At 40.5% G+C, this 72,089-nt stretch overlaps 3 protein-coding genes across 3 annotated transcripts in view; 2 read left to right on the top strand and 1 right to left on the bottom strand.

The window, feature by feature from the left end:
• The window catches only part of LOC146977891 (glycogen synthase kinase-3 beta-like), a 36,434-nt gene extending 6,050 nt beyond the window's left edge, over window positions 1-30,384 (top strand). Inside the window, exons 2-11 of the mRNA XM_085790673.1 lie at window positions 9,568-9,653; window positions 11,362-11,463; window positions 12,366-12,449; window positions 13,879-13,989; window positions 15,220-15,350; window positions 17,281-17,485; window positions 18,870-18,965; window positions 24,587-24,773; window positions 27,525-27,602; window positions 29,687-30,384. Of these exons, the coding sequence (XP_085646799.1) occupies window positions 9,568-9,653; window positions 11,362-11,463; window positions 12,366-12,449; window positions 13,879-13,989; window positions 15,220-15,350; window positions 17,281-17,485; window positions 18,870-18,965; window positions 24,587-24,773; window positions 27,525-27,602; window positions 29,687-29,748 (1,142 nt within the window). The 3' untranslated portion in view covers window positions 29,749-30,384. The remainder of the gene's footprint in view (window positions 1-9,567; window positions 9,654-11,361; window positions 11,464-12,365; window positions 12,450-13,878; window positions 13,990-15,219; window positions 15,351-17,280; window positions 17,486-18,869; window positions 18,966-24,586; window positions 24,774-27,524; window positions 27,603-29,686) is intronic.
• Window positions 30,385-37,000: 6,616 nt separating this feature from the next.
• On the top strand, window positions 37,001-42,583 carry LOC146977890 (transcriptional regulator ZNF706). Its single transcript, XM_085790671.1, has 4 exons — window positions 37,001-37,046; window positions 39,092-39,242; window positions 40,769-40,904; window positions 41,460-42,583. The coding sequence occupies exons 2-3, from the start codon at window positions 39,108-39,110 to the stop codon at window positions 40,862-40,864; spliced, it is 231 nt and encodes a 76-aa protein (XP_085646797.1). The 5' UTR covers window positions 37,001-37,046; window positions 39,092-39,107; the 3' UTR covers window positions 40,865-40,904; window positions 41,460-42,583.
• A 1,339-nt stretch (window positions 42,584-43,922) lies between these two features.
• bmp8a (bone morphogenetic protein 8a) lies at window positions 43,923-70,601 on the bottom strand. The gene is made up of 7 exons (XM_085790670.1): window positions 70,037-70,601; window positions 52,803-52,995; window positions 50,528-50,676; window positions 49,606-49,785; window positions 48,399-48,478; window positions 46,582-46,692; window positions 43,923-44,072 (listed from the first exon to the last, which is right to left on the bottom strand). Exons 1-7 carry the CDS (start codon window positions 70,599-70,601, stop codon window positions 43,923-43,925), a joined length of 1,428 nt encoding a protein of 475 aa, XP_085646796.1.
• Between the last annotated feature and the right edge of the window lie 1,488 nt (window positions 70,602-72,089).

Raw genomic sequence — 72,089 nt, 5'->3', positions numbered from 1 at the left:
TGCTGAATTAGTTGGTAGCAGCGTGTACACATGGTCCCAGTTGTGTTGGCAGTTTACAGTAGATTTTGTTACGATTCCTTTTTATTATACCATATAAAATATTTTCCAGTGCTTTTTTTCACTCTTACTTTCACTCTTACCACGGACTGAATTGACGGCATCATGAGGTTGACACTGTTTTTCACGGCGAGTGCATTAGTGAGCTTTTGCATAATGTTAAAAATACAATAACCAGAGGGAAAGGCATCAGCAAATAAAGGTTACTGCACTAAATGTGCATCATTATGATTTTATAATCCAATCCACTTTTATTTATATAGCACATTTCCAAAACATAAAAGTTTACCAAAGTGCTGACATAGAGCACAAAATGGTTAAGAAAAACGTAATGAGAATTAAAAATAAAGAAAAAATAATAATTTAAAAGGAATAAATACATAAATAAAAAAAAGAAAGTGCCATTTAGAGCTGACAAATTAAAAATGCAGAGAGAACAGAGATCACACAACTCTCATGTCGAGTTAAAAGCCAAAGAATAAAAGTAAACACTGAAATTATTAATAAGCAGGTTTCAAAATGAGATTATAGTGAAGGTTTTTTTGAGAACAAGCCATTCTGATATATATATGATGGGTTTATCCAGAATTTAAACATTTTTTCTTGTAATATACAGTATAATGTAGGTTGACTGACTGTTGCTTCTCCGTTGGCCTACATCCACTGATAAGTCATTTCAAATGTGCGGTTTGTTTTGATTTATGAGATCCAGAGGAGTGAACCTGAACTGACACTTTTTGTGCATTAGAGAGCTTTTGCATAATGTTAAAAATACAATAACCAGAGGGAAAGACATCAGCAAATAAAGGTTACTGCACTAAATTTGCATCATTATGATTTTAATAATCCAATCCACTTTTATTTATGTAGCACATTTCCAAAACATAAAAGTTTACCAAAGTGCCGCACAGTGTTGGTTAAGAAAAAGGTAATGAGAATTAAAAATAAAGATAAAAAAAAATGATAATTTAAAAAGGAATAAATAAAAAAAAATTAGAAAGAGCCATTTAGAGCTGACAGATAAAAAATACAGAGAGAACAGAGATCACACAACTCTCATGTCGAGTTAAAAGCCAAAGAATAAAAGTAAACACTGAAATTATTAATAAGCAGGTTTCAAAATGAGATTATAGCAAAGGATTTTTTGAGAACAAGCCATTCTGATATATATATATGATGGGTTTATCCAGAATTTAAACATTTTTTCTTGTAATACACAGTATAATGTAGGTTGACTGACTGTTGCTTCTCCGTTGGCCTACATCCACTGATAAGTCATTTCAAATGTGTAGTTGTTTTGATTTATGAGATCCAGAGGAGTGAACCTGAACTGACACTTTTTGTGCATTAGTGAGCTTTTGCATCATGTTAAAAATACAATAACCAGAGGGAAAGACATCAGCAAATAACTAAACACTAAATTTGCATCATTATGATTTTAATAATCCAATCCACTTTTATTTATGTAGCACATTTCCAAAACATAAAAGTTTACGTGCTGACATAGAGCACAAAATGGTTAAGAAAAACATAATGAGAATTAAAAATAAAGAAAAAATAATAATTTAAAAGGAATAAATACATTAAAAACATTAAAAATGCAGAGAGAACAGAGATCACACAACTCTCAAAGCCAAAGAATAAAAGTAAACACTGAAATTATTAATAAGCAGGTTTCAAAATGAGATTATAGCAAAGGATTTTTTGAGAACAAGCCATTCTGATATATATATGATGGGTTTATCCAGAATTTAAACATTTTTTCTGTTGCTTCTCCGTTGGCCTACATCCACTGATAAGTCATTTCAAATGTGCAAGTTTGTTTTGATTTATGAGATCCAGAGGAGTGAACCTGAACTGACACTTTTTGTGCATTAGTGAGCTTTTGCATAATGTTAAAAAAAAAAAAAAAAATACAATATCCAAAGGGAAAGGCCCCAGCAGCCAGCCAGCCAGCAAATAGGGGGTTACTGTACTAAATCAGAAACGTCCCCCCCCCCACATCCCAGTCTAATTACCACGGCTGCTGCTGCTGTCACTGTGCTCAAGCAGTTGTTCCATTATTCACTGTCTGTGGAGCCGCTCCAGGATTTGTCACATCACCACCACCACCACCACAGTCTGTCTCTGTGCCATCCAGCTCCGGGAGGGATGTTCACTTCATATTCACCAATTAATTTGAACTACAGATATAGAAACGCTCTTTAATAATAATGCTGCTGGCTGGGTTTTATTTTAGTTTTTAGTTTTTCTCCCCTGTAATCAACAGTAACAGTGGGATTATTGTTTTTTTTTTGTGCAGGATTTTACAGAAAAAACATAAATCATATGATCAATGAAACCACAGCGGAGTCACAAGACGATTGCTCAATGTAAATTTCATGTAAACTCAACTAATTACTGACACTGTCTGTGACCACTGTGTCAGGGAAGTTTGTGTTTGTGTTTGTGTGTGTGGTTGTTGACCGTCACATGACAACACAAACTGTAAAACAATAAGAGGCTTGATGATTGAAAGCTCGCAGTCACACCAGAGGTTTTTCCCCACAGAGCAGATGGCCTGGTTAGACTCTTTTTTTTTATTTTTGGAGGATCTTCTTGCTGCATTAAACTGCATATTAATAAGATAAACTAAACTCTCTAGAAGCTACTTTGCTTTAAGACGCGCTGGAGTTCATTTAAGCACAGTGTGTGTGGAAGAATTAACATAAAAATCTGCTGCTTAGTCTGAATAATCAACCTTTTTTTTGTTCTCCTTATCTCAAAATATAGATATAGTAACTCCCTCGTGCTTGAGTTTAATGACACCAAATAAATAAATAGACATGGATGTGACAGAGGTTGAAGGATGTATTATTTCCTGCAGGAGATCATGTGAGTTTCCTCGGGTGAATGACAGGAAGCAGAGTTGAGACGCCGCAGCGCTGATAACGAAAACACACAAGAGTTCAGACACAATGAAGTGACGATAAATCAGAGAGCCGGAGCGAGGAGCGAGGCCTCGTCTTCGTCTCCACGGTGATGATGGATGAGCGAACGAGCGTCGACGTCCGGCAGCGTCTGGATGGAAGGAAGTTGTTTTTCATCCTGTAGAAAGTGAACGGCGGCAGGAAAAAGAGCGACGTCGACGAGCAACCGGTGGCATAAACACACTTTAACACTTTACACCAACTGCCATGTGGCTGTGTGTTAGTGTGTCAGGGTTCCCACGCGTCCTGGAAAACCATGGAAAACACATGGAAAATGAGAAGAAAAAAAGCCAAATGTCCTGGAAAAGCTTGAGTTGTCCTGGAAAATGATTTATCACAGCTACCAGAGCTCTATTTGACTTTTTCAGACCCTTCTAAGGGTTTTGTTTCCCCCAAAAAAAACATGTTTGTGCTGTTCTATGATAAATTTGTCATAATTTCTAAGCATTTAAGAGGTTATTTCATAAGTTAGAGCCATAGACTGCACATTTTTAAAGGGGCATTGTGTAACTTCTCCTGTTATCTATTCAGGAAAATCGATTATTTGGTTCTTCAGTCTGTTTTTCATTATTAACCAGTAATCCCCCCCCATCAACAAAGTGAAGTGTTCCTTTCAGCTCTGAATGAGCCGTTCATATCATTCATATCTACATGGAGCGGGTAAGCTCGGTGCTGGCTGCCATACATAGAGGCTTGTTTATGCCGTTACGTGCAGCGGCTGTCGTCCGTCTGCCGTCTGCCCAATTTCACGTGAATGCAGCATGAAAAATACCATTGAGTTGCTTGCGATCTACAACCGCACCGCTGGATGGGAGGAATTCCTACACAATGTAGCTTTAAGAGATTATTTCATAAGTTAGAGCCATAGACTGCACATTTTTAAATCAGATTTCTGGGAGAGAGAATGAGAGAGAGGGATAAGCATAGAAACAAACTGATTACATTTACAAAATATAAGGTACCATTGTCGAAAAGAACACTTCTCCAAAGCATGAATGGGACGGGGGATGAATCAGTGTATATTAGGGGTGGGTATTGCCAAGGACCTCACGATACGCATCACGATACTTGAGTCACGATACGATATTGCGATATTGCGATATTCTACATAGTTCACTGAAAAATGTAAAAGGCATTATGCATCTTAAAATCCGAGTTGTATGTACATCAGATCAGAGCGATAGATATAACAGAGTGGCGACAGCCTTTGATGTCGCCGCCAGCGCGGTCACGTGGTTCATGTAGCTCCCAATAGTTCCAAACGAGGCTGCCGCTGTCATGTTCTGCTATGGGACAGACAGCACTGAGCTTGCTTCTGGACGGTAAATATTAAAAAATAAACCGTACAAAGGTATATTTACAACTGTTACTGAATTACTGTATGTACATCAATGTCAGTTTTCAAACAAAAGGCAAAATCTTCTTGCTTCAAGGTTTTATTTGTCACTCTAAAGTGAAGATTAGCCTGCCCTACAGTAAAAATGGCATAAGAAGAGGAGTAAAGCAATATATTAAGCGGGAATATATATATTTAAGCATAAAAGATGTTCAATCAAACCCACATAGTTTGAAACAACGTTCAAAACACACACACAGCCAGTATCACCTAAATATAAAGCCAGCTAGCTTAATGCTAACGTATAATGCAAAACCTCATAGACGGGCTAACAGAAATTAGCATCGATATCGCCATTTTGCGGCAACCGAGCCACAGCAGTAAAGCTGCCAAAACCTGGCTTTAGCGCTGTCAACACGTCACAGTTTTAATATTTTGTTCATGCAAGAAAGTCACCGTTTAATCCGGAGTCTGTGGTCAGTTCATAACGTTTGTTAGGAACTTGCACCGATGTTTGTTCTGGGAGAAGTGCAGAGTCTGTGTGAGCCCAGACCGGGGACCAGGGGAGGCGGCTGTCACAGCAGCAGCAGCCGCTCTACTGAGCTGATCTGCCGGGGCCGACCGTCCTCCTCCCGTCGGAGAAAACGAGCCAAGTAACGTATCCGCATGCTTTTAGAGGTTTACCGCTGGCTTGTTAAATTATTTTGAAGAGATTAATGTTGGTCTCATTGATGAAATTTAACAACTGTGGCAGTGGCATTAGTTTGTTTGAATGAAAAGTGAGCAGGGCTGCTTCTGGGCTACGGACTGAAATCACCACAGTTACGTAAATAAATAAATGTTTTTCAATGAACCGATCAGTCTAATAATTTTTATTTTGTTAAGTCAACATGGTTACTGTACTTGGGAAAGATTATTACCACTTTATAACTTAAAATTGGTCGGTATTTCGTCAACGTAGCTCAGTAGTTTCTTGCTGTGCAGCCATAGAAACAGACGTGGTCCAGCGCCGCGGGAGGAATGTTTGGAACTATTGAGGGCTCCATGACCCGGAAGTCGGCCCGCCATTTTTTTACAACGGAGTCCTATGGGAGTGTCGCCACTCTGTTATATCTATCGCTCTGCATCAGATGATAGTGATAATTTATGGGACAAACTGAGTCAAAACAATGTAATTCAAATGATCCATGCCATTTTATACAAGTGCAAGTTACAACAACATATTTGCATGACAACACACTGTCCGAGGTAACAGCACAGTGACACCTCGCGGAGCAGAGGTGCGGAAGTCGTACTGGATTTACGTCTGAAACATGATTTATTATTTGAAAAAAAAAATTTTAATATTGAATATCGGTATCGTATCGCAATATATTGCCATATCAATGTTTTTGCCCACCCCTAGTGTATATGGCGTAAAAACTAATGTCCGTCAGACTGTAGCAGCTGAAAAAGTCCCGGAAAATGATTTTAACTCATTGAGTGCCAACCACGTAATTTCTCGTTTTTCGTTCCCATGCGTTGAGTGCCAAAAACGAAATTTTTCGTTTTTTGCTTTTTTTTTAAATTATGAAAATAGACACTTTAATACACATTATATGTAAATTTGGGGACTCTACGACGAGGAGAACTGAAATAGATGACGATCAAAGTCACATGACAGCTCATGATCTGGAAGTTTTTATCATAACTCAGCTTCTGCAAACGGAGTTCTGCATGCAGATGCAGCGCAGCTGCTCCGCTGCTGCTCCGCTCTCACCCGCGAGGCTGCAGCAGCTGGGAGCTGAACCAGGAAGCTCTCAGCCCACTGTCCCGCCCGGTCTTCATCTGGAGCAACACCGTGTCCTCCCCAAAGTCCTCCCGCGGTAAAATCTGATGGTCTCTGGACCAAAGCAGACCGGCACCACCGACCCGTACCACAGACGGACCGCGACCACCGGCGGGACCGGTGTTCGCGAGCCGCTGTGGCCGGCAGAGCCTCACGTTCCGCGGCGAGAGGCTGTGACACGGCACGGTGCGTCTGTGTTATTGCTGTTTAGTGGCGCCCCCCCCGCCCCCGATGGTGGTTTTGTGAATAGAACAACAATTGTTGTGTATATTTATCTTATACGAGCCCTTTGATCCAGAAATGCGAGTGTGAGAAGAGCGACAGGCACAAACAGCGCACCTTTCATAAAAGACGCTCTATCTCCTTTTCTAGAAAAAAAGGAGGGATTTTGGTGAAACCCAGCCATGTTTAGCTTGACTTTTCTCAGGAACGGAGGCACGTAGAAACAAACGGTTTGTGGCCATTTGAAGGATAAAGTTAAACCTTTCAAATGAGCTACAGTATGTGTTGGTGGCAATAATATAGAATACACTATGGCTCTAAAATAAAAAGTCAAATATGGTCTAATTTGCCGGTACACTTGAGTAAAACTTTGGAAAGGAGCGCGGCACTCAATGAGTTAAGAAAAGAGTGGGAACCCTGTGTGTGTGTGTGTGTGTGTTAAAGTGTGTGTGTTAGTGTGTTAAAGTGTGTGTGTCCCTGTTTAGAGGATGAACCCAGTCACTGAGTTGGGGAACTCAGTGACCCGGTCACTCTGCAGGGTTTACAGTCTCAGCTGTAACAGATATCGCCAGCGTGCCTATTGGATGACCAGCACACTTTAGTGGCTGAGGACAGTTTAGTATGTGTGTGACTGTGTGTGACTGTGTGTGTGTGTGTGTGTGTGTGCGTGTGTGTGACTGTGTGTGTGTATGTGTGACTGTGTGTGTGTGTGTGTGTGTGAGCTCCAAGCAGGACATGCAGTCCTGGCTGTAGGAGAGGGGGCACGTATCAATAAGTGCATTGTGTTGTTTGGTAAACAAAGAATTAAGTATGTGGACAAGGTCGAGCTGACAGTGATACAGCACGATGACAACTGGACTCAGAGCTGCTGCTGCTGCTGCTCCATTATTTAAAGGGATAGTTCAACATTTTGGCAAATTGGCCCATTGTCATAATCCCTATAGTCATAGCAGTAGGTTTGTTACCTTTAATTGTCGGTAGGATTTCTTGGTTTCCCTCATCAAACTCATCAAATACACAATCCAACAACTCCACAACGCTCTGGTGGACAAGTTGTGACCTGCACATTCACCACGCTATGAGATAATAACACAACGTTACCACACAGAGTTGTTTTAGAGGGAAATTCATGCAAAACCAGCTGATGCACGTTGCCTTCAGGGACAGTTTTTCATCAACAGTCTCTGCATTTCCCTCTAAAACAACTCTGTGTGGTAACGTTGTGTTATTATCTCATAGCGTGGTGAATGTGCAGCTCACAACTTGTCCACCAGAGCGTTGTGGAGTTGTTGGATTGTGTATTTGATGAGTTTGATGAGGTGAAACCAAGAAATCCCATAATGAGCCTCCGTAGTGTAGCTCTGAGCAGCTCACGGCTCTGCTCCGCCGTTCTAAAAACAGCTTGCACCGACAATTAAAGGTAACGAACCTACTGCTATGACTATAGGGATTATAATGGCAATGGGCCGATTTGCCAAAATGACATTTCCATCTGGTCCCAGATTCATCCAGAGCTTCACCACCTCTTCTCTGTTCCACCGATCGTGACGTTTGATTTATGAAGTGGCAGAAAAACTTCGAACTTCTTCCTCCTTATTCTTCCACTTTGACGGTTCGCATCCTGAGATGACTCAGGGTTTCATGTCTCTGAATAGCTGAACTCTGAATCTGGATTTTTTTTAAATATTCTGTAGTTCCTCTATTTAACCAACAGCAGAAATAATAGAAACAGAGGAGGAGGAGGAGGAGGAGGAAGAGGAGGAGGAGGCAGGTTAAATTTACTGTAACAACAGATAAAGTTTCCTATTTTTCATTGTGGTGTAAAGATGCTGAGTCAAGACGAGTGGAACAGTGAACATGAGCAATAGAGACTGTCTGAAACAACACAACACGAGACTGGAGCAGAAACCAACACTGGAACAAACAGACTGAGGCTGTTTCGTACTTTTATGGGATATTTAGTTGGTTCTTCTGTTCAGATTGAATCCTCTTGATCAGAACCGTTTCTGTGCAGGTGAACTCTAGACCGTCTGAGAGAGAAAAATAAATGTTAGTGTCGTGTTCGTTCAGTCAGTTTTTGCAGGTTTGATCTTATTTCTACAGGATTTTCACCTGTTGCTACTGATTTTTATTCATTTTGTCAACATTTTCCGAGAGTTTCCTGCAAGTTATTTATTATTAGTTAAATATAGGGATGCACGAAACAGTAACATTTTTAATAGTTAATTATATACACACCTGAGGTTAAGAAAGGTTCATTTGTAGTGAGTACAGATGAATGTAACATTATAGCACAGTATCAATCAAGGCAATGTTGGCTGATTATATAATTAGCTCCAGTAAACAGCAAAAAAATGTAATTATCTGACTTACAGGTGTATTTTGCCAATAATTATTGGCCGATAGTTATTGTGCTCAACACATATTTGCCACTATTATTATTATAATTCGGTATCAGAGGTTTTTACAGCCCCAAAAACCATCTATTGATCAGGCTCTGACTTATTTACAACCTAAACACGCATAAAAAATGTGTCTTTCACACTGGAAATGTAGATGTGGAGAGTCGGATTAGAGATTTTCTAAAAGCTTATGATAGTTGTTTTTTTTTATGCTGCACTGGTTTGTGAATTAAAACACATTAATAATCCTCACATTTTTTAGAGCCGTCGCCACTTAAAACAGTTTTCTCAGGACAAAGGAAGGCGGCTGGCCTATTTTTGGGTTCACTCCCGGTTTAATTAGGCTCAGAGTCTTGAATGTGAACTCTTCTCCTCCTCGGAGACTTCTGTGAAGAGTTGACATCCGCTGCTCAGTGCTCACACCCGACTGTCATTAACCTAAATATCCCAACGACCGGCGGAACCGGCGTCGGCCCAGATGTGGAGGCCGAGCGTCCGCGACTCCAGTGTCACGCCGGGGTTTTGTTTTTCAGCGAAGTTGTGAATCCGTTTCATATCTTGAGCTCGTGCAGGACAAATTTAATCCTCCTTATAATAACTTCTATAATAATAATAATAAAGCAGTGAACAGAAATACCTGTTAATAATGTTACACCCAAACAAAAGTGTTCCTGTTCAGAATAAAAAGGAAAGAATACAGTCTTTGATGCCTTCACCATTTTATTTTAACTTCTGTTCCTGCTCGTTTCCTAGGAGACAGCGGGAAGGTGACAACGGTGGTGGCCACGCCGGGTCAGGGGCCGGACCGCCCACAGGAAGTCTCCTACACTGACATCAAGGTGAGGCTGCAACCTTCATCATCATCATCATCATCATCATCATCATCACCTGACTCTGCATGGCCGCTGCTGATTGGCTGAGGTTTATAACCGTCATGGCCGCCCGTCTGTCTCGATTTTTATAAACATGATGTAACAGTGTCGGTTAAACGCTGTTGAAACTCCATAGGACGAGTGCAGGGTGTAATTATCCGACAGGTTTTCCTGGTTTCCTCTTCTCACATTATTTAACATTAACATTTACAACAAGATTCAAGATTCAAGACTACTTTATTCATCCCTTAAAGGGCAATTCCATTTGGTGGCTCGCACACCTCGCTCATAGCACAAACACAAACACATAACAGCATAACAGCACAAACACACACATAACATAACAGAGAAACCAGAAAAGAAAGAGAGTTGGCAGCTGTGTGCAAGTCTGCTAGTTGCATGTAAGAAAATGAATAAACACATCATTAAAAATGGGAATTCTAATAAATAACACTTAACATTATTATTATCACACTTTTCTAAGTCTTATTACAGCGTCTGATCAGAAACACGTTGCCTAACGTATATGAAGGTTATCAAGTAGTTCTATAAAAACTCTGCAGTGTCGTTGGTCTAATAATCATCCGTCATAAGAATATAATATAATTTCACAGCTCTATTACACTGAATCCAAACACATGCACTGATTTGTTTTAAATGACTCGCTCAGTAAATCAACACCAGAAATGTTAGTTATTTGTCTTTCATTAATTTTCTCCATAAAATGTCAGATTAAATAGTGTTAAATATAAACCACAGTTTCCCTGTGCTCGGTGTGGTGCGTTCAAATGACTGACTTTTAGTCCGAACACATAAAACCCACAGATATTTGATAAATTTTCTGAAACTTTGAAAAATGTCATTGAAATTAAAATTTAGAAAGCATTGATGGTTACTTTGATTTGTGCAAATTCATTCGTTCTGTATTTAAATTATTCTTTTATGTTTTTTTGTTTCTGTTAATTAAAAAAAAAATCTTATTTCTTATTCACAGCTGTAATATTTGTCTCTAAATTCAAATTAGAAAACAACTAGTATTCATCAAGTGGTCTAAATGTTGCTTGTGAACACAGCTTTTAACCAGTGTCACCATTTTTTTTGACTTACTTCAAACCAACAAGTTTAGAGTTTATTTATTTAGCACACAAATTTAAATGGTGCAAGGAGGGAACGAAGCCGGTTGGCTTGTACATAGGTTCCACCCCTATAACAAATTACAGCAAGACAAATTTCAATGGGTAACAAATAAACATAAAAAAAAAAAGAGATAAAGTGCATACATAATCAATGTTATATGAGCAAAAATGAACAGAAATGAGAAAAAAATAAAGAAATAAAGTGCAAAGTGATTCGGTAACAAATAAAGACAATAGAGATAATATACAAAAAATTAATTAATTAAACTCATAAAAAGACAAAGTAAGGATGTGGGATATGGAGAGAGCGAAAGAGAGAGAGGAAAGAGCGGGAAATTCAAGAGAAGTTGAGATGTATTTTTAACTGCTTTTTAAAAAGTGAATAAGAAGAAATGGATCTTAATGAAGGAGGTAGTCCATTCCAAAACATAGGACCTCTATAAGTCGTATTAAAGTTGTGAAACTAGTGAGCTGCTGGTCTGACTGTGACCTCGTGACCTCATGATGATGATGATGTAACCTGCTCTCCTTCCCTGCAGGTGATCGGTAACGGCTCGTTCGGCGTCGTCTACCAGGCCCGACTCATCGACAGCCAGGAGATGGTCGCCATCAAGAAGGTTCTGCAGGACAAGAGGTTCAAGGTACGTCACATCTCTCCTGGGAACCCTTAAAGGATAATTACCGTTTTTTTACAACCTGGACCTTATTTCTAGCATAAAATCCGATCATTTCCTCACCCAGATAACTTTGGTGTCATTACAAGTGGTTGTGATGAAATGAGCTCCAGCCGAGAGCCGCGTATATCCGTATAATGGAGTCTACAGGGCAGCAGAATGCAGCCTCTAAATAACACATTATCTGCAGAGAAACTCCTTCATTTCACCAAGATTTAGTTCTGATAGGCTAGTGCTATTCCCCTCTGAGTCCGGGGTTAGCTGTTATCAACATCCGGGGTCTGTAGGTTGACCTGCTGACCTCGAGCTAATGCTACGGTTCGTTTCTGCGTGTTTCCGACTTGTCAGAACAAAATGAGCAGCTGGATGAAGTTCAGCTTCCACAGGCTTCCTCTCCTCAACCTGGACTCACTAAAGCTCCGGCTAGTTGAGATAAAAATGGACCCGAATGCCGAAGTGGAATGATTATTGGTGAAATGAAGGAGTTTCTCTGCAGATAATGTGTTATTTAGAGGCTGCATTGCGCTGCCCCGTGTTCTTGCATTATATGGATATACGCGGCTCTCGGCTGGAGTTAATTTCGTCGGAACGACTTGTAATGACACCAAAGTTATCTGGGTGTGTAAATGATCATATTTTATGCTAGAAATAAGGTCCAGATTGTAAAAAACTGTAATTATCCTTTAAACGGTGTGTTTAAGGGTTGTCTGTTTTTTTCCAGACACCAGGATCCAGGAGCCAGATAATGTTTTAAACTGTAATTTTTCTGGATGTTTGGACTTCTTTATTCTGTGAGAATTGTTGAGTTTGTTCACTTTGTTCACCTGGTTTCCTGTTTTCCCGCCTCTTCCTCTCGTGTGTTTTGTCAGAATCGAGAACTACAGATCATGAGGAAGCTGGACCACTGCAACATCGTCAGACTACGCTACTTCTTCTACTCCAGCGGCGAGAAGGTGCTTCAGCTCGTTGTTTTTTTAATCATCATCAAAGAGAGATTTGAGTAAATTAAATTAGAAACACACAGTCGCAGAACAGAAGAGAAAATCAAACTGTTGATCTGATCAAACAAACTTCTGCTTAGTCACAGGCTGGTTTCAGGAGGAGACTGTACACACAGAGGAAATGCTGCGCTGCACATGAGGCACATTAAAGATCAGAGATTACTCAAATGCAACATGTGGAGAAATTCCCCCGAACCTAAAAAAAAAGGAAGCAGTTTCTGTTTCTTTCACTGACAAATACAGAAACAGTGACTTAGATGTAGCAGAAGTAAAATTACTGGAAACAATATCATTATATTATTAATATGTGTATTATTTGTTCCTGTTTTTATTTGAGCCGTCATAGCAGCCGGTTGTTCTGACTCATTAAAAAGTCACATTTACATATTAAAAGTTTCTCATATTATAGTACAAGGAAATGCATTTATCTTGTATATTGACATACAGTATGTACGGTATGTATTACAGGGATGCAAACAGCGCGCCGAAAAGCGAAACTCGCTTTTTTCATGACCAATTAGGTGACTTGTGTGAATCGTTCAGATCCGAAGAGTTTTTGTTTTTGAGGGAGGGGAGGGGGGGGTCTCAGCGTCTCAGCTGGGGTCAGTAAAATGTTTTTCTAACAGGCTGACAGTGACAATCACGTGAAACTGAGGCGAACTCATTCATGGTTGTCTCTGATTATACTGATAACAGCCGACCTCCATGTAGACGCGCGACATGCGCGCTCATTAAAGCGGCGCGTATCCGCGTGCAGTCGGTGCGACGGCGCCGCCGTTTTTCCCCCGTGCATGTCTGTGGAGCTGTGCACCGCGGACATGCACGGTTCCCTACGTTGCTGTGTCAGGCAGGTGTTTCCACGGAGCTCTGCCCCGTTTCAGAGGTGCAGGAAGCCCTAAGTGGAAAGACGTCGCCTCCGCGATGTAGAATGTGTTCAGTTAAAGTGAAACTAACACATTACTGTATATAGGCCTATATGTCCATTACACACTGAATGAAACAATTCAGTTTATTTTAATAGTAATAATTATGACTAACATTCAGTGAAGACCTAAAATTCAGTATCTCCAAAACTGAGATATTGCAAAGGATGTTTTTTTTTATTTTTTAAGCATTTTTAATATAGAAATGTTGGCCTTCTGAAAACTATGTCCATCTATATGCACTCAATACTTGGTTGGGGTTGAACTACTGGAAATTGACTTTTCCATGATATTGTAATGTACTAATTTGTTAATGGTGCGCCCCCCCCCCCCCCCCCCCCACGCCAGACAATTCCTCTCTTTTTTGGTCCTGACCCGTTTGCATCCCTGGTATTTATCTTTATCCTCTTCCTATCCTCCCTCCATCCCTTCATCTCTCTCTCTGTCTGTTTGTCCAGAAAGATGAAGTGTACCTCAACCTGGTGCTGGACTTTGTCCCTGAGACGGTCTACAGGGTTGCCAGGCATTTTAACAAGGCCAAGAGCATCATTCCCATAATATACGTCAAGGTGAGTCTCACCGGGTCGCTTTGCTTTTTTATACTGAATCATTTACACGTTGCAAGTTTAGTATCTAGTTTACTTTTCATAGAATAAATGATGAATATATATTACATATACTATGAATAAATAAGGTAAAGGTAAAATAGGTAAGATAAAATATTACAGCAGTCATTAAAACTCTTATTCTTTCTACACAAATTATGTTGAAATCTGTCTTGTGAATAATATGCAATCATATTTCATATCAAATTTCTAGCATATACTGTATTAGAACATATACATGAATATAGTCAAGTCATCTTTATTTCTATCAATCAATCAATCAGACTTTATTTATAGAGCACTTTTCATACAAATGAAATGTAGCAGAAAGTGCCTTACACCATAAAAGCAGACAAAACAAAGAAAAATTAAACCCAAAGTCATGCAACTACACACACACACTCATTTATAGAGCTTAAAAGAAGGCAACTAACACATTTAAAGACAGATGTTGACCAATGTGCTTTACATACAGTATGTGATTCAAATTCAAGACAGAGAGAGCGAGAAAAAACGTATCACCTGATGCAGTCACACATTTATCGATTGATTGATTGATATCTTTATTTCGATCATGTAAACGACAATGTAAAAAAAAAAGCTAAAATAATAATATAATAAGGAAATAAGTGAACAGCAAAAATGTATACACAAAAAAAGTAACATCTCATAAGCAATGCAGTTTACATGAGCGAAAAGGAATAGGAAGAAGTATAAACTTATCTAATCCTACCCCTATAATTTTAACTATATGTTCTAATTAAACATTTTACACATTACACATTTTAATCCAAATAGTAAGCAAGCAAACACCTTGTGTGAATTATTCAATGTATCTCTGGAGAATCATTTCTTTATGTCTCTTTTTAAACATAATAATTAATATAATTAATATAATTAAATGAAGAAAAAACAATAACAACAGTAATCATAATAGCAGATTATATATTTTTAAAAAAAAGGTTAAAAAAAATACGGTAAAAAAGAAAACAAATAGTAAATTAATATAACAAACATCAAAGTAATAAGATCAAGAAAATCAAGAGTACATCAAGAGAATAAAATAAAATGGAATAAAAGTTAGGATCAATACTTTAATGTAGTTGATGTTGATGTTTTGTGTCTTTTACTCTGTGCTGAGCTGATCCTGTGTTGTTGTGTTGTTGTGTTGTTGTGTTGTGGTGTTGTCCTCAGGTCTACATGTACCAGTTGTTTCGTAGTCTGGCCTACATCCATTCCCAGGGAGTTTGTCACCGAGACATCAAACCCCAGAACCTGCTGGTCGACCCAGAAACGGCCATCCTCAAACTCTGTGACTTCGGCAGGTCAGTTCCACTCGGACTTTCACTTTAATCCTCCTGTCGTCCTTCTGTTCCCTTCCTCCATCTTTCCTTCTTTCCTTCCTCTCTCCCTTACTTCTTTCCACTTCCTTCTTTCCACAATCCCTTTTCCCTTCCTTCTTTCCTCCCTTCTTTCCCTTCTTCCTTTCTTCCTTGAACGAATCTGTTCTCTCCCTCCATCTTTCTTTCCTTCCTTTTTCCTTTCCTTCTTTCCACAATCCTTTTCCCTCCCTCCCTTCCTTCCTTCCTTCCCTCTTCTTCCTTCCTTGAACGAATAGGTGCGTTCGAGATGAGCCAGGCGTGCGCAGAATCGATCGCCGGTGACCAGCGCACAATGCATGCCGGTTAGATTTGTGTCCGACTTGATCCCGACTTGCTCTGACGTCATGCACGCGCCTGCAACGAACCTCACGAGATCAAGGCGGCCGCAGTTTTTAGAGCCAGGCGCCGCAGTTGCTCTCCACCGACTGCAACCGCCTGCAAGCCTCAGGGCATGATGGGAAACGCACCGCATCATGAGCTGATTGGCTCTTAGTTAGGACTGCAAACACTACGTGTTGTTGTATAATGCTGGATTATATGAATCTCATGTTGTAGGCCTATACTGCTTAAAAAAATATTCACACTGAATCAAACTTATATCCTGAGAAATATATTGGTTATTTATTGGACAATTGCAGTACAGCATAAGAAATATATACTTTGGTGACTTCCTGTTTGTATTGACGGCGGCTGGAAACTGTCCGACTTGACTGCAGCTTTCTGTCACCGCCCCCTGCTGCTGCCGCCTGCTCTCGCCGACCGTCCAGGCGAGGCGCAGTTCATCTCGAACGAGCCTATTATGTTCCCTTCCTCCATCTTTCCTTCCTCTCTCCCTTGCTTCTTTCCACAATCCTTTTCCCTCCCTCCCTCCCTCCCTCCCTCCCTTCCTTCCTTCCTTCCTTCCTTCCCTCTTCTTCCTTCCTTGAAAAAATCTGTTCCCTCCCTCCATCTTTCTTTCCTTCCTTCTTTCCACAATCCTTCCTTCCTTCCTTCCTTCCTTCCTTCCTTCCTTCCTTCCTTCCTTCCTTCCTTCCTTCCTTCCTTCCTTCCTTCCTCCCTCCTTCCCTCCCTCCCTTCCTCTTCTTCCTTCCCTGAACGAATCTGTTCCTTCCTTCCCTCCCTCCATCCTTCTTTCCTTTCCTTCTTTCCACAATCCTTTTCCCTCCCTCCCTCCCTCCCTCCCTCCCTTCCTTCCTTCCTTCCTTCCTTCCCTTCTCTTCCTTCCTTGAACGAATCTGTTCCCTCCCTCCATCTTTCTTTCCTTCCTTTTTTTCCTTCCTTCCTTCCTTTTTGACCCAATTGACCCAATCTCTTCCCTCTCTCCATCTATCTTTCTTTCCTTTTTCCCTTCCTTCTTTCTTCCCATCTTTCCCTTCCTTCCTTCCTTCCTTCTTTCCCTTCGTCCTTCCTTCCTTCCTTTTTTCCTTGACCCAGGAGGACAACAGGAGTGGTAATCCACCCTTAAAAAGAATTAGACATGATGATATAATAATAATAATAATAATAATAATAATAATAATAATAATAATAATAATAATAGTAATAGTAATAATAATAGTAACGTGTGTAATAATGAATCCTGTCTCTGTGTGTGTGTGTGTGTGTGTGTGTGTGTGTGTGTGTGTGTGTGTGTGTGTGTGTGTGTGTGTGTGTGTGTGTGTGTGTGTGTGTGTGTGTGTGTGTGTGTGTGTGTGTGTGTGTGTGTGTGTGTGTGTGGGTGTGTGTGGGTGTGTGTGGGTGTGTGTGGGTGTGTGTGTGTGTGTGTGTCTGTGTCTGTGTCTGTGTCTGTGTCTGTGTCTGTGTCTGTGTCTGTGTCTGTGTCTGTGTCTGTGTGTCTGTGTGTCTGTGTGTCTGTGTGTCTGTGTCTCTCCAGCGCCAAGCAGCTGGTCCGCGGTGAGCCCAACGTGTCGTATATCTGCTCGCGGTACTATCGCGCCCCCGAGCTCATCTTCGGCGCCACCGACTACACGGCGAACATCGACATCTGGTCGGCGGGCTGCGTCCTGGCCGAGCTGCTGCTGGGCCAGCCCATATTCCCCGGAGACAGCGGAGTGGACCAGCTAGTGGAGATCATCAAGGTGAGTCTGTCACGGCTGATCGCACACATCTGGACACATCTGTTCCTGTTTTGTCACCGCGGTTACATCATCCAGGATTCCAGGGTATCCGCGGGGTCTTGAATAGTATTAAAAGGTGATAAATCCATTTTGGGAAAATTAAGACTCTTAAAAAGTATTAAAGGGATAGTAGCATTTTTTTAAAGTGGGGTTGTATGATCTACAAATAGCCCCTAAATACTTTAATTGCAGTAGAAGACTCTCTGCACTCCTCCCGTTAGCAACGCCAGCCCATAATAGCCCTGCCCAGAGATTTACAACATACAGTGTTGTGAACAGACCCAAAGAAACGGCCTATTTTCACGGCCTAAAAGAGGTTTTACCTGAAAAAAAATACACAGTTCCATTGTTCGCTATAATATAATTTTTTCCAGCCCCTCAAAGTGCAGGAAAAACACAGTTTTTATTTGGACCTAACCAACTCACGTATCCCTCCGCCCAGGGTTAGCGCCCGCCGATCAGCAGTTGGTTAGGTCCAAATAAAAACTGTGTTTTTCCTGCACTTGGAAAAAATTATATTATAGCAAATAATGGAACTGTGTATTTTTTTTCAGGTAAAACCTCTTTTAGGCCGTGAAAATAGGCCGTTTCTTTGGGTCTGTTCACAACAATGTATGTTGTAAATCTCTGGGCAGGGCTATTATGGGCTGGCGTTGCTAACGGGAGGAGTGCAGAGAGTCTTCGAATGCAATTAAAGTACTTAGGGGCTATTTGTAGATCATACAACCCCACTTTTAAAAAATGCTACTATCCCTTTAAGTCTTTTCTTGACTTTATAAAGTCTTACATTTTGAAGGTATTTTTTTCTGAATTAGCTGTCCAAGAGTTTGAGTCCTAAAAACATTGTAAAAGTGTGTGAATTTATTCATTTTATTAAAAAACAAAGATGAACCGGTACATAAAAAAGAAAAGAAGATTGTTGTTTTTGTTTTTTGAGAGTGGAGCAATGTTTGTTTTGTTTTTTCTTTTATAAACTTTGCCTTTGATTTATTATCCCAGCCTATTTTGAATTCTGTTATATCATAGTGGTCTACAGTCTTTATCACAAATTAAAACTGTTAAGTTAAAAGTGTCACTGATGTAAATGGTTACAGCTTGAAGCGGCGGTGAGGTATTGAAAAATATTGAAAAGGTCTTGAAAAAGTCTTAAAAGGGTTTTAAAATTAACTTCATTTATACAGTTTTTATTAGCTGGATAGTATCTGTTAACGTTGTTATTGTTGTGGTTTCTGCTGCTGCTGCTGCTACTGCCAGTGTTGGATTATTTAGATAAAAAATATGATTCATCAGATTTATCTTTTACATGTTTTTCCGTGACGATTTTCCGTGTTTTCTTTCTCTGCAGGTGCTGGGAACGCCGACACGGGAGCAAATCCGAGAGATGAACCCGAACTACACAGAGTTCAAGTTCCCTCAGATCAAAGCTCATCCATGGACCAAGGTAAATAAAATAAAACACACCTGGTGCCATATTTATCAAGCTTTCTAGAATTACATGAGTTGACTTTTGAATTTAAAAAAAATTCTTCACTGAAAACTGCACTAGTTATCAAGTGTAGGACTGAATCTGAAGTATCTCAGAGCTGAGTTTCCACAGTACTATGTGCTGGAAAATGGAAATTTAGATGACGTCACTTTCAAATTTATAGGAATGACCAATCACTGAATGGAATCCCTTATCTAAGGAAGGAGGAAGAATACTGAAATAAAATAATAATTATACATTTTATTCGTAAGCACTTTTACAAATGCTCAAAGACACTTTACACTTTAAAAATCATAAAATAGAGCAAAGTCAGAGTGAAATACAATTTAAAAACAGCAATAAAACAGTATAAAACACACAAAATGAATTGTATATTACAGTAAAACTAATTTAAAAAGGTGAGTTTTGAGCATGGTCTTGAATGTTGGGAGGTGTGTGCACATACGGATGGGTTTGGGAAGTGAGTTCCAGAGGGAGGGGGCAGCGATGGAAAAGAAATATCTTAGAAATATCTCAGTGAATAGTTAAATAAACTGTGTATATTCAATCGTATTTTGACAATAATCGACAAAATAATACAAAACATAAAGGCCTGCATTGGAAATTAATCAAAAATCAAGAATAAACGTTTCCTAATCTTTCCAGTTCATTAATTGATGATGGTTTCAAATCATCAGAGTTACATAGTTCGAAGCATTGTGATGTGACGACCTTTAATTCTTTCTGAAAGCTCTGCTGCTGCGTGAGGTGACTGGTGAGATGACGGCTCTTATTAAAATCCGTGACAAGGATGAAACCCGCTCTGTCTGAACGATATCATTTGATCTGAACTGCTCGTCATCAAACAAAAACCACAGCGTCCTCAGTGCCGTCTCCTACTGGCGACTCCTTAAAGGGATAGTAGCATTTTTTTTAAAGTGGGGTTGTATGATGTACAAATAGCCCCTAAGTACTTAAATTGCAGTAGAAGACTCTCTGCACTCCTCCCGTTAGCAACACCAGCCCATAATAGCCCTGCCCAGAGATTTACAACATACAGTGTTGTGAACAGACCCAAAGAAACGGCCTATTTTCACGGCCTAAAAGAGGTTTTACCTGAAAAATAATACACAGTTCCATTGTTCGCTATAATATAATTTTTTCCAGCCCTTCAAAGTGCAGGAAAAACACAGTTTTTATTTGGACCTAACCAACTGCTCATCGGCGGGCGCTAACCCTGGGCGGAGGGATACGTGAGTTGGTTAGGTCCAAATAAAAACTGTGTTTTTCCTGCACTTTGAGGGGCTGGAAAAAATTATATTATAGCGAACAATGGAACTGTGTATTTTTTTTCAGGTAAAACCTCTTTTAGGCTACAAAAATAGGCCGTTTCTTTGGGTCCATTCACAACACTGTATGCTGTAAATCTCTGGGCAGGGCTATTATGGGCTGGCGTTGCTAACGGGAGGAGTGCAGAGAGTCTGCTACTGCAATTAAAGTACTTAGGGGCTATTTGTACATCATACAACCCCACTTTAAAAAAAATGCTACTATCCCTTTAACCACTTAGGATGCATCACGAGGTCTTAAATATCTGAGGGAGTAGGAGTGATTCTTAGAGACTTGAGAGAGTTGCAGAGTAGGACTAAACTGAATTCCACAGATTGTTAGATGCCTGATAAACCCGGCGCCCTTTGTTCTCCTGCAGGTCTGTCCTTTTCTTAGTTTATCCAACAACTAATTATTTATTCTGCACAAACAAAAACACACCAGGCAGCAGCAGTCTCCGTGGCGACGTCTGCAGGAGTCTTGTTGTTTTGTTCAAACAGCTGTGAAACAACGACGCTGGTTTTTATTACGCTGGTTTTAAAATATTCAGAGTGAAGAGCTCCGACAGACGAGTGAAGATCAGAGAAGTTGGAGATTGTTTTGTGTTAATTCTGAATTTTGTGACGTTATTTTATATTCTGGGACCGGCTTTTATTTAATTCTGAACAAATCTTCTGCTCAGCAAAGATGGAAAATCCTCTCCAATGGTTCTGTTGTTACTGTTCAACCCTCCTGTTGTCCTCCTGGGTCAAGGAAGAAAGGAAGGAAGGAAGGACGAAGGGAAAGATGGGAGGAAAGAAGGAAGGGGAAAAGGAGGAAAAGAAAGATGGAGGGAGGGAACAGATTCGTTTAAGGAAGGAAGAAGGGAAAGAAGGAAAGGAAAAAGGAAGGAAAGAAAGATGGAGGGATAGGGAACAGATTCGTTTAAGGAAGGAAGAAGAAGTAAGGACGAAGGGAAAGAAGGAAAGGAAAATGGAAGGAAGGAAAGATGGAGGGATAGGAAACAGATTTGTTCAAGGAAGGAAGAAGAAGGGAAAGAAGTAAGGGAAAAGGGATGGAAAGGAAAGAAAGATGGAGGGATAGGGAACAGATTTGTTCAAGGAAGGAAGAAGAAGGAAGAAAGGAAAGAAGGACGAAGGGAAGGAAGGAAGGAAAGAAAGAAGGAAGGGAAAAAGGATTGTGGAAAGAAGGAAGGGAGAACGGAAGGGAAGAAGGAAAGATGGAGAAAGGGAACAGATTTGTTCAAGGAAGGAAGAAGAAGTAAGGACGAAGGGAAAGGAAAAAGGGAGGAAAGAAAGATGGAGGGATAGGGAACAGATTTGTTCAAGGAAGAAAGAAGGGAAAGAAGGAAGGGAAAAGGGAAGGAAAGGAAAGAAAGATGGAGGGATAGGGAACAGATTTGTTCAAGGAAGGAGGAAGAAGGAAGGAAGGGGAAAAGGAGGGAAAGAAAGATGGAGGGATAGGGAACAGATTCGTTTAAGGAAGGAAGAAGAATTAAGGACGAAGGGAAAGAAGGAAAGGAAGAAGGAAGGAAAGAAAGATGTAGGGATAGGGAACAGATTTGTTCAAGGAAGGAAGAAGGAGAAAGGAAGGAAAGGAAAGAAAGATGGAGGTATAGGGAACAGATTTGTTCAAGGAAGGAGGAAGAAGGAAGGACGAAGGGAAAGAAGGAACGGAAAAAGGAAGGAAGGAAAGATGGAGGGAGAGAACAGATTGGGTTAAGGAAGGAAGAAGGGAAAGAAGGGAAAAGGGAAGGAAAGGAAAGAAAGATGGAGGGAGAGGGAACAGATCAGGTCAATCGGATCAAAAGAGCAAGGAAGAAGAAGTAAGGACGAAGGGAAGGAAGGAAGGAAGGAAGGGGAAAAGGAGGGAAAGATGGAGGGAGGGAACAGATTTGTTTAAGGAAGGAAGAAGGGAAAGAAGGAAAAGAAAGAAAGATGGAGGGATAGGGAAGATTTGTTCAAGGAAGGAAGAAGAAAGGAAAAAGGAAGGAAAGGAAACAAGATGGAGGGATAGGGAACAGATCAGGTCAATCTGATCAAAAGAGCAAGGAGGAAGAAGTAAGGACGGAAGGGAAGGAAGGGAAAAAGGATTGTGGAAAGAAGGAAGGGAGAACGGAAGGGAAGAAGGAAGGATGGAGGAAGGGAACAGATTGGGTCAATTTGACCCAGAAGGAAACAGGAGAGTTAAAACAATAAGAATAGAAGGAAAGAGACGCAGAAGTTTAAATAGCAACTTTTTTTTTTGACGCGAATTTGAAGCAGGAACGAAGCAGCTTAGAAACGGCTCAATCAGACGCTCGTGGGCTTTGAGAGGTTTCCTACATTCACAGGAAGTTGCAGAAAATAGAAACAGACTCGGCTTCTGATTGAGAATTTACAGTATTTCATCTCGTTTCCAAAAAAGAGAACTGGTGTAAATGTGACCACACAGCGAGGCCGTAGACGTGTTGTTGTTGTTGTTGTTGCCTACACAGAATATTTAAATCTGCAGGTTGACGTCGATTAACCTCCAGAATAAAAACACTAGAGAGTGGATGATGGTTCTGTGCTGCAGGAGCTGCAGGAGGCGGCTGCTGTTTTTAGACTTCACCTCACACACTGACGGGGTTCCTTCAAAATGAAATACTTGTAAATGAACCTCAGGAAGTCGAGCTGATCCTCAAACAGATCCATCTCTGTTGAGTGAAGGAAACACATTTTATTTGTACAACACTCCTCACTGAGACGACTCACAAACGGAGGAACATACAGACAGGGTCGTTGCTAGGAATTCTGGGCCCCGTTAAAGAATACTAAAGTGGGCCCCTCCCCCTAACTTTTCCAGTTTTTTTTTTCTTAGACCACGTATGTATTATCATTTATTATTTAGCCTTCTTTGTTTTGATGCTAATGCAGCATTACACTGCAAAAACTCAAGTATCTTACCAAGAATATTTGTCTTATTTCTAGTCAAAATGTCATTTCTAGTCAAAACAAATCTCATTCTACTTAAAATAAGACTCATCATATTAAAAGTAGCTTGTTTTTAGACACTTTTTACTCCTTTCAAACATATTTTCACTTGTAATAAGTAGAAAAAATCTGATAATGGAACAAGTTTTTCTTCCTTATTCCAAGCACAAAAAACATGTTTTCACTGGCAGATTTTTCTACTTATTTCAAGTGAAAATTAGTTTGAAATAAGTGAAAATGATCTAAAAACAAGTTCATTTTTAGGTTATGAGTCTTATTTTAAGTGTAAAGAGATTAGTTTTGACTAGAAATTAGACATTTGGACAACAAATAAGACAAATATTCTTGGAAAGATGTTGAGTTTTTACAGTGTACTATGAGTATTAGTCAGGATCTTACGCAGAATAAATCAGTCATACAAAGATTAGACTACTGGGGTTTTTTATGGGCCCCACTGGGCGCTGGGCCCCTAGAGTTATCATCACCTTTCTCCCCTATACAACGGCCCTGGCTCCATCTAAATTCTTACTTGCCCTGCATAAGAGGTTTTTTCCTGGCTGTGTGGTGCATACTTTCGCTCATGACCTACAGTATATCTTACTAAAATCCTTCCTGTTGACTGTACACAACAATTCTTTCTTCAGAAAGCAGTATTTACTTTAAAATTACCTGCTATTTCACATTATTTGACCAGTAGCAGTTACACCCTCCGTTTGAACAAGTGAGCCAGATGTGCCCGATCACAGTTGAAATCTTGAACTGAAGGGCCTTTAATGGCTAAAAACATTAACCTGGACAATATCTTAACATATAGCTGGCAATCAGATTTTATTCTTTTCATTGCATTCATATGCTGCAGTGGACAGTGGACAATTTAGCTTCAGTATTAATGCAGTATCTTTAAAAAATTTAGGATTAGGAAAGGCCAATTTAAAAAAAAAAAAAGCATTTTTAAGATGAAAATGTTGGCCTTCTGAAAAGTATGTCCATCTATATGCTCTCTACTTGGTTGGGTCCATTTGACTTGAACTACTGGAAACAGCCTAGACTTTTCCATGTTATTCTAGTTTATTGAGACGCCCCTGTAAAACCCAAGGATGTGGGACAGTGACGGGGAAACAGCCAATCACCTAACAGCTGTGTAGTTCGGTTGAAGCACCGTCGCCACGTGTGTCTATTGACAACAGGGTTACAGTATAACCTGAAAAGGACACGTTCAGTGTTCCTGTATCGATTAATCAGAGTTTGATTGGTTCACATTGAACTTGTGTGATTATAAAGCTGTGTGTGTGTTTGTGTGTGCGGTCTCCCCAGGTGTTTAAGCCGCGCACCCCCCCGGAGGCCATCGCCCTGTGCTCCCGGCTGCTGGAGTACACGCCGGCCTCGCGCTTCTCCCCGCTAGAGGCCTGCTCGCACGCCTTCTTCGACGAGCTGCGTCAGCCCAACACACGGCTGCCGAGCGGCCGCGACCTGCCCATGCTCTTCAACTTCAGCACCACAGGTACACACACACACACACACACACACACACACACACACACACACACACACACACACACAGACACACACTGACTCTCTCTGTAGTTGGCTTTAAAGGATAATTACCGTTTTTTTTACAATCTGGACTAGGGATGTCACGATTATAGATTTTCTTGGTACGATTATTAATTAATTTCACAACACTATGAATGTGTAAAATCAAACATAGTCGAAATATAATTACATTACTCATTGTTTACACAAAATATTTCAAGTATCTATTAATATATGACCAATTCTTAATCCCCGGGGGAAATGTTTGAAATATTCAGGTCATAAATTGTCATCTATACCAAATGTTTGCGTTTATTTTAATCGTTTTTTGTTTTGTTTTGCTTTTTTTTAATTAAAAATGACACGCTAACATTTAAATTACTACCAATTCAATGTTACGTTAAATAAATGGACCAGTATCTGTGCATTTACCTTTATTTTTGCGCACATCTGCCGATATAGATCCGACATAATCTTTTTCGTAAAGTGACGGTATTAAGGAACATTTACGATTAATTTATTTGGGCGTTTAATATCACGATTAATTGTGAAAACAAGTAATCGTGACATCCCTAATCTGGACCTTATTTCTAGCATAAAATCCGATCATTTCCTCACCCAGATAACTTTGGTGTCATTACAAGTGGTTGTGATGAAATGAGCTCCAGCCGAGAGGCGCGTATATCCGTATAATGTGAGTCTACAGGGCAGCAGAATGCAGCCTCTAAATAACACATTATCTGCTGAGAAACTCCTTCATTTCACCAATATTTAGTTCTGATAGGCTAGTGCTACTGTAAAACTTCAAATAATGGCCGAGTCCCAATTAGCCGCCGGTCCCAATTAACCGCCGGGTGTAGCTAAATATTTTTTATATTAAACGCCCATCCCATATAAACGCCGGGTCAAACATTGTTTTTCTGGTTGCCAAAAAATATTCTATGCAAATATAGCGGGTGTCTCTAGACGTTAAAGTCGGCTGAGGACCGACGAGACGCCTCTCAGCTGGTTGCTCCTGCCCGGTCTGTCCACTCCTCTCATCCGCACTTCAGCACCTGTCCTGGGCTGCACCGTGTCGGCTCGGCTCGGCTCGCTCCTCGTTTTAAATGACTTCACTCCTTTTAAAAGTAGGCTAGCGTAAACAACCTATTCTCTGATTACTCATATACGTATTAGGTAGGCTATAGGCTACGTTGCATTATCTACTTCATTCCCTCAAAAAAAAAAAGGACGGTGGTGCAAACCAACACAGGTGCTGAAGTGAGGGAGAGGAGCGGCGCTCTTGAAACTTGCGGCGGTCTCCTGTGCGGTCCAGGACCGCGGAGGTCAGCGAGACCGAGAACGAGGTCTGCCCCGGCCGTGTTTAATGTCTCGAGAAACGCGTATCGTTTCACCGCCACCTGCGGCCACAGAATGAAGCCTCTTTCCCCAGAAAGAGATCCAATTGTTATATCTGGTGAGATTTAGGTTGGACACTATTAATAAATGCAGGTCCCTAATAAACGCCTGTTGATTTGAGCGATTTAAGCAAATAAACGCCCGGGCCTTTATTTGAAGTTTTACGGTATTCCCCTCTGAGTCCGGGGTTAGCTGTTATCAACATCCGGGGTCTGTAGGTTGACCTACTGACCTCTGACCTGGATGATGTCATCTCTGAGCTTGTTGCTACCGCTAATGCTACGGTCTGTTAACTGCGTGTTTCTGACTTGTCAGAACAAAATGAGCAGCTGGATGAAGTTGAGCTTCCACAGGCTTCCTCTCCTCAACCTGGACTCACTAAAGCTCCGGCTAGTTGAGATAAAAATGTTAAAATAAAAACCCCGGATGTTGATAACAGCTAACCCCGGACTCAGAGGGGAATAGCACTAGCCTATCAGAACTAAATATTGGTGAAATGAAGGAGTTTCTCTGCAGATAATGTGTTATTTAGAGGCTGCATTCTGCTGCCCTGTAGACTCCATTATACGGATATACGCGCCTCTCGGCTGGAGCAAGGTATCCGCGGGGTCTTGAAAAGTATTAAAAGGTGATAAATCAATTTTGGGAAAATTAAGACCCTTAAAACGTATCAAAAAGTATTTTCTTGACTTTGTAAAGTCTTAAATTTTGAAGGTATTTTTTCTGAATTAGCTGTTCAAGAGTTTGAGTCCTAAAAAACATTGTGAAAGTGTGTGAATTTATTCATTTTATTAAAAAACAAAGATGAACTGGTACATAAAAAAGAAAAGAAGATGGTTGTTTTGGTTTTTTGAGAGTGGAGCAATGTTTTTTGTTGTTGTTTTTTTGATAAATTTTGCCTTTGATTTATTATCCTAACCTATTTTGAATTCTGTTGTATCATAGTGGTCTATAGTCTTTATCACAAACTAAAACTGAAAAAAGTAAAAAAGTGTCACTGATGTAAATGGTTACAGCTTGAAGTGGCGGTGAGGTATTGAAAAATATTGAGAAGGTCTTGAAAAAGTCTTAAAAATGTATTAAAATACCAAAGTTATCTGGGGGAGGAAATGATCGGATTTTATGCTAGAAATAAGGTCCAGATTGTAAAAAAAAAAAAACGGTAATTATCCTTTTAACAGCAGAAAGTCAGATCTGTGTTTAAAATTCAGTCCGCTGGTGTTTCCTGGTGAGTAGTGAATACACTCGTTTTGTTGTGTGACTCACCAACTTCTCTTCTTCCTCCGTCTTCTCCCTCTTCTCCTCCTTCTTTCCTCTGCAGAGCTGTCCATCCAGCCCCAGCTGAACTCCACCCTCATCCCTCCTCACGCTCGCTCTCACACAGCTGCTTCCGCCCACGGTGAGAAACTCATTATCATTTCACTGTCAGTGTTGACGTCGCTGGTTTTGCACATTAACATTACATAACCACAAAATACATCCTGACCTCACAAGTTTAAATAAATGATAATAATAATAAAATAAATCTCTTCCTGTACAATTAATTTTTCAGTTGTAAAAATGTGATTTAAAGAAAGTTTAGAAACATTTTCAGTTAATTTTTTTAATGTTATGAGCAGAATAGTTAGAATTTAACAACAAATTTACAAAAGCTGTAGAAGTTTTTGACAAACGAATATATTATATAACAGATTTTATATATTTTTAGACGGTAACAAAAGTAAGACGACAGAACGCTCTGAAATAAACAGAATTCACCAAATACTGATTACATTTGTTGACTGGAGTATCAGGGCCACATGGGCAGGGAAAAATAAATCTGAAATTTAGAGATTAATCGTAATATTGCAAGGAAAAAAACTGTAATATTACAGCAATTTAGTAGAATATTTATAAAAAGTATTAAAAAATAATCGAAATATTCCTAACAATTACCTTGTTTTTGGTTTTATTTCAAACAGCTGCTGTCTATCTGTCTCCCAAAAGAATAAACATTTAGTTTATCAATAGAGGCTCCACATTCCTCATGTTAAAGCTCCTAAAAACAGCATAAAACAGAATATTGTGACTTTTTTCATGTAAAATTACAATAACGCGAGTTTACTCTTGAAATTTAAGCTTTTATTTCCTCACTGTGACCTTAACGCTTCGTCACAGATCTGTAAATATTTCACTGTCCATCCAGAAATCCTTCGAAATGTAGTTGTTCTATTTTTTTTATTTTCTCATGACGCTTTGTGTCGGTTTAGTTATTTCATCACATCAGGTTCAAACATTCACTTTTATTCATCGGGTGGTCAAAGGTCACACTGAAGCACCATGACTTAAGAACTCATGTGACCATAGACTGTATGGTTTTATGGCGCGTGGCAACCAGTCAGTTTTAAGGTAAATAAATTACCACTATGTTACGTGCTCAAAAATCGTGAGTGCTGATTGGCCGAAGAAGAGTCCTGTGTATCTGCGCTCGATTGCTCTTCTTTTAACGATCCGGATGTCTGTCACAGTAAATAGAAATTGAATTGTGTGAACTGAATGTGAAAATACTGTACATGTATATAGAGAGTTGAATTTTCAGTGAGGATCAAATATGGTTTCAGATAAACTGAATTAAAATTTCATAATCTTGCATTCAGTTTCAGTTCCAGTTCCAAACTAATAAATGCAATGATTAAGCAATACTATATCACTCCAGTCCGTGGTATATGCTCATTGTACCACGGACTGGTGATTTGCTTTTATAAAACGGTTACCAATCATGACAATATGGAAGAGCGATACGCAATCAATTTCATGTAGTTTTATTCAACCAGAAATACATATTATCCAATAAAATAGCCTCACTGTGAAGAAATAGTCCCACCTCTCCAGACGTTAGCTCCAAGTTAGCTCTGCATCTCGTCTTTTCCTCCGCTTTTTTTCAGGTGAAAGTCACTGCTCAGTCCCCTCTACCATTGTTAACCCTCTGGAGGTGAAAGTTCACCTTAAACATGTGAATTACACTACTTTTGTCCATTTTTAACATCGTAAAAACATCAACTGTCTTTTGCTACGGACTGCAACAACTTCCATTCATACCAGTCATACGTGCCTGAGGCGGAGTGATAGCCTACGCTGTGATAAGGCTTTAGAATAGTAGCCGTGGTATATTATACATTATACATTATACCACGGTTAACAACCAATCAGATTGCCGGATTTCACCTTTCCGTTTTATAATTCAAATTAAACGATACAAATTAAACAAATGTGATTCAAATTCAGTTTTTTAATGCAGTTATTCAAGTTTAGCCATTCAAATTCAAACATAAATGATTCAAATTCAGTTTCTAGTGACACATATTTCTGCCCGTAGTCGTCTGATGGGTCGGTGGAGGTGAACCGGCCGAGACCTGGTCATTGTGATCCAAGAGTTTTCACCTGTTTTCACCTGGATACTGAACTCACTTGTCCTTTCTCTCTCTCTGTCTCTCTCTCCCTCAGACGGCACCGGTTCAGATTCATCTCAGCACAGTTCAGTACCAGGATCTCTGAACAGCATCTGAAGCAGCTCGTCACCTGCCTGCCTGCCAGCCCTCACCCTTATCTCAGACACACACACACACACTCATACACACTCATACATACTCACACATACACACTCTCTCCATCTTCCCTCCATGCTGCTTGCTCTCTCCCTCTTTAGATCCGTTTTTGTACAGTGAACAAACTTTTAGTTGAGTAGCAGCCGCCGCCGCCGCTGCTGCTGCTCGATGGGGAGTGAAGGGTTAATAGTGAGGGGCTGGTCCTCTGTAATATAAACCTTTTTTTAAATCAACTTTTTTTTTTTTTCCCTTTTTTTCTTCTTTATAATTGTGTTTTTATTTATTTGACGAAGCATCAACTCGTCTTTTTTGAGGGTTTTTGTTTTGTTTTTTGTTTTTTTTTGGTTGTTTTCTTCACCTCAGATTATTTTTTTAATTCTTCTTCCATGTTTTAAAATCCCTGTTAGTGAAGAGTTGGACTGAACACTGCCCGAACCAGACCCAGACCTGGTGTTGGAGGTTTTTTTATTAAACTCAGGTCAGGAGAACAGAAGCAGGGACTTGATGGTTTCATCCTTCTACACACAGATCTATAAACTATAACTCCCCCTGACGTTCAGGCTCTAATTACACTGCAAATACTTACCAAGAATATTTGTCTTATTTCTAGTCAAAATGTCATTTCTAGTCAAAACAAATCTCATTCTACTTAAAATAAGACTCATCACATTTAAAAGTAGCTTGTTTTTAGACACTTTTTACTTCTTTCAAGCAGATTTTCACTTGAAATAAGTAGAAAAAATCTGACAGTGGAGCAAGTTTTTCTTTCTTATTACGAGCACAAAGAACTTTGCTTTCACTGGCAGATTATTCTACTTAATTTCAAGTGAAAATTTGTTTGAAACAAGTGAAATGATCTAAAAACAAGTAGATTTTTAGGTGATGAGTCTTATTTGAAGTGGAAAGAGTTTAGTTTTGACTAGAAATGAGACATTTTGACAAGAAATAAGACAAATATTCTTGGAAAGACTTTGAGTTTTTGCAGTGTAAACCTCACACAGTGTTCCAGTTCCTTCCACGTGAATCATGTCCTGTATTTACACTAAATACGAGTCCAATATGACACTTTTTATTAGTGATTTTATTCAAATTCAACTTCATTGTCAGTGCATAGGCAACGAAATGCAGATTGCAGACGTGCATGAGTAAAAGGTAACATGATATAAATGTATGAATAAGCTGAAGTGCAGAGCAGAGCTGCAGCCACATGTTAAAACTCTGTCTTCTCCTCCTCGTGCAAAAAAAAAGAAAGAAGTTATAACCGTCAGCGATTAAAGAAACGTGACTGATGCTCCACAGAAACCAGGTTGAGAGATTTTGTTTTGTTTTTGATGTGGAGCAAACAAAGCAGTTTGTAATTATCCGTGTTGACGCAGATCAGATCATCATCACACAAGAAAAAAGAAAAAACTCCAAAGAAAAAGAGAAAAAAAACTCCTGTGATCTGTAATCAAAGATGAAAACTGAAGCTCAGTCGTGTGTTTGTGGGTTTTATGAAACAAACTTCAGCTCCGTTAAACAACCGGAGAGATGATGAAAGCTCGGCCGCCTGCTCCTGTTATTTAAAAAAAAAAAAAAAAAAGAAGCTGTAAATGAAAAACAGACGATCTCTTTGGAGCCTGAAACGTCTGAGATCGACTTTTAACTAAAAGATTTTCACGTTTTTCAGGCCACTAAACACTTCAATCACACAAACTGAGGTCGATTTATTCTTCATTTATTTTAAAGGTTTTTAAACACAGGAAGTGAGAAAACTTGTCAGATTAAAACCAAATCCTGTAAAACGAATGTGAGTCGTCCCGTTGGTTCGATAAACAGCAGAATGCTTAAATGGGGGAGTTGCATGTTTTTTTTTTTGTCTTTTGTTTTTTTTTAACGGGGGATACTTGATGTAAACTTATTTATTTCTTTGTTTTTTTGTTGTTGTTTTTTGGGGGGATGTGAGTTGAATGTGTACGACGGAGTATTAGGGCCACATTGAGGAAAAAAAAAAACACAGACTTCGAGAATAAAGTTGTACATTTCCTACGAGAAAAAAGTCATAACATTACGAGAATAAAGTTGTAAATTTACGAGAATAAAATCGTACATTTCCTACGAGAAAAAAGTCATTACATTACAAGAATAAAGTCGTAAATTTATGAGAATAAAGTCGTACATTTCCTACGAGAAAAAAGTCATAACATCACGAGAATAAAGTCATAACATTACGAGAATAAAGCTGTAAATTTACGAGAAAAATGTCATAACATCACGAGAATAAAGTCGTAAATTTACGAGAATAAAGTCTTAAATTTACGAGAATAAAGTCGTAAATTTACAAGAATAAAGTCGTACATTTCCTACAAGAAAAAAGTCATAACATTACGAGAATAAAGTCGTAAATTTATGAGAATAAAGTCGTAAATTTACGAGAATAAAGTCGTACATTTCCTACGAGAAAAGAGTCATAACATTACGAGAATAAAGTGGTACATTTCCTACGAGAAAAAAGTCATAACATCACGAGAATAAAGTCGTAAATTTACGAGAATAAAGTCTTAAATTTACGAGAATAAAGTTGTAAATTTACAAGAATAAATTCGTACATTTCCTACAAGAAAAAAGTCATAACATTACGAGAATAAAGTCGTAAATTTATGAGAATAAAGTCGTAAATTTACGAGAATAAAGTCGTACATTTCCTACGAGAAAAGAGTCATAACATTACGAGAATAAAGTTGTACATTTCCTACGAGAAAAAAGTCATAACATTACGAGAATAAAGTCGTAAATTTACGACTTTATAATATAATTTTCGACCTTATAATATAATAAAGTCATAAATTTACGACTTTATTCTCGAAGTTTGTGATTTTTTTATTTGTCGATGTGGCCCTAATACTCCGTCGTAAATGTGTGAGTTTGTTCACTTTGAAAAAAAAAATTAGTGTTTCTTCAGCTTCTTTTAGCAAAACTTCACCACCTCACCTCCATCAGTGGAAACAACAAGCGACAGAAAGAAAGAAAGAAAGAAAACGTGAAAATGTGACGCGCTTCAGGTCGTTAGTGCTGCTGCTGACGTGTTTAAATAAAGAAAAAAAACAAACACAACACGTGAGCGAGAAGCTTATAAAGGTCAAAACGTGAATATTATAGAAGCAGGGAAACTCCTCTGGACACGACTGAGTGTGTTTCGACTTTTGACCTCGGCCCCCCCAGATGGCGAGGTCCATAGAATGTATCACTCATATAGAAGTACAGGTGTGTGTGTGTGTGTGTGTGCGTGCGTGCGTGTGTGTGTGTGTGTGTGTGTGTCTGCCCATGTCCCCTCCTGCAGTCTGAACAGCCAGTGTTTTAGGAGTTAGAGCCGTCGACAGTACAGATTTTTTAGTAAACGCAGTACAAGACACTTGAAAGTTTGTAGTTAATAGTATATTTGATATATTTGAAGCCTCCACTTGCTCTTTGACCTGCAGCCATGTTTGTTTGTTTGTTTCTCTGTTCGTTTCTCTGTTTGTCTGTTTCTGATTTTATTTTGTTTTTAAATTAAACTCCACCACATTCTCACTGATTTGTCGTTTTGTTTTTTTAAACTACGAGGATGCTGCAGGGAGCTCCACACGCAGAGCCATCACACACACACACACACACCAGGGCCGTTGCTAGGAATTCTGGGCCCCCTTAAAGAATACTAAAGTGGGCCCCTCCCCCTAACTTTTCCAGTTTTTTTTCTTAGACTACGTATGTATTAACGTTTTTTATTTAGCCTTCTTTGTTTTGATGCTAATGCAGCATTACACTGCAAAAACTCAAGTATCTTACCAAGAATATTTGTCTTATTTCTAGTCAAAATGTCATTTCTAGTCAAAACAAATCTCATTCTACTTAAAATAAGACACATCATATTAAAAGTAGCTTGTTTTTAGACACTTTTTTACTTCTTTCAAGCAGATTTTCACTTGGAATAAGTAGAAAAAATCTGATAGTGGAGCAAGTTTTTCTTCCTTATTACAAGCACAAAAAACATGCTTTCACTGGCAGATTTTTCTACTTATTTCAAGTGAAAATTAGTTTGAAACAAGTGAAAATGATGTAAAAACAAGTTAATTTTTAGGTAATGAGTCTTATTTTAAGTGGAAAGAGATTAGCTTTGAATAGAAATGAGACATTTGGACAAGAAATAAGACAAATATTCTTGGAAAGATGTTGAGTTTTTACAGTGTACTATGAGTATTAGTCAGGGTCTTACGCAGAATAAATCAGTCATACAAAGATTAGACTACTGGGGTTTTTTATGGGCCCCACTGGGCGCTGGGCCCCTAGAGTTATCATCACCTTTCTCCCCTATACAACGGCCCTGCACTCACACACTCTGTGGCCATGAACAAGTGTGTGAATCCTCCCCGGGAGCAGAATCAAACATGGCCGACTCTTCTCTTCTCCCATCTTCACAAGCCATTCATTTCCTTCCTTCCTCTTCCTCCTCTATTTCTTCCTCTTCTCGCACGTGTAAATATCACTGATTTTTATTTTCCTCTTTTTACTTTTTATTACAGAGTTGTTAATATCTTATTTTCCTCATTCTCTCTCTCGACGAAGCCGTCTTTTTAGTTTGTGCATTTTTGTAAATATGTTTCTTTTTTTTTCACAATCCAAAAAAATGTAAATACTAAAAGCAAAGAGAAAAAAAAACAAAAAAAAACAGTCTACTCCTCATGTTTGTTGATGATCTTTCTCTTTCTCTCTCTCTCTCTCTTGTCCAGTGGTAATTGTAAAGTGGCCGTTCACATCTCTGTTACTCAGCTCTCCACCTGTTGAACGACTGTTGTAAAGAGTTCTGATCCAAAATTTCCTTCTCCCTCCTTCTTCCTCCTCCCATCCACTCTGATTGGGGGTCAGGGGGTAAATATAATAAATATATCACCCAATAATCATGTTATTCTGTACCTGTGCAACAGAGATGTGCCACCTTTTTGTTTATTTAAAGGTGCAAAAAGTCATTTATTATCATAATAGATGTTCTTGTAATTACAGTAAATCACATTGAGTCAATTTACAGTTTCTCCACTGGGGGGCGCTGTCCTACAAACACCAACTAAACAAAACATATTGAGTCTTTTTGCCTCCATGACCTGCTGCTCTATTATTATTAATCAGTCAGAAGAGAAAGATATGAAACAACAGGCGCCAGATGACTAATATTTAAGGTTTTAGAAAGTAACATTGACTGTAATCTGTTTATTTTTGCACCATATGTTAAATTTATGAAGTAAAATTGACTAGAATCTGTCAATTTTTGAAACTTGAGGGCAGTGGAGACGAGTTGTAATGTAAAAAAAATCGCTTTTTAAAGTTGATTTGGCAGCAAACAGATGCAGGATCAACATGATTATTGATTTACAGTCATATTTTCAGTCTATATTCACTCTTTTTTGGTTTTTACCTGCTCCTGAACGACACATCTGTGTGTTTAGCAGCGATATGCTTGACCCACAGTGTGTTATTCCCACATTTACATTTCATTTTCTTGTCTTATTGGAACAGGACTCTGTGTGTATGTGTGTGTGTGTGTTATATTATGATTCCTGTGCAGTATTGAAGGTCCGGTCTCGACCTGACTGATCTCTGAACAGTGTTTTTAAGTTGGACGTTCGACTCTGCGACTCCTCAACATGGGCATTTAAGTGTTTCTGTGCTGTGTCGCTGCTAATGATCAGACGGAGGCAGAAATAATGTGTGTGTGTGTGTGTGTGTTTGTATCCAGGCAACATGCAGACACCTTCCCTGTTAATAACATAACAGTTTCCAGTTGTATGTTAGGTGTGATCGCTGCACGTCTCTCTGAGTTTATAACAACACCTTTGTTTTATTTATTTTTACTCCGATGCCGTGAATGAACGTTGGTCTGATTCTTGGTGATGGAGGGATAGAAAGAGAGAGAGAGAGAGAGAAACACAAACCTGTCTCTGTCTGTTCTGTATGTGTGTGTGTATGTATGTATGATATGGACTCATTTACTGTAATAAAGTGATGAAACTGTGTTTGGTCTGTGTGCATTTCATGGACATCTACCTTTATACTGTATGGAGCTTTAATACAAACATCTACCTTTATACTGTATGGAGCTTTAACACAAACATCTACCTTTATACTGTATGGAGCTTTAACACAAACATCTACCTTTATACTGTATAATTTGACTTTAATTCTTCTGCACAATGCAAAAAACAGTAGATAAAAAGGTAGTTTGATTAGAAGCGCTGTTTTTATTCTTCTGTGGAATCAGTTCTGCAAAACAAAACTACAGCTACAATAAGAAAACTAAATCCCCTTTATTTCTTCCTGAAATGCAGCTCTGGTCCTATGCTTCTGTACACTTAGAAGTTGTGAAAAGGGATATTTAGACCAGTTTTTAATTAGTCCTGTGAATGCTGTGTGTAAATCTTTATCAGAGAGACTCAGCTTTCATGATAAACCAGTAAACACGTCTTTACTTGACTTTCACTGACTGGTTTTACTGAACTCTGTGGGCTCTTTCCCTTTTTCAGCAGGTGAAAAGCATCAAACACATATAACTTTCATACTAACTTTGAATAATGAAGCGGAAGAGAATGGATGGATGGATATCATTTAAAATATGATATAAACTATAATTATGTAATATTAACCCTCTGGGATCAGTGGTTCCCAACCCTCTTTGGCTCGTGACCCCATTTCGACATCACAAATTTCTGGCAATGCTCAATTTATATTTGAGAAAGTAAAAGTATAGAATATATACAGTTGTTTAAGATTGTGTGTGGTGTTTTTAACCATCGTTTTAAAAAGAATGATAATTAGTTTAAATATTTTTATCAGTATTTTTTTTTAATCAATTACTCTAGATATTTCTGAATAGCTCAGAAAACATAAACAAACCGATGATGTGAAGGTCATCTGCCCTATGTATCCCCTTATTTTATTCTGTTCTTATTCTGCTTTTATTTTAGTAATAATATATATATATATATTTAATTTCTTTTTCGTACTATTCAGGAGTTTGTAACAAAGAAAATTTCCTCCAATGATCAATAAAGTAATTCTGATTCATATCAATGGTGCTGCTGCTGTTGCTGCTGAGGCTGCAGTTCCCCTCCGGCGCCGCTGGGGGCGCTGTTTGCGTCACCGTCAGGACTTATGAGCCTTTGTAGTTTCCTGTGGCATAAAAAAAAAAACGGGGAAAAAAAGAAAAAAAAAAGAAACCGACAAAAGAGCGAAGGGAGAGTCAAACCTCGAAGGTAAAGAAACCGCCTTAAAATCAATATATTCATCGATATTCAGCCCCTTTGAACAGTTTGTGTGGTAAATAACCTCCGTTTGTCCTCGACATTGTGGTTCTTTTCCTCCGACATCTTTGTGTTGCGCAGTAACTCGATCACTTGTAACGTTAGCTTCGTTAGCTTCTCCGGCTAACCGCGTTAGCTTCGTTAGCTGCTGCGGCTAATGGCGTTAGCTTCGTTAGCAAGGCGGCGCCGGCTGATGAGAGGCCCGTGTGTGTGTCTGTCTGCGTGTGTGTAGGATGTTGATCACTTTTTATCAATTTAGTCGTTTTATTTTATATAATTTTAATGAGAAACAGCCTTATATCTGTGGTTATTGTCTAGTGTAATCGGTCAAATCATGTGTTTCAGTTAATCAATAACAAATAACGTAACGTTAGCCTAGCTAAGTTATCCGGGGTGTTTGTACGTCTCTAAGTCTTTAAAATACACTTTTATTTATCTTTTCAACCTTAAAAAATGCATATTATTCTATTAAAATGTCATTTTATGAAATTCTATGTTTGTTTGCTGCTGGTATTGTTGGTAACAAACTATTCATATTTTGTGTGTTGTTTTAGTTACAATATTGAGGCCTGGCAGCATGCGGGCCTTAAATAAATAGGTTATTTTTCTTTAAATCGGTTAATCCATCTATTTAAACACCAGTTCACTGTTGTTTGTTCAATCTCAGTCTTTTTTTATAGTTGAATTATTGATTTTGTCAGGAACAATACTCATATACAGTAGAAAAATATCACTATCAACGTTTTTTGTTAAAGTCTCACTGGCCTTAAACATCCCAGCTGTGTTATTAGATTTAACTCACATGTGATGTTGAAAGTGTCAGGACCTGTAGAAATCCTCCCAGCCTTAATGACTTTAACAGATAAGCTTAACGAGGCTTTAACGTGGTCGTCAACAGGGATAGGGATGATGATGATGAACTAGTTTAAGTTGCTGTGACTCCGTGAGTTAAACCACTGGAGAAAAAGAAAGTAGGTTAATGTGTAGTTAGAGTTTCCTTCACCGTCTCCTCTGTATCTGTAGCTGCCTCGTCGTGTTGGCAGCTGATGAACCGTTTGAACATCAGGGAGATTTGCAGGAAATGAGAGATAAGAAAATGAAGCCTGGAACATGACTTGTACTTCTTCTCAGGGAACATGTTCATCATCACGTACTGCACGACTTCGGCACACAAATACATAATAAACCACATACTTTTAAATATTAACTAGATTATAACTGGTGGTAAAAGAAAAAGTAAAGTACTTCTGAAACTAAACAGTGAGCTGCAGTTTCACTTCATCAGGTGCAGCTGCGTGAAACTGATGCAGCTGCTAGACTATATGAAGGTTTTAACGTCCATGTTCTTTTGAATGTTTTCTTGTATTGGACATGTATTGTTTCATTTTATGGATGATTCAAGTCTATAATCTTTAGATTGTAGATTAGATTAATGATGAAAAGAATAAAGAGCACTAAATAATTCAATTCAATTGGTCTTTATTATCCCTAAGGGGACAATAAGTCTGTGCAACAGTGGTCAATGATAAATACAAGCAATTAAAAACAATATTTGTATGAAAATAATAAGATCATTGTATTATGTACAGTCTGCGTCTAGTATAAGTGATGACATTTATGTGATGTGTTTGTGTGGAAACAAAGATTCAATAGTCAATATCAGTTTTTTTTATCAGGTATTTGTGGAGGCAATTTAAAACTTTATTACTTTCTTTTTCAGTCTTTCTCACGTCCCCTGATCTGGTATCAGTTCTGGCTGATACTTTTAACACCTAAGGTCCATTATTGATATGAAGTCGAATCCAAAAGAAATCATCATAATTAATTGATGTTTTAACCACAGTTTAAACATCTTTTCATCACATTTCTGTCGGTGCATGAAGGAATTAAACACGGCTGTAGTTTAAGATTCAGGCCGTAACGTTTGCAGAGAATTTACTAAACCTGTGTCTCTCTCTCTCTCTCCCCCTCTCTCTCTGTGTTGTAACGTGGAGCAGATTGAAGCTGAGGGCCATGGCTCGTGGGCAGCAGAAGATTCAGTCCCAGCAGAAGAACGCCAAGAAGGCAGCGGAGAAGAAGAAAGGTGCAGCCGCCGACCAGAAGACGGCAGCGAAGGCCGCTCTGGTCCACACCTGCCCCGTCTGTCGGGTGAGTCCACGCCGCTGTCGCTGCTGATGAATACTCTGCAGTAGTTTTTTATTCCTCAAAGTGCATCTGGAGACCCGGGAGGCCGGTTCCCAGTCCAATGAAATCCTTATATGAGAGTCAATTGGGCCCGACACAAAAACGTCCATAAAACTACACAAAAACCATTTAATATTCCTCCACACTGCTCGTCCACTGCAATCCAAGTGTCCTGAAGGGAGATAGTCCAGAGTTTACTGGAAACTACCTCATTTAGGACATTTTTACAGCCTCAACAGTCCTGTATTGAATGAATGAATGAATGAATTTATATTTATTTACGTGTCGTGCACCAATTAAGGCACCCAGCCTATAAGGGCTTACAAGACACATTATCATCATAATTAGACACCAAACAAAATCATCAGAGCACAGACAAAACCAAACAAATGCTAAAACCACATGGAATTCACATAAATAATTCACTTTTTCTTTTTGACCAGGCACTTTTTATGAAAGTAGCTATAGTAAAGACTTCTTTTCTGAAGAACCATTCCAACTTTACCTCATCATCAACCCAAAACAACTCAGGTTTCACAAATTTTGAATTTGCCTGGGGCCGCCGACAAATTTGCACCAGGCAAATTAAATCCAGGACTGTTTAGGCTGTAAAAATGTCCTTGGTTGTTTCCAGTAAACTAAAAAAATATTTGAAAATACTGGAAGAATGTTATGTCAAAAATGTAACATGCAGAAAAAATGAATATGTGAGTATTGGGGGCGGGACTAGATAAGCTTTTGCTTCTCCCGCTTTCCCTTTCGGTCATGTGTATTGTATTATTGGATTAAGATGATGTGTGATGATGATGACTAATTGACATGCCCGAAATGAACCAAATAAATAAATAAATAAATAAAGCTCTGGACTATCTCCCTTCAGGACACTTGGATTGCAGTGGACGAGCAGTGTGGAGGAATATTAAATGGTTTTTGTGTAGTTTTATGGACTTTTTGTGTCGGACATATAAGGATTTCAGGATTTCGTTGGACTAGGAACCGGCCTCCGGGGTCTCCAGATGCACTTTGAGGAATAAAAAACTACTCCGGAGTATTCATTGGTGAACTATTCCTTTAAAGCACAACATCACAGTGAAGACTTGGCTTTAGATTAATGTTTAGTTTCAACAAAAAAATCTCATATGTTTGTAATATTTTAAATGTGATAAAAATGAAACTGGTGAGTGTTGAGGAGCTGCAGTCGGTTTAGAAACCAGCAGGTGTCAGTGTCGTCGCTCTGTTTCCTCGGCTCAGCATCACCTGGACAGTCTGTTCAACTTCCACTTTATTCAAGAAATTAAAAAAGATGTTTTTGATTTACTAATTGATCGTCCAGCAGTTTTAGTTTCTGCTGAAGTTCATTGTAAATAACTCGTAGGCTCCTGTTTTTACCTGTTAAACTCATCGTGGCTGAAGTTTTGAAGTCCAGACTCAAGAGAAAACAAACCAACACTGTGTTTTCTTCTTCCTCTTCTTCCTCTCTCTCGTCTCAGACCCAGATGCCCGACCCCAAGACTTTCAAGCAGCACTTTGAGAGCAAACACCCCAAGTCCCCGATGCCCCCCGAGCTGGCAGACGTTCAGGCGTAAAGGACAACCCCACTGGACTGAGACCACAACCTGAACCTGGGTAAAAAAAAAAACCTCTACTCAAACTCCCTGTATCTAAAATAACATTAAAGCAGAAGTAAGCGATCCGGTCGTTTTGGCTAATGCTGCGTTCCAGGCAGGCTTTTGAAACCGTAAATTACAGCTTCAAGTCACGACTTACGATTTTGTAGCGTTCCAGACAACCCACTCGTGTTTTTCCGACCTGTTTTACCTGTGAAAGTCACTATAACGGCCACTCGTAACTTCTGACCCGTGAAGTCGTACCAGATCGAACTGGTACGACTTCACAGGTCGAAAAAACACAAGTTACGGGTTGCCTTGAACGCACCATAACGTCTTGTCAGCCGATGGAGTTTCTCCTGGGCTCAGAGCAGAGCAGAGTGACTGACAGACCCGTGTTTCAGACCAAACACTCTATGTAAGTGATTGCTGTCGGAAGATAGAACTATTTAAGACTTATATTAACACAAAAATATCACTTACTTCTGCTTTAATAATAATAATAAAACAACAAACTAATTCTGCAGAAAATCTTCATGAATTAAATGTAAAACGCTGCTGTCGCCCCACACAGACACACGGACCATGGACTGGACTGAGACGTTTGCGGCGCCTGAAGGAAGTTGAAGTTGATGATGATGATGATGAACACTGAGACCTGTCAGTATTCACGGACGGTGGCGGCGGGGGCGGCGGGTTGGGGGTGGAGGTGGGGCGGGTGAATGTGTGTGTATGTGCTGTGTTAACGTACGTACGTGTGTGTTTGCATAAGAGAAAAACAGTAACGAGGGGGCAGTAGTTAACACCAGCAGCCCTTTTTTTATATTTATTATGTACAACTACCTTGCTATTCCAGATTATTGGGGAGGGAGAGGGAGGGAAAGCAGAACCAGCAAGCTCGCCTGCTAACACTGAATCAGTTAACTTGTGACTAACAAAGAGGGGGAGGGGGGGAAGGGGTGGGGGTAAAGGGGGGGTCGACGAGACCTGAGAAGCTCCAACGAGACATTAAACCACCAGTAGATGTTTGGACTGATCACCAGAGGAAAAAACACATAGATCGATGGCACATTCAGAAAAAACCCTCAACTCAACTTTTACACATCATGGCTCATCCACGGGGGGGCGGGGCCAGCACCTCCGAGCTCCAATCAGGGCAGAGGAGGGGAAGCGGGGGAGATGGGGAGGGGGTGAGGGGGGGGTCCGTCCTCCTGTGCTGCTGCTCCACAGGTGTCCTCACTCAGTCAACACCTTACTTACAACAGTACCTCACGTTAGACCACACAGCAACTCTCACCGTCTGCTTTTATTTACTTTCTTCTACTTCTACTGCTCGTTTTTAACATCGTCGTCCTCCTCGACCTTTGGCAATAACACGATAACATAACATAACGACGTCTTTGTCCCACTTGAGTTAAAAAGAAACGAATCACAAAACAGAACAGAACAGGAAAGCAACGCTAACGACTGAATGGACGGACGAGCGAACGAACGAAGCCCCACAGACTGAAAATAATTAGATTTAAAACCAAGAACCTGCCAAAAAATGATGGTGATGATGATGATTGCTCACTTTGGTTCATATTGTTCACTAGTTTGAAAAAAAACAAAAGGTCATACATTTACATTTGCTTTCACTGTAATTTTTTTTTTTTTTTTTTACCCTTTTCAATAAATTGAACAATGTATTTAATGTGATTGGTTTCCTCAGTCGACTTTGTTCACAACGAGATGAAACGTGATGTTAAAGGAATTATTTGATGGTTCAGCAGCAAAACAAAAGTTAGACACTTAAACAATATTATATGTTAATATTTATAATATATATTTATATTCTATGTCTAGATATTACATGTTTATATGTTGGTTTTCTATATATTTAATCTTCCTGTTAGGACAAAGTGAAATTAAGGTTTTAGTTAATGGATAAAGCTTAAACTATTCAACATGAAACTCTCCAACGAAATCCTAACTTTCTTTGTTCACAACGAGATGAAACGTGATGTTAAAGGGATTATTTGATCCTAATGTTAGACACTTAAACAATATTATATGTTATATGATATAATATATATTTATATTCTATGTCTAGATATTACATGTTTATATGTTGGTTTTCTATATGTTTAATCTTCCTGTTAGAACAAAGTGAAGTTAAGTGATAAAGAAAAATGGATAAAGCTATAACTTTTCAACATGAAACAAACATGTAAATGTATATATTTAATAGTTTCCGCGTCTAAAACACACGGATTGTGCATTAAGTGTCACACAGCTGTAATGTTGTGTTTATCTACAAGTAAGGATCAATTAATTGATTGTTAGGTCCAAAAAAAAAAGTTAGAACATCATAAAAGTGAGTTTTTAACAGTCCGTGATCAGGAAAAGTACAAATTATAAACTGAATCTAGAAATACTAAACTCTAAATGACTTATATAGTTAATTAATTACCAAACTAGTTGCTTTTCTGTGTTTGTTTGAGCTCAGGTTTAAGATAAATCCAGTCTTAACTAATTCAGAATCATCTTTCATCATCAGACTGAAGCTGAAGAGTCGTTACATTTTAAATATTTTCACTTCAATCAAACTGGTTGTTTATGTTTCTCTCGCTCCATTTCATGCTACAGTACATCATCATAATGTAAATATTAACTTTATTAATTGAATACAGTTTAATATTCTCTTCATATAGATTTGTGTTGTTGATTTCCTTCATATAAAAAACAAAACAAAAGTAAGGTATCAGGCATCACTAGTGGCTCCTTCTGCCTCCAACATCATCTGCCTGTAATGAACTCTTGGGGTAAAAAAAAGAAAAGAAAAAGCGAATAACAAAAAACAAGTGTCCAGTTTAACATGAATCATCGTGAACAGAGAAAATCCCACAGTAAAAAAAAAAAAAAAAGTGTAAAAGTAAAAAATATTGATTTAGATTCTGTAAATGTCTGAAGTTTGGTGTAAAGTTCAGGTGGTGGTTGTTGTGTTTCGTCCTGACTGACACCTGTAGGTTTTGTGTTTTTGTGTTGATAATGATAACTATAAACAGCCGCAGGTCTTCACCACCATGTTGCGGTGCTTCTTCAGGATGACGTTGTTGTTGTCGTCGTAGAAGAGCACGGAGATCGGGCTGAGTTTGGTCGGGGCGCAGCACGCCTTGGGAACCTCGTCGGGCTTCAGCATGTGGACCTGTCACACACACACACAGACACACACACACACGGGTTCTAATCTGTAGGTTGATTGATTCATTGATTTGCACAAGTGAAGAAATGCTAGACAAAGATGAGATTATGAGAAATATGAAAACAAACATATGTAGCAACCAAAAACGTAATAACAGCCAATAACGTAATAATTTTGGCCATTTTAAATGTAATAAAGCCAATAATGTAATAACGTGCCGATAATGTAATAAAACTTTTGAGCTAATAACGTAATAACTTTTTGCCAATAATGTAATAACTTATTACATTATTGGCTGGTAATAACTGGTGTCGATAATGTAATAATACATAAATATGACTGCAGTTCTTGGAAATAAAGGCTTTTTTACAGTTTTTGTGCAGTTTGCTGATCAAAAATAGCTATAAAGAATGTTACATCAAAATGTAGTGTGTGTGTATATATATATATATATATATATATGTATGTATATATATGTATGTGTGTATATATATATTTATATATATAATAATAAGAAAAGAAGAAAAAAGCAAAAAGATATGTATGTATGACAAATATTCTTATTCTGTGGGTAATGGGGGCGGGACTAGATAAGCTTTTGCTTCTCCCGCTTTTCCCTTTCGGCCATGTATTGTATTATTTGATGATGAAGTGTGATGATGATGATTTAAATTGACATGCCCGAAATAAACAAATTGATTGATTGATTGATTGATATAATGGATGACATAGTCGTCATATTTATTCATCCAAGAAGATTATGTACTATCTTTCACCTCTCTCTCTCTCCCTCTCTCACTCTCTCACTTCTACCATGCTCAATGATATGTTTGCAGTAAGTAAGCATTGTAGGCTATCAACAACCTCCGAAACATAACCAAACTTAGTAGTAGTAGTAGTAGTTTATTTGTCCCCGTGGGGAAATTGACTGTTGAAACTTGTGTATTTAATGGTGTCTGCCAACCAGTTTATGTTTCAGTCATGTACCTATAACTTCCTGCCTCAGACAAAGAGAGAGAGAGGTGATCTTGGATGAATAAATATGACGACTATGTCATCCACTATACCTATTTTTGATCAGCACACTGCACAAAACTGCAAAAAAGCCTTTTATTTCCAAGAACTGCAGTCATATCTATGTATTATTACATTATCGGCACCAGTCATTACATTTTCAAAGGTTTTTTAATACTAGGCCAATAACGTAATGTAATAACTTATTACATTATTGGCAAAAAGTTATTACGTTATTGGCTCAAAAATGTTATTACATTATCGGCACGTTATTACATTATTGGCTTTATTACATTTAAAATGGCCAAAATTATTACGTTATTGGCCGTTATTACGTTTTTGGTTGCTACAAACATACATTATAGATAACTGCATCTGAGTGAACGTATCGTGACATTAACTACACATCATCCTCGTTACTAAAGGAGTAAATACAACAACATAGAAATACCCAAAGTCCTGCTAATGCAGCATTAGGATGCATTATTGTGTAAGCACTTTAATAGATAGATAGATATACTTTATTCAATTCAATTCAATTCAAAAGTACTTTATTATTCCGGACATCAAAAGTGCAGGTGCAAAACAACGATCCACGCATCCCTACATACCACAGACATACCCAACACAATAATAATACTCATTCCTACAACCACACATTAGTTAAAAACAGGTTAATTAAAAAGGAAAAAGTTCTGGTGGGAGTTATTGATCCCAAGCTGGGAAATTACAGTATTATACTATTTGTATCTAACAGTGGTTCATAACCTGGTGAGAAGATTAACATGATAATTAGTACAAAGAGACAAAAATGAAATGTTGTTTTTGGAGTTATTTTTGAAAAACCAGCTGAGAATCTGACGTCCAAACCAGTAAACACTAGTTTAATATTTATTAAAGAGACATATTCTGCCCCCTTTTCCACAAATTAAAATAGTTCCCAGGTGTCTTAAAGACAACTCTGTGACATGCTTTGGTCAAAATGCCCCGAGGATCAAACATCACAGCTCTTTTCATCCAATCAAAACAGCCCTGTTCAGAACGGCTGGTTTCAGAGCCTGTCCCTTTAAATGCAAATGAACCACTGTTTGCCCCGCCCCCTTCTACCAGTACCAGGTAGAGGTGGTATTATGCAAATTCTAATCATAGTTACACAACTGAGGGAACAGCTTGTAAAACCACATGGATTTCAACCTAGGGAGCCTGAAAATTACAGATTTTTTTTTATATGATAATGATATTTCATAATATGTCCCCTTTAACATGAAACATGAATCTTCATTTGTAAAAGGAACTTGTGATTATCAACTTTATATAATATAATTTACCAGACACAGACACACGTCAGCAATTTTCTTTCCTACTAATAAAGTTGATTCAGTATCAGAAGCAGCTACGGTGGCCCAGAGAGGTCAATACGAAAAACACAAATGCTCTAAAACGTCATATAGCCTATTTGTAAAGCTGATAAGAGTGTGTGTGTGTGTACTTCACTGACCACTTGCTGGATGAGGGCGTGGTTGGTGGCGTTCATGCAGGAGCCCAGAGGGTAAAAACACTCTCCATCACAGTAGTAGGCCGAGTATCCAGTGGGGGCCAGAACCCAGTCCTGAGGGGACACACACACACACACACACACACACATACACACACACACACACACACACACACGCACACACACGCACACACACACACACACACACACACACACACACACACACACACACACACATACACACACACACACATACACACACACGCACACACATACACACACACACATACATATGCACAGGTTATAATAATACAGTTTTTCTCGATTGCTAAGACACATTTCTTGAAAGCTTCTCTCCTTTTCTCTAAACTGTGAACACAAACCCCAATTTTCAAGCTACATTCACAAAACCTCAGACTCTTCTTCTTGCAAAACCAAACTTTTACCTCAAAACAGTTCAATCTGCGCCCAAAACTGAACTATGTTGTCAAATCGTGCCCCGAGTCAATCAAAATTAAAAACACTACTGAGCAGCCACTAAACACTACATAGACAAATAGAAAACACAATGCTCAGGATATGAAGCTGTAGAAATAAATGTTTATCGTTCACTGTAGCTAAATGCATGTTGCAAAACAAAAAACCTGTGCATTTACACTGTAGCACTTCTCTCCTTCCCTTTCTTTCACCCTCCTCCCTCCCTCCCCACGTCCATTTCATCCCCTTTTCCTTCCTTCTTCTTTTTTCTTCCCAGTTCATCCCTCCCTCCCTCATCCTTTCTTCCTTCACCCTGTCGTCTCTCATCTTCTCCTCTTGCAAAACAAAAAACCTGTGCATTTAGCACTTGTACATAGTACTGTAAAAAAAAAAAAAGTACAAAAACCAGAAATCCTGTGCATTTTACACGTAGCACTTCAAATCTTGTGCATTTAGCACTTGTATACAGTAAGCCTGCATAAAAATAAAGTACAAAAATATAGAAATGAGAAGTGCATTACTCAGCCACAGCATCATTTCTCTGTACTGGATCAGGCCACAGGACTTCATCCTCAACTGGTTTATATATGTTCCCTCACATCATTGGACACAAGTGTTATCCATTTTGAGTTGTTGTGTTCAACCGGTGAAGCCTGTGCTTTACTTGTGTTTGACTTTTGCCACCTGTGCTCAGCATTATGCAACACAGCTGCATCACAATGAAAATGTGTTGGTAAGTTGTGTCTAAACAGGTGAAAAGTGCTGATGGTTTTGCCAAAAGAAGTGACTGATTCAATCAGTGGGTTCAGACAACTGAGAATTTGGTTCAGACTACAGAGTCTGAACAGGACTTTATCTGAGGAAATGAACGAGTCAGAGCAGGAAACATGTTGTAACACTTTTCAAAGAAATACAGAATAAAAAAAATCTGTTTGAGAAACGTTAGTACTAGATTTATTTTTCTGGTTTCTTTTGGGGTTTTTCTTTTAAGCCTCTTCAGTGTCGTTCATTTAAGTTTGAACTTTCATCTTCAACAGAGAAACAATAAATCTCAAAACACTTGACGCTTTCTAAGAAACAGAGGTTTTGTTGTGAGGGAGTTTCATCACCACATTATAAAAGAAGAGGACAGATTTCCCAGAAGCCTCTGCGGTCGGAGTTTTGGGAACACGATGAATACATTTTCAGCGACAGAAAAACAAAATGAACTCAGTGACACGTCGTGTTTTTCTGATTCTGATTCTGATTCCGACCTCGCAGTAAATAAACCTGAATAAAAACCTCAAAATTTAACGTATTAAAGTTGGAAAAGATGAAATGAATCAGATGTTTTTGAATCTGACCTTCCAGCCGAGGTCGCTGAAGCTGACGTAGAGCTCGTGTTTCTTACACGGCTGACCTCCGTTGTTCACCGGACTACGATCTGAAGCAGGAAGAGGCGGGAAAAACATATAATTAATATCATAATGAACATTAAAAGTCACAATCAATGCATGAGAACGATTTAAGTTCAGGTACTGACACATATTCATTATAAATCTTAACCCTAAAGGTCAGAGGTGGATGTTTAAAATGTTTTAAAGGTGATTAAAGGGATACGCCAACATTTTTTTTTGTGTCTTGCCTCACTCCCGAGTCCATGACCAGCAGATAGACACCATCCTTTCGACTGTGCGTGCAGTAACAAGGGAGATAGAGCCGTATCGCCCGTAATTAGCTTAGCTCAAACGCTGGAAGTGTATGGGTAGTGTTAGCCTGCCTCCACCTAAAGTCGCTAATTAGCTTAGCTCAAACACTGGAAGTGTATGGGTAGTGTTAGCCTGCCTCCACCTAAAGTCGCTAATTAGCTTAGCTCAAACACTGGAAGTGTATGGGTAGTGTTAGCCTGCCTCCACCTAAAGTCATCAGAGAAACTCTTCAGCAACTCTAAAGGGAAACCGGCGGGCCGATCTTCGTCTCAGAGCTGACAAAACTCTCCGGTAAGGCATCTTGAGCGGTCAAATGCCGCTAACGGGACGAGATCGGTCAAAACGGAGGGTTCAAGCAAAGACGGTTTATTTTGGTTCAAGCTAGCTACATCGAGGGTAGGTTAGCTTCCTGTTTCAAAGTAAAAGCACAAATTCTATCGTCATGGTTTTCTGTATGTAAAGGGCAACGGGTGTTTTATTTTGTGAAAGTAACCGGAAGTGCGTTGGTCACAACGGCTAGCTTGAGTACTGCCGAATTCGTCCGAACAAAATTGTAAACAGCTGGTATTTAGACAAATTAACGACACACTGCTGATCTAAACGACCACTGTCTCGCCTAAACATGTTTGAAATGTCGATAAAGTGATATATTTACAGAGATTAGAGCTAAAATGAAATCAGCCTCTGGCGTACCAGTGTTTGAGCTAAGCTAATTACGGGCGATACGGCTCTATCTCCCTTGTTACTGCACGCACAGTGGAAAGGATGGTGTCTATCTGCTGGTCATGGACTCGGGAGTGAGGCAAGACACACAAAAAAAAAATGTTGGCGTATCCCTTTAAGTTGTGTCTGTGGCCCTCACTGTGGATGCTGGGGACGGGGAGGTCGTATTTGGGTTTCTTCTTGCGGGGGTGGGGCTTGACGGCTCGGGGCGGCCGACAGGGCACCTGGCTCTCCCTGAAGAAGGTCACCATGAAGGGCTGCTTGGACCGCGGCCCCCGGCGGCCCACCAGCCCGATCCAGCCGGCCGAGAGGGAGCGGTCTGCAGACGGGACAGGACAGGACAGGAAGCAACGTGTCATCATCATGACTCATCATCATGACTCATCATCAGTACACTGCAAAAACTCAAAATCTTACCAAGAATATTTGTCTTATTTCTAGTCAAAATGTCATTTCTAGTCAAAACAAATCTAATTATACTTAAAATAAGACTCATCACATTAAAAGTAGCTTGTTTTTGGACACTTTTTACTTCTTTCAAGCACAGTCGACTCCTGCACTTGCTTCTGTCATGCCCTATTGATTAACTGTTTTATTGTATTGTATTGTATTGTATTATATTGAATTTTTCTGTGTAATTTATATAACCTTGTTTTCACTTTTAGCACTCCCCTCCCCCTTCCCCTTCAGGCTGCACTTGAAAATAAGAATTTTGTTCTTAATTTGCTCGCCTAGTTAAATAAAGGTTAAATCAAAAATAAAAAAATATTTTCACTTGAAATAAGTAGAAAAATCTGATAGTGGAGCAAGTTTTTCTTTCTTATTACAAGCATTAAAAAAAATTTGTTTGAAACAAATGAAAATTATGTAAAAACGAGATAATTTTTAGGTGATGAGTCTTATTTTATGAGAAAAAAGATTAGTTTTGACTAGAAATACAACAGATATTCTTGGAAAGATTTTGAGTTTTTGCAGTCTGTGTGTGTGTGTGTGTGTGTGTGTGTGTGTGTGTGTGTGTGTGTGTGTGTGTGTGTGTGTGTATCTGCTGCGCCACCACCCACCCTCCTCCGTCTCCACGTACAGCCGGATGCCCAGGTTGCTACGGGGATGGAGCAGCCAGTGGTTGGAGGCGGAGGTGACGTCGAAGGCCAACCAGCCCTCCTGTCCCGCAGGCACCGACTGCATGTCCAGCAGAACCAGCTCCGGCTCTCTGACACACACACACACACACACACACACACACACACAATTATTGAAATGCCACTGGTTCAAAATCAAAGCTTGATGACTCAGTTCTCTCTCTACTCCAGGGCTGTCAGTCAAACCAAGCACACTAAGCACCTGCTCAGGGCCCTGTGACCACTGGGGGCCCAAAAGCAATTCACTTTTTTAAATCTATAGTGTGTAACTTCTGTCGATCCCTAGAGAAATCCTGCGTAATTACAATTAGCCAACCCTTCATTGTTGTTGTTGCACTTCAAATTGTTGCTGCACATAAACATACATACACACATAATGCTACACACACAAAAAAAAAAAAAACTGATGACGTGTTGTGTTTACAGCATGAATTGAATTAATTTATATTTATTTAAGTGTCATGCACCAATTAAGGCACCCGGCCTATAAGGGTTTACAAGACACATTTCATATTTAGACAACAAACAAAATCATCAGAGTAGGCTACAGACAAAACAAAAACCACATGGAATTCACATAAATAATTCACTTTGGTCTATTGGTTGGTTTTGTTAGTTTTAGTAGTAGGCCTATATAACATTCAGTATTCCCACTTACATAGTAGCCTACTACTGTATATCATTTTGAATATTAAGTGTAAATCAAACCCAGGCTGCACTTTTAGGTTGATTTGGTTCCATTTCGGATTAAAAACCATTGATGGGTGAAAACATGCCAGGCTAGGGTGTTGATTCATAATGACAGATTAGAAAAATGCAATGAGTTTGTACACTAGTAGGTGTGTAAACGATCAGTATTATTGGCAGTAATAGAGGGCCCCAGAAGAGACATAATACTGTTGAAATTATAAGTTGAAATTTCAGGTTGTGCATAACATTTTTTGTAAAACAGAGGATTAATTTGCTCTAAAACAAAGGGAATATTTAGAGTTCTCGTTATTCATAGGTTATTATGCTGTTATTTCACTGTTGTGATCAAATTGCAAACTGTATGTGCACTGCAAAAACTCAAAAATCTTTCCAAGAATATTTGTCTTATTTCTTGTCTAAATGTCTCATTTCTAGTCAAAACAACCCCTTTCCACTTAAAATAAGACTCATTACCTAAAAATAAACTTGTTTTTAGATCATTTTCACTTGTTTCAAACTAATTTTCACTTGAAATAAGTAGAAAAATCTGCCAGTGAAAGCAAGTTTTTTTGTACTTGTAATAAGGAAGAAAAACTTGCTCCACTATCAGATTATTTTAAGTGAAAATCTGCTTGAAAGAAGTTTAAAAAAAAGTGTCTAAAAACAAGCTGCTTTTGAATGTGATGAGTCTTATTTTAAGTATAATGAGATTTGTTTTGACTAGAAATGACATTTTGACAAAAAATAAGACAAATATTCTTGGTAAGATATTAGATTTTTTGCAGTGTGGCCCCTGAACTAAAATTAGTTTGACACCCCTGCTTTACCAGCTTATGGCAGATGTACAGGGAGAGGTCAGGGGTCAGGCTCAGCTATACCTGCAGGCAGGGCCGTTGCTAGGAATTCTGGGCCCCCTTAAAGAATACTAAAGTGGGCCCCTCCCCCTAACTTTTCCAGTTTTTTTTCTTAGACTACGTATGTATTATTATTTTTTATTTAGCCTACTTTGTTTTGATGCTAGTGCAGCATTACACTGCAAAAACTCAAGTATCTTACCAAGAATATTTGTCTTATTTCTAGTCAAAATGTCATTTCTAGTCAAAACAAATCTCATTCTACTTAAAATAAGACACATCATATTAAAAGTAGCTTGTTTTTAGACACTTTTTTTTTTTACTCCTTTCAAGCAGATTTTCACTTGATATGAGTAGAAAAAATCTGATAGTGGAGCAAGTTTTTCTTCCTTATTACAAGCACAAACAACTTCCTCTCACTGGCAGATTTTTCTACTTATTTCAAGTGAAAATTAGTTTGAAACAAGTGAAAATGATCTAAAAACAAGTTAATTTTTAGGTTGTGAGTCTTATTTTAAGTGGAAAGAGATTAGTTTTGACTAGAAATGAGACATTTTGACAAGAAATAAGACAAATATTCTTGGAAAGATGTTGAGTTTTTGCAGTGGAGGAGGAGGAGGAGGAGGAGGAGGAGGAGGAAGAGGAGTGTGAACCTGTGTCTGTTTTCCCTCTGGATCTCGTAGACGGAGATGTGCAGCGTCCTGTTTGCCCTCTGACCCATCGTCAGCGTCTTGTAGATGCGGAACTCGGCGGCCGTCACCGTCTCGCCCTGGGGCAGCGGCGTCAGGTCGAAGCGGAACTCCTTCCAGTAGGGACGGGGCTGCAGCAGGTCACGCTCCTGCTCCACTGCACTCACACAACATACACACACACACACACACACACACAGACACACACACACACACACACACACACACACACACACACAGATACATACACACACACACACACACACACACACACACACACACACAGACACACACATACACACACACATACACACACACACACACACACACATAACAAAACACACACACAGGCAGGAAGAGGAGGAGGACAGGTGAGTGTGAGAGGACAGCGGTTTGATCTGACAGTCAGTGATCAGTGATGTCAGAACCCTTTCAAAATAAAAGAGTGTTAGCTTTTAACTTAAGGCGGGTTTACACTGTACGATTTTGCCACGATTTTCTCGTCCCAGACGAGTCGCAGCCTAATTTGCATAATCTTAGAGGGATCGCGGGGTCGTGAGCATAATCGGGACGTATGGTTAGTGAGGCTCTGCGTCACGTCCCGACGCCCTAAAGACGAGTCGCCGACCTCCCGATTATTTTCTGACATGCCAGAAAATTTCTCGTCGTGACGGACAATGTATGGGGTCCTACGTCACGATTCTGCACATACGACAAGTTTTTACCATGACAGATTGTTTTAGCACAGAGCACAGAGCCTTTATGAACCTGAATATTATGCTGAACCTCGTCAGATGGAGTTAGAACGGGCAGACAGAGAGAGGAGGGACAGGGAAGTGACAAGCTGAAGTTAGACCACAGCTGTGACAGACAGGGTGACCGGGTGATGATCAGTAATGCAGCGCAGTCCGTGATGGAAGATCAGCCCGACAAATGTACACACACTATCAATCAGCAATTGAGGACGATTATTTTTTCTTGCCGTTACAGTATAAAATAGCGAGCCTACACACCAGCCACTTCCACTGTGCTCTGGCTGCTGATCAGCTGAATTTTTAAACAAAGTGCAGGCGAGAGAGAGAACTAGCGGCTCCTCTGACAGCTGCAGGTGAGCCGCAGGTGAACTACACGTCAGCTGGCTGGAGAGCGTCTCTCTCTCTCTCTCTCTCTCTCTCTCTCTCTCTCTCTCTCTCTGCAGCAGCGGCCTTGGAGGTGATGCGCGCTGTCTGTGTGTGTGTTTGTCGGTCTGATCTTCCACATGGACTCTGCTATATAGGAACCAATATCAGGAACCAATGTCAATTTGAGGTTTACAATCGAGCAATTATAGAGCAGCACAAATCTCAGCGACATCGCAGGGTAATCGTGGTGGAGCGCAATCGTAGAACGACGTGCAATTAGTGGGGGTCTGAGACTGATCTGAGACGTAGGACTGAAGAGGGACGCTCGTGCAGTTTGAGATGTGAACAGACGAATAGTCGTGCAGTGTAAACCCGCCTTTACATCAGTGCTTTTAGACTTTTATAGCTGCAAAAAACCAGTAAGGTTTGATTTAGTTTGGTTTGGTTTAGTTTAGTTTAGTTTAGCTTGGTTTGGTTTGGTATGAAAAGCAGAAGTAAGTGATATATTTGTGTTAATATAAGTCTTAAATAGTTATATCTTCCGACAGCAATCACTTACATAGAGTGTTTGGTCTGAAACACGGGTTGTTTCAGTATGAACTTTATTGACAAAAGCGCCGCCGACACGCATGCGCCTAAGTCCCCTTACACAGAGCCCTTTACTGCCTGGCACTGACTTGCAGGTAACATATAAACATAGCATATGCCTGTAACATCTCCTTCCCTTTAGCTGTTTGTTTATCTATCAACATTACCATAATAGCCTATGGGAAAACATTAAAGATCTAAATTAATAATGTCTCATTATCAACATTACCATATTAGCATATGGGAAACATTAAGGATCTATACTAATAATGTAACAATAACACTTCTTTTTAAATCTTTTTTTTAACCTTGTATCTTCTCACAAGTATATGTAACTCTCCTGCCGTTTCACAAACATTGTGTAGCATATCAAGTGCATACAAACATTCTTTTTTTTTTTTTTTTTTTTTTTTTTTTCTTTGCAGGCAACGTAATGAACAGTCCCGGGCATTAGGCCAGATATGTAATGTAGAGGTGTTTGTGTGTGTGTGTGTGTGTGTGTGTGTGTATATATCCAAGTCACAAGTTCAGTTTTTGTGGTGGTCGTAGCAGGCGGCCACAACGTGAATAGACGTTATGCCCTGTTGAGCCTGCAGACCTTCCAGGTGTCGAGTGCTGTCGCTGCATCCGTGTAGCTGTGGTTTGAGGAGTTTCCCCTGTGCCTGCTATGCTCTGACCTGAGACAGTCTCTGTCTCAGATGGGACTGTCTCTCCCATTCTGTGTCCCTGGTCAGGATTGCTCTGCTCTGGCATCTCCAACTGCTGTATTTGAGCTGAGCGCTCTGCCACACGCAGATCCACACGGTTGCGTCTGTAGAGTGTGCCGTCGACATTCACCATGTATGAACGGGGAGCAACCTCCTGAAGGCATTGTCCCAGCCGCCACCGTCCTGTGCGATCACTCGGCAGAGGCTTCATTCTCACATGGGCTCCATTCTTCAGCTCTGGGAGGTCTCTGGCAGAAGTGTCGTAGACTGACTTTGCGATCCGCCGTTTCCACCTCAGCTTTTCTGCGACTCCATACACAATCTGTGGTGTAAGCAAGCTGTCTGCGACTGGTAGTGAAGTCTTAAGCCTGCGTGACATTAAGCGTTGGGCCGGGCTGCTGTCTAACATCTCTGTAGGTGTGTTGCGCCAGTGAAGTATGGCCAGCCATGCATCTGTGCCATCTAGTTTAGCCCGCTTGCAGAGTGATTTAACTATTTTGACGGCTGACTCCGCTTTGCCATTTGATTTTGGATGTCGGGGTGAGGCTGTGACATGGCAGAATCCCCAGCTTGCTGCAAACTTCCTGAACTGTTCACAAGCAAACTGCGGGCCGTTGTCTGTGATCACTTTGTCTGGCTGTCCGTAGCGTGCAAACTGGGCTTTGCAGCGCATGATGAGAGTACCCGCTGACAGGTCTGGCAGATGGTCAATTTCCCAGAAGTCCGAGTAATGGTCTACAACAATGAGAAAGTCTTTACCAGCATAAGAATAAACGTCCATGCTCACCGTCTGCCAGGGACGAACCGGTATATCATGCGACATCATGGATTCTTTCTGTTGTGCCCGTGCATATTCATTACAAGGAGAACAGTTCGCCACAAAGTCTTTAATCTCTGCTTTCATGCTTGGCCAGAAAAGCGTGTCCCTGGCTCGTCTGTAACATGCCTCCCCACCAATGTGGCTGGTGTGTATGCGTTTGAGCAGCTCTGCTCTCAGGGCCTTTGGGATGACTACACACTGCCCTCTGTATAACACCCCATTTTGGACATTCATTTCGTCCCTAAAGGGCCAGTACTCCCGCACAGCCAGTGGAGCATCCTCTTTGTGATCTGGCCATCCGTTGATGATCACAGATTTCAGTTCCTGGAGTATCTCGTCTGATTCAGTGTGCTGGGCGATTTGCTGGAATCGGAAGGTTGTAACGTTCAGGTGCTGCGCTTGGTCGAGCTGTGAGTACTCAGCCTGGTTGCTGTCCATGATGCACACAGTGTGTGGTACACTTGGGGTGTCAGGCCTGCGGGCTGGTGCTGTTGCCCTGCTCAAGGTGTCGCTGACATACATCTCGGGCCCTGGCTTGTACACAACGTTGAGATTGTAGTGTTGCAGCTGCAGCAACATGCTTTGGAGACGTTTTGGTGCGTTCAGGAGCGGTTTTTTGAAGATGATAATTAATGGTTTGTGGTCTGTTTCTGCAGTGACTGTCTCCCTGCCGTATAGGTACTGGTGGAATCTCTGACAGGCGAAAACTATGCTCAGACACTCCTTCTCAATTTGAGCGTAGTTTTGTTCAGTCTGCGTCAACGCTCTGGAAGCGAAAGCCACAGGCTGCCCTCCTTGCGACAGGCAGCACCCCAGTCCAGTCATGCTAGCGTCGCTTTGAATTGTGACAGGCTTAGTGACATCATAATACCTAAGAACAGGTGTGCTGGCGACCATCTGCTTTATTACTTTCACTGCATCCTCATGTTTTGGTAACCAGTGCCACTCAGTGTCTTTGTCCAAAAGTCTGCGGAGTGGCTCACACGTCTCAGAAAGCTTTGGCAGGAATTTAGCAAGATACGTTACAAATCCGATGAAGCGTTGTACAGCTTTCGCATCTGTGGGAGTGGACATTTCCAACACAGCCCGTGTTTTCTCAGGGTCGATTTTCAGGCCGTCTGATGACAGAATGTGACCATGAAAGTGTACAGCCTTGAGCTTAAACTGCAGTTTGCGCTCACTCAGTCTGAGCTTAACAGCCCTGCAGCGCTTCATGAGGGCCTGCAGGTTGTTGTCGTGGTCATGTTCTGCTTCTGCATCCGTGTCACCGCAGCCGACCACCAGAATGTCATCGGCTATCGGTTCAATGCCGGCCAGACCCAGTAGCAGTTCATGTTGTTTGCGTTGATAGAATTCAGGGGCAACTGAGACTCCAAATGGGAGTTTCAGCCACCTCATGCGGCCCCATGGTGTCCAAAAGGTCGTTAGACGGCTGCTGGCATCGTCAAGCTTGCACTGTAGAAAGGCGTCGCGAGCATCCACTAATGTAAAAATGCGAGCCTTGGGCAGCTTGTACAATACGTCCTCCAGCGTCGGCATATGATAGTGGGACCTCAACAGTGCTTGATTCAGAGGCTTTGGGTCAATGCAGAGTCTTATTTTTTCTGGTTTTGCAATGGTCACCATATTACTAATCCATGCTGTTGGCTCAGTCACTGGTAAAATGTTGCCTTCTCTCATATGTCTGTCCAGTTCTTTCTTAACTCTCGCTTTCAAAGCTACTGGGACATTTCGTGGTGCACACTGTACAGGAGTTACACTAGGGTCCAGGTCAAAGTGTATCTCACCTGGCACTGACTCAATTGGGTCATGAAAGACATCCTGGTATTCCTGTAACAGTTGTTCCTTTGTGAGTGGTGTGTGCTGGCTTGAATCTGCTGTTTTCAGTTCATCTGGGATTGTGATGTTCATAAGGCCCAGGCGTTCACATGTGTCCCCCGACAGAAGAGGCTCTTGCTTGGATTCCACAATCTCGAATATGAGGTTGTACTTTTCTCCTCGAATCCTACAGTCCGTGTGAAATGTCCCAAGTGACCACATCCATTGTCCCGAATATAATTTAATCCGGGTCGAGCTTGGCTGTAATGCTGTTCCCGGTGACAGTCTCTCTTTCGTCTTGCGGCTCATGACATTACAAGTGGCACCGGAATCCAGCTGACATGCCTGCCTCTTATTATTCAACTGTAGGTGTGCAAACCATTTACGTTTCCGCTTCGGGGCTTCAACAGTATTGATGCATTCAGTGGCTAGGAACAGTCTATCGTCAGTATCTGAGTCCCCTTCTCCTTGCTCAGCATCTTCAAGCACATGCACTCTTTTTATCTTGTCAGACTTATTACTGGCTTGACATACTTTGGCAAAGTGATTTGAAATGCCGCAAACTTTGCATATCTTACCGTAGGCTGGGCATCGCTCTCTGCCCCTCATGTGTTTGTTTCCACAGTATTTACAACTCCATGGCGGATCTTTCCCGGTCATTTTCCCTTGTATTTTTCGGCTGTCGCTTTGATTGACCACCGCATGCACGCTGTCCGTCTGCACTGGCGGGCCCCCAATGATCCTAATACGTTTCTCCGTTAGTTCTGCGAGCCGACAGACTTCAACTGCTGCCTGTAGCGTCAGCTCCCGTTCGCGCAGCAAGCGCCGTCTGGTGTCCTCACTAGCAACGCCAAGCACGAGCCTGTCCCGTATCAGCTCGTCCTTTAGCTGACCATACTCACAGGATGACGCACTTTCTCTCAGCCTCGTTAGAAAGCTGTCAATCGGTTCGTCCGTCTCTTGTTTACAGCATCCAAACACGTATCTTTCATAAATCACATTCTTCGCCGGCTTGAAATAGTTTCCTAGAGCATCCAATATAGCCGCTGGGTCTTTCTGTTGATCCGCCGTTAATGTGATGTTGTGCATGTAGATGTGGCGGCACTCGTTACCCATTAGCCGTCTCAGCGCGGCTGCCTGCACTTCTTTCGATTTTTCCGTCAGGCCTGTAGCCAGCAAAAAGTCCTCGAACTCTGACCTGAACACTTCCCAGTTCTTTGCTAAGTTCCCAGACATTTGCATGCCTTCGGGTGCAGGAACACTACTTGCCATGGCGTGGTTTTTCTTTAGCTTGTGGAGCTAGACCACTTCTGACACCATGTTTCAGTATGAACTTTATTGACAAAAGCGCCGCCGACACGCATGCGCCTAAGTCCCCTTACACAGAGCCCTTTACTGCCTGGCACTGACTTGCAGGTAACATATAAACATAGCATATGCCTGTAACACGGGTCTGTCAGTCACTCTGCTCTGCTCTGAGCCCAGGAGAAAACATTTATCGTATCCTACAGTTTTTATCCAATGAGGAGAGAGAACGGCATGCAGGGCTGTGTGTGCAGCCAAGGAACGCCGTGAATGTGGTGACGTAGCGACGAGGACTGTTATGGTGCGTTCAAGGAAACTCGTATTTTTCCGACCTGTGAAGTCGTACCAGTTCGATCTGGTACGAGTTCACGGGTCAGAAGTTACGAGTGGCCGTTATAGTGACTTTCACCGGTAAAACAGGTCGGAGAAACACGAGTGGGTTGCCTGGAACGCTACAAAGTCGTAAGTCGTGACATGAAGCTGTAATTTACGGTTTCAAAAGCCTGCCTGGAACGCAGCATTAGCGAAAATGACCGGACCACTTACTTCTGCTTTAAGTTAAGTTAAGTTAAGTTTAGTTTAGTTTAGTTTAGTTTAGTTTAGTTTAGTTTAGTTTAGTTTAGTTTAGTTTAGTTTAGTTTAGTTTAGTTTAGTTTAGTTTAGTTTAGTTGAGTTTAGTTTAGTTGAGTTTAGTAGTTTAGTTTAGCTTAGTTAGGTTTGGTTTGGTATAGTTTTGGTTTGGTTTGGTTTGGTTTGGTATAGTTCGGTCTGGTTTGGTGTGAATTGGATTGATTAGGTTAGGTTAAATTATAGGTCTGGTTTGGTTTGGTTCGATTACAATTGGTTTGATTTAGTTTGGTTTGGATAAGTTGAGTTGAGTTTAGTTTAGTTTAGTAGTTGAGTTTAGTTTAGTTTAGTTTAGTTTAGTTTAGTTTAGTTTAGTTTAGGTTAATTGAGTTGATTTGATTTGAATAGTTTAGGTTAGTAGTTTAGTTTAGTAGTTTAGTTTAGGTTAGTTGAGTTGATTTGAGTTGAGGTTTGTTTGGTTTGGTTTGATTACAATTGGTTTGGATTAGTTTAGTTCAGTCACTGATTTCACTGAGTTATTCACTTTGCACCAGATTATAGTTTCTGCATTTCCATCTGCTAAGTTTCCCTGAGCCCAGAGAACACATCAGCACGGACAGAGCAGTAAAATAAAACAAAATAAACATAAGAACACACATACAAGTCACTGTCATGTTACAGTTCATAGATACAAACACTACAAACTTATGTAAAATCACCTAAAAGAATGATTTCTGTGTGTGATATTATGGTGTAACACTAGATTTTTACTTAAGAGCTCTCTGGTTTAAAAGACGCAGACAGGGACGTCAGCAAATGTCTTTCCTGCTGTTAAAGTTTATTTAATAGTATAGTATAGTGTCTCTAAATTAAACTTTTCATTCTGCTTTTCTCAGACAGACTTGAACGCATCACTTGGTTCAACTCGTCTCCTTCCAGCTCAGTCGGAGGTTTTTAATCCTCTCGGCTCTGACGTGGTCGCTCCTCCGACTTGTTCTCATAAAAGATAAAACGAGGCTTCGAGTCCTGGAGAGGAAAATTTTAAAAAAAAAAAGAAGAAAAAAAGAGAGAGCGAGAGGGAGAAACATTTCTTTTTCCTCTTCCAACTTTTCCTACGCATCGCTTCTGTTCTTTATTTACCCAGAGAGGCTTTATGAGGCGTGTACGCTCCTTCTCACCAACACCCCACATCACACTCACACTCACACTGGGCAGCAGCACCGACACACTGTGTGTTGCTGAAGGGCACGAAGGCAGAGGAGGACGGTCGGTCGGTCGGTGCAGGGCCGTTGTATAGGGGAGAAAGGTGATGATAACTCTAGGGGCCCAGCGCCCAGTGGGGCCCATAAAAAACCCCAGTAGTCTAATCTTTGTATGACTGATTTATTCTGCGTAAGACCCTGACTAATACTCATAGTACACTGTGAAAACTCAACATCTTTCCAAGAATATTTGTCTTATTTCTTGTCCAAATGTCTCATTTCTAGTCAAAACTAATCTCTTTCCACTTAAAATAAGACTCATTACCTAAAAATGTACTTGTTTTTAGATCATTTTCACTTAAATTCACAATAAATAGAAAAATCTGCCAGTGAAAGTAAGTTTTTTGTGCTTGTAATAAGGAAGAAAAACTTGCTCCACTATCAGATTTTTTCTACTTATTCCAAGTGAAAATCAGCTTGAAAGAAGTAAAAAGTGTCTAAAAACAAGCTACTTTTAATATGATGTGTCTTATTTTAAGTATAATGAGATTTGTTTTGACTAGAAATGACATTTTGACTAGAAATAAGACAAATATTCTTGGTAAGATACTTGAGTTTTTGCAGTGTAATGCTGCATTAGCATCAAAACAAAGAAGGCTGAATAAAAAACAATAATACATACGTAGTCTAAGAAAAAAAAAAGGAAAAGTTAGGGGGAAGGGCCCACTTTAGTATTCTTTAAGGGGGCCCAGAATTCCTAGCAACGGCCCTGGCGGCTGGTGGCGCGTTCAAGTTCAAGTTCAAGTCCAAGTTCACATAGAAACAGGAGCAAAAAACTAAACAAGTGGACAAAAATGTTTAAAAAAGGAGAATATGGAGATGAGGCGGTGGACACACTGGATCCCCAGAGAGACACGAAATAGCTCTGGTCAGACACACACATTAAATATATGGTAAATTGAAATACTAAGGGCAGGACACCCCTGATGGGTGTGCTCATATCAGCACACACACACACACACACACACACACACACACACAGTGCAGTAATTAGAGACACTTAGTGCCCTGAACCGCAGCAGCTGCTCAGCACACACACCATAATTGCAGCCCTGCCCGGTATTTTTAGCGTCGCTGCCTCCACAGACGTATTTTCATCTCGCTTCGGACCGTTTGCTTGACTTTTTTCAGTGTGTGTGTGTGTGTGTGTGTGTGTGTGTGTGTGTGTGTCAGCAGCAGCATGGCCTTTAATTCTAACCAGCTGTGTCTCCCCATTACACATGCGTAGGAACACACACACACCCACACACACACACCCACACCCGTACTGTAGCTGTTGGACACGAGCGACACGCTGATTAGATTAGTTATGGGAACTAAGAGACTAAATTTACCAGAGTTCAGAAGCATCAAAGCATCAAACATGTTTAAATCTGTTGCTCTGATGCTGCTGGAGAAGATGGAGGAGTTTAGCCCCCCCCCCCCTCTATGATCAGGGAGGGAGGGAGGGGGCGTGGCCTAATTTAAGGCGTGTCGCATATGATTATCTGTCCAAATAATCCTCAGTGTGATGAGTTTACTGCTCCTGTTATTACATTTTAAGGCCTGATGACATATGATCATTATTCTGAACACGTTGCTGAACACATGTTGATCTGTTATTGTCGCCCCCCCCCTTTGTGTTTTTGTTTTGTTTGTTTTCCAATTTTTTTTGTTAGGTTGTTTTTGTCTTGTTTTTTCTGTTTGCTGGAGTGCACACGCAACATTGTTACATAACCAAACATTTGCCACATACAGTACATACTTGTGATATTCAAAAAGTCCCAATAAAGTATTAATCATAAAAAAGACAAGTTATTACATCTTACGTTTTTTATATGTATGTTTGTGAGTGTGTCATAAACAGATGACACTATAGCCAATAGCCAGCCAGTGAGAAAACCAGTGTGTCACCAACCAGATGTTGTGTGTGGTGTGCACATTATTTTAACGCTCAAATGAGTCGGAAAATGTAAATATCAAACATGTGATTATTAAATGTTATATTGTGTATCTATAGCTCTATGCACACATGTATAATACACATGTGGCGGCACGGTGGCGGCACGGTGGCACAGTGGTTAGCACTTTTGCCTCACAGCAAGAAGGTCCTGGGTTCGAATCCCGGGCCGCCCAGGGCCTTTCTGTGTGGAGTTTGCATGTTCTCCCCGTGTCTGCGTGGGTTTCCTCCGGGTGCTCCGGTTTCCCCCACCACTAAAAACATGTCGGCTAGGTTAATCCTCCAGTCAGTGCCCCTGACCAAAGGCACTGGCTCATAATCTGGAGTTGGTCCCCGGGCGCTGCACCGTGGCTGCCCACTGCTCCTCGGGGATGGGTTAAATGCAGAGAAAGAATTTCACTGTACTAGCTGTATATGTGACTAATAAAGTACCTTTACCTTTACCTTTACATCCATATCTATATATACGGGTCACAAACATGGCAGATTAGGATCTAGATTAGATCTTGATTGGGTTGGATTATACATGCTGGACGATCTTTGGCCCAGTTTGCATCATTAAAGTTATTTGATTGCTCCTGATTGAGTTGATAAACATCAAACATGTTGTTATTTTATGTTATGTTATATGCATTTCTATATATACTGTACATACATACAGCTCAAAATTTGGCAGATTAGGCTATAGGCTACACATTGGACGACTTTTGGGACTCGGGGTGTGGCCCGATCTAAGGTTTGTGTTGTGTCTGCATCATAGACTGTAAAAAGAATGGACGTAGCGTCCGTGACGTCACCCATTGGTTTGGGGGAGTCTGTTTTGTGCCGCTACTACGGGGGTTTGAGCCGCGCCATGTTGGATTCTACTTGCCATATTTGGAGCGGTGCGGCCGTTAGCCGGCCGAGAGCCCGCCCACTGGCCTCGTAGCAGCGGTCGCCGGACCTGTCACTCAACGGTTCTGCGCCCTAATTGGCCAGAACTTTAAACCTAATAACAGTAAAACGGTAGAGTTTAAAAAAAATTCACCCCCCTCAGAGTGTGTGCGGGGGTAGAAACTATCGGTTGAGACCAAAAAAATGAAATGTACCAGGCTGTAAATATGTTTTTTTAAGCTGTAAAATCGGCTATTTTAACATGGGGCTCAATTGGAGTTGCTCCCTTCTGGAGCCAGCCCCCAGCGACAGCCCAGGGGATTGCAGCTTTTTGAACGCGGAAGTGAGCTTCACTTCTCAGACCGACAACTGCCCCCTTGGTCTGCATGATTGTTTTACTGCTCCTAATCGATCAATCAGGCTGTTTCCGATAGATAGCCAATTAGAGAGCAGAAAGCATTAACAGCCGACAACATCTTATTTTGGTTTTTACTGCAGCTGACGGCATTAATCGTCCTCCATATTTGTTCTTCTTCTGAAGTCATGTTGGATCATGTAAGATCTCTTGTCTGTTAAGTCTTTACCACAAATAAATGTTAAAAACCAGTTTAATCTCTCCTCTTATTTCTGGTCTCCATGTTTTTAAAACCAGTTAAGATCTGAAAATGGTCCAATTTGTGTCGTCAAACTGCTTCTCGTACAGATTTCACTGTGAAGATTCACAAATCTCAGAAACTCTTGGGATCAAACTTGACTTCAGGAGAAAAACAAAACCTCCCACACCTTTTTCTTTGTCGGCCTTAATTATCATGGTCTGTCTTCCATTAGACAGAATAAAGTCATCCTTCTTCTTTCTAAAGCTTTACTTTTGTCTGAGATGCATTTCCATGACGTCTGTGAGACAGGAAACTCTGAAACGCTGTTCAACACACCGGTCGACTTTGTTTAGAAGAATCCCTCTGGACGCTGACTGATAAATGTCAGGGTTCAGCTTTCTGCTCCAACACAGAGACGAGGTTTTGGAAAAGGAAACCTGTCATTTGATGGGAGTTCATTAAAGACCCCGAGCAGCAGCGAGGAGGAGGAGGAGGAGGAGGTGGGAGACGTTTCCCACGGTGAACTGGGATCAGATCAACCTCATTCCAGAGAAGCTGGAGGAAGGAAACCATCAAGACTCATGGAGGATGTTTAACGGCAGATAGGCATCAGTCAGGCTGCTGCAAACCTCCAGCAGCGTAGGCTACTCACTGTGTTCACCGCTACAGAGGCAATGGAGCACATTTACATTTACAATATCAATAACTGAGCTGTTTATTGATTGATTGATTAATTAATTGGCAAATTCAAGACTAATTGTACTTGTGCAGATTCACAGTGTATGGAGTCGAGTCCCAGTGCTGCCATGATAAATTTTCATGATTCATTTTCAATATTTTGCGTTGTAACTTCATAAATCATTATATTGTTATAATGTGATGAGTTTGTATGTCGGAATAACCTGGAAATATATTGTTATAATGTGAAAAAACATAAACATAAAGTTTTTAAACTATAATATTATACTGTTTTTTACTTTACGTAGAATTTTAACCTGAGACTTAAATAGGAAATAATAGTTTAACTCTGTTCCTGATGATTTTCTAATCACATAGGCTATTGATAATTGTTCGTCAATAATCAGTGTTTTCCTCTTGATCAATCAACTTCAGACTGAGACTGATGTCATTTAAAAGCTACAGTGGCCCCAAGTATGAGCCTATTCTTGACCAATCAGAAACCACCCTTGCTACACTCTATTTTTTTTTTCATAATATATTTATAATATCTCATTGTCTTGTTTTAATGTTTTCAATATTATTTATTGTCATGTTTATCATTATCATTGTTAATGTTAATTGTGTCCACCAGACTATTGTCTTTCTGTTAAACCAAAAACTGAACAAAACTTTATGACCAATAAAAAAACAAGGAGGTTTAAACCAGTGGTTCTCAACTGGTGGGTCGGGACCCAAAAGTGGGTCGTGGACCCGTCCTGGATGGGTCGCAGACAGCTGGTCAAAAAAGTAAATACTATTTAATGCACATCTGATGTTGGACATGTCTTTTATTTTGAAAAATAACTTATATTGAAAGGCACGAGACACGTGAACACATGCAGTTGTAATGCTCCTCCTCACTTTCTTATTATTTGCTCCATTTGCTCTGAATGCAAAGATATCAGTTTCTTATTAATGTGGCCTGAATGCAGTGAATCTTGTTTTGTTTTGTGGGTTTTATTTTGTGCAATTTGATATTTATTCCTTTTTGTGAACATGCTCTGAATGCAGAGATGCATTAGAAGTCAAATATGTGTCAAATATGTGTTGTATATGTTGTTGGTCTCCATTTTGTGCAGTTTGATATTTTTTTTTTCACTTCCGTACATGCAGTTGTCATGGTAACTCCTCAGTTTTCATTCATGTGCTCTGAAATGCACTTTGCTCAATAAAGTGCAAAATGAGTTTTTAAAGGCTTAAAAAAATAAAATAAATCTTGTATATAAAAGTGGGTCGTGACTTAATGACAATGGGAAAATGTGGGTCCCAGAGTGAGACTAGTTGAGAACCCCTGGTTTAAACAATGATGCGATTAATGAACCTGAAAACAAACCAATAATCAATGATCATAAATCAATCATTGTCCTGTCTGGACCCAGACTGGACTCTGTCCGTCAGCAGCAGCAGCAGCAGGAGTGGACGTCGGCTGGTCGATGCAGGAATGTTGCTCTGAAATGGAAACCGACCACGACAGAGCGGCCGCTGGTTTGATTCCCTCCCTCCCTCTCTCCCTCTCTCTCTCTGGGGGTAAATGTTTGTGGAAATTTGCAAAGAAGCAGAAAAAACTCAAACGGCAGCGCAGACATGTCACTGTTGTCGGTGTCATCCAGTTCACACACGGTGTAATTTCATCGGCTCTACGGTTTCACAAGTCGCTGCCAAACACCGCAAGACGAGAAAAAAATCCCCAAAAAAACTGCTGCGTCAGAAGTGACGGTAAAAATGTTTCAGACGAGTCACAGGAGGAGGAGGAGGAGGAGGAGGAGAGGGCACCGGGCTGCAGCCAGTTTAATTTAGCTTAGGTTATTTTATTTTAAATTAAAGCAGAAGTCAGGTGAATGTTTGTGTTAATCTAAGTCTTAAATAGTTGTATCTTCTGACAGCAATCACTTCTATAGAGTGTTTGGTCTGAAACACGGGTCTGTCAGTCACTCTGCTCTGCTCTGAGCCCAGGAGAAAACTTTCCTTGTATCCTACAACCTTTATCCAATGAGGAGAGAGAACGGCATAAAGGGGCAGTCCTCTCTGTGTGTGCAGCCAAGGGATGACGGGACAGGAAGGACAGGAAGTTAGCCAAAACCACCGGACCACTCACTTCTGCTTTAACTTAGCTTGGTTTATCATAGTTTATCTTATTTATTTGATTAATTTATCTTAAATGAGGTTAGCTTAGCGTATCCTAGCTGCAAACCTGATCCTGATCCTGAACTGAACTTGATCTTGAATCTTAACCTAACCTTTGTCCTGTCAATGACCCATAACTTAATCTTGATCCTTATCCAAAACCTGAACCTGATACTTAACCAGATCCTCAACCTAACATGATCTGATCCTGAACATAACGTGGCATGAACCTCAACCAAATCTGATCTTGATTACAGCCTATACCATCAGCACGCAGATACAGGTCACTCCCACTCTGGACAAAGAGAGCATCATCCAGTTTCATTCCAACCTCAATCCGACTTCTAAACACCTAACTCCCACCATAACTTTTTCTTTTTCAATTAAAGCAGAAGTAAGCGATCCGGTGGTTTTCTCTAACTTCTTGTCAGCAGATGGAGTTAGCAGTCCCCGCCCTCGTCCCTACATCACCACATTCACGCGCATCCCTTGGCTGCACATACAGAGAGGACCGCCCCTTTATGCCGTTCTCTCTCCTCATTGGATAAAGGTTGTAGGATACAAGGAAAGTTTTCTCTTCGGCTCAGAGCAGAGCAGAGTGACTGACAGACCCGTGTTTCAGACCAAACACTCTATAGAAGTGATTGCTGTGGGAAGATACAACTATTTAAGACTTATATTAACACAAACTTTCCGCTTACTTCTGCTTTAACCTTTGCTTAATCATGATTCTCATCCTGAACATGATTTTGATTCTTATCTTAAACATACTGAACCCTGAATCCTGAGCCTGAGCCTGAACCTTAACCAAATCCTAATCCTGATCTTGATCCCAATCCTAAACTTGAACCTGAACTTCTCCGAACACAGGAAAGAAAACTGCACTGTATAAAAAACATTGAAATGAAACGCAAACAGTAAAACTTCAAAGTCTTTGATTATAAATGTTCAGATTGACTCTCTTGTCTCTATGGAAACAGTCTGAGGAGGCTTGAGACCCAACAGTCGACAGCGAAGCCACTTTTTACACTGAAACACTGCAAAAACCTCATTGTTTTGGTTTCTGTGGTCTGAGTCTCTGAGTCACTCGGCATGAAATCTGAGCAGTTTTATATTAAACACAAATATTTGGACTCACCAGGCACAAAATAATCTATTTCCTCAAATTTTACATAAACTCACTTTTTCCTCTTTAACTCTGTGAACAAACAGTCGGTCAGAGATCAGACGGCCGATGAGCTGCTGCTTCTGGTTTCTATTTGGTTTCTTCTCTCTTGGCTATATGCTAAATTAAGCTAAGCTACCCAACTTTAAGCTCCAGCTTCATAATAAAGGGTTAGGCTTCGGTTGTACGATTAATTAATCAGTAGTAAAGCTGAGAAGGTCATTAACGACTCTTCTCCTCCTCTGTATAGTGAATTTAAACTCTTATCTTCCTTCAGGGAAGCGATACAGAACACCAATGGCAAGGAAAAATCTCTATAAAAAGTCCTTTGTCCCAGACACTGCCAATGCAATAGATCGAACTAGAATGCGGTAGCTATTTACCCTTACTCCTGCTTCTTACTTTTGATGAGGGTTTCTTTTCAAATGTGTCTTATTTGACATTTTTCTGTTCTGCAATGTTTCATTAATATGTTCTGTGTGTCCTAAGACATGTCAATGGGTGGAAGCAAAGATGAATAAATCAATAAATAAAGTTTTCGTATTCGTAAAGCTGCATCCAACTCTCAACAAGTAAAATAATCAGAGCTGCTTTCAAGATGTAGCTCTGTACTTTTATTTTGGTGACTTCTGAAGAATAAATCATGTTTAAAGGGATAGTTCAACATTTTGGTAATCATCGCTATAGTCATAGCAGTAGGTTCGTTACCTTTAATTGTCGGTGCAAGCTATCTTTTAGAACGGCGGAGCAGAGCCGTGAGCTGCTCAGAGCTACGCTACGGAGGCTCATTATGGGATTTCTTGGTTTTTCTCATTAAAACTCATCAAATACACAATCCAACAACTCCACAACGCTCTGGTGGACAAGTTGTGAGCTGCACATTCACCACGCTATGAGATAATAACACAACGTTACCACACAGAGTTGTTTTAGAGGGAAATACAGAGACTGTTGATGAAAAACTGTGTTGGTTTTGCATGAATTTCGCTTCAACAACAAACAGGAAGTGTGAGCTGCGTCACTTCCTGTCTGAACCAGGTGAGACAAGACTAGAGCACTGGAATAAGAGAGTAGCGACACCACCATTGACTCCCGTGGTAAGGGTTTAAGGGTTTTGCACCCCTAGTGGCAGGATATGGGTATTGCAAAAGCGTCCAGAAAACCCATTCACTCCAATGTATGTGTGTGTGTTGCCCACTTGCTTGTAAATTGATGAAAACGGCCGTGTTTTTGTTTTTAGGTGTCTTGGTCATATCAAATTATACTTTGTTTTTGTTTATTACAAAATGTAGATTGAAACATTAATGTAGACAACTATTTAATTAAAATTTTTTTTTTTTACTCGCCTATGTGTTAATGTTTATCTGTAAAGGGTCCTCAATGATGCTACTAACGTGGGTGATCTATAAATGTCCTTAAATGATTGAAAACACCACACTTGCTCATTCACCAACAATGCAGAGATGTCAGTTCTTGGGCGCTTTTGCAAAACCCATATTCCTCCACCAGGAGGCGCTGCCATTGGACCGATGCTGTCGTTACTCTCTTTTACAGCGCTCTAGGTGAGACGAGACGAGGTTGACTGACACTCACCCAGGTTGACGAAGCTCATGACGGTGTCGGCCTCGCTCACCACCGTCCCCAGCGGCGGCGTGTGTGTGCTGAGTGTGGGCAGCGCGGCGTGGTGGTTCACCTGGGCCAGCCGCTCCGAACCGCCCCCGAACCGCCCAACACCACCCGAACCGGTCCCGGTCCCGGTCCCGGTCCCGGTGCCAGGACCGGGCCCGGTGTTCACGATGATCTCGTTGCCCTCGTCCTCGCCGTCGGCCGACATGGCGTGGTACAGGTCCAGCATGAAGAGGGGCGCGGACGAGGGCGGGCGGAGCGGCGGGTGTGGCCGCGGTCGCCCCGGGAGACCGAGGATGGACAGGATCTCCTTCTGCATCTCCTTCTTCTCGCGGCCGCTGAGCCGCCGGAAGCTGGAGTGGACCACGGCCTCGGCCTGCTGGCTCCACAGGGGGAGGAGGAGGAGCAGGAGGAGCAGCGGGAGGAGGAGCAGCCGGGGGGAGGAGGAGGAGGAGGAGGAGGAGCTGCTCCTCGTCTGCTGCTTCATCCTGCTGCAGAGACACTGGGCGCTGTGGGACACGTCTGAGGTCATGGTTTCTTCTAGGGCTTCTAGGACCACGATACGCTTTTTTTCTCCCGATTCGATTCTTCTACGACTTTTTTTTGGATGGCAATTCGAGTTAAATTGCGATTCTACGATATTGCCGATTCTCTCGATTTTTAGTTTTAGCATTTTTAACATTTATCTGCACACAAATACTGTATAGGAGCCTATAAATGAACATACTCCATTATAAAGTGAACTTAAACCCTTTTCAAAACCTGTATTCTCTGTATGTTAAAAAGGCTAACAAATGCACATTGCACAATATTTTAAAAAATTCCCCCCCCAAAAAAATCGATTTAAAAAGATATCGCGATATTTATGTGAATCGATTTTTTTCTCCCACTCCTAGTTTCTTCTTTATTCTTTCTTTTTCTTCCTATTTTTCTTCTTTTCTGCAAGACAGAAACGGTCCAGGTTCGATTCCTGTTCGTACGCAGCGTCCTTGTCCTCGTGCTCGGTCCAGCTCGTCCCCCACACTGAGCTGAGGCTGCAGCAGCAGTAGAGACAGACCAGATGAGATGAGATGAGATGCAGCGTTGATCTGAGCCCGATGTGTTTAGAGGAGCTGGGACTGTTTACTGCCTCTAACTGCCTGTTTACTCTGCTGCCTCCCCCCTCTCCCCCTCTGTCTCCCCTCTCCCCCCTCTCTCTTTCTGTCTCTCTTTAATCTGGAAAGAAAAGAAAAAAGCCTCCTCACCCTCCCTCACCTCTGCAGCAGCAGCAGAGATAATGAGAGTGAGGACATAATGACACGGCTTCTCTCTGTCTCTGTCTCTCTGTGTGTGTGTTGTGAATACACTCCGTCTTCTGAAGTCCTGATCTCTGATGGACGATGGAAAACGACGAGAAACGAGCGTCGTCAGGTGCTGCAGGGGTCAAAGGTCAAAGGTCAGAGGTCAGAGGTCACATCTGGGTCGCCACGCCAGGTTTTCCTTCACGGACGAGGAACGACGCTCACACCTCCTCGTCCAAACACACTCACACACTCACACGCGCTTACTCACGGCTGGAAGCTTTTAATCCAGAGTCATCCCTCACTTCACTTCTTATTCATCCATCCATCCACAACCTCCTCCCACACACACACACACACACACACACACACACATACACACACATACACATACACACATACGCTCGGTCCGTCCTTGGGGGCTCCAGATGTTTTAATCCAATTTATAAAAACGATGATGATAAGTGAAAGGAAATTGTTTCCTGGTTGTAAAATCCTCCAGACGCACAACTCAGCTCAGCTCAGCTGCTGCAGCACAGAGAAGAAAGTGTGTGCGTGTTAGTTAGTGTGTGTCTGTATGTGTGCGTGTGTGTGTTCCTGTATGAAGCTTTCACTGAGCAACAGTTGCTCAAAACCAGGAGGGAGTTTCCTTCCCTCCTTCCCTCCTCCTCCTCCTCTTCCTCCTCCTCTTTCAAGTCTTTAAACTTCTCCCTCATCTCATCATCACCCCTCCTTCCCTC

The sequence above is a fragment of the Trachurus japonicus genome, chromosome 11 (assembly GCF_045865225.1).
Source record: "Trachurus japonicus isolate A0001 chromosome 11, Traja_1.0".
Taxonomy (NCBI): Eukaryota; Metazoa; Chordata; class Actinopteri; order Carangiformes; family Carangidae; genus Trachurus; species Trachurus japonicus.
The sequence above is the reverse complement of the archived record's forward strand: the minus strand, read 5'-3'. Positions and strand labels throughout refer to the sequence as shown.

Coding starts and splice junctions, on each gene's coding strand:
- LOC146977890 (XM_085790671.1), top strand. CDS start 39,108: ATGGCTCGTGGGCAGCAGAAGATTCAGTCCCAGCAGAAGAACGCCAAG. Junction 39,243..40,768: donor ACACCTGCCCCGTCTGTCGG/GTGAGTCCACGC, acceptor CTCTCGTCTCAG/ACCCAGATGCCCGACCCCAA.
- bmp8a (XM_085790670.1), bottom strand. CDS start 70,601: ATGACCTCAGACGTGTCCCACAGCGCCCAGTGTCTCTGCAGCAGGATG. Junction 52,996..70,036: donor CATGAGCTTCGTCAACCTGG/GTGAGTGTCAGT, acceptor GTGTGAGTGCAG/TGGAGCAGGAGCGTGACCTG. Junction 49,786..50,527: donor GTACGTGGAGACGGAGGAGG/GTGGGTGGTGGC, acceptor TCCCGTCTGCAG/ACCGCTCCCTCTCGGCCGGC.